The 72089-nt window shown below is 39.9% G+C and overlaps 1 protein-coding gene across 1 annotated transcript; it reads left to right on the top strand.

Annotated features, from left to right (window-relative positions):
* The first annotated feature begins 16552 nt into the window (after positions 1-16552).
* On the top strand, positions 16553-64024 carry LOC142106713 (beta-2-glycoprotein 1-like). Its single transcript, XM_075189704.1, has 8 exons — positions 16553-16658; positions 34193-34333; positions 45839-46027; positions 46868-46970; positions 48117-48193; positions 52319-52498; positions 53714-53911; positions 62231-64024. The coding sequence occupies exons 1-8, from the start codon at positions 16571-16573 to the stop codon at positions 62302-62304; spliced, it is 1050 nt and encodes a 349-aa protein (XP_075045805.1). The 5' UTR covers positions 16553-16570; the 3' UTR covers positions 62305-64024.
* Positions 64025-72089: the final 8065 nt, after the last annotated feature.

Genomic DNA, 72089 nt, shown 5'->3' with positions numbered 1-72089 from the left:
CTACCCACTGGCAGGGTGTTGTGTCAGTATAAATTCAGTGCACAATGCTATTAGGTTCCTAGGTATGCTGCTACTTGTGGTTCTTTGCTGATTTAACCTTAACGGTCTTCTTATTTTGCTGTTATTTGCCTTCCCTGACCTTAGCTTTGGAATTGAATTATTCCATACTTGCCAACTCTCCCAGGATGTCCAAGGGGACTCCCGGATTCCGGGTAGGTCTCCCGGACCCCAGGGAGAGTATGGCAGTGCCCCGCATCTGCCTACTTCCAAATGAAGTGGGCAGAGTTAAATCCCCAGCCCTCGCTATAAATTGCTTAGTTTGTATCATTACGTCACAGGGGCCGGGCCAAAATGCTGTGATTTGCTGAGCCCTGCTTTCCGCACGCCCACCTGCCCCGGCAGTTCCCGAACGCCGACTACAAGAAGTCGGCATGTATGAATTATTCTCCTGGATACTGAATTGGTGCTGTATTTGCTTGACTGTTGCTGAACTCAGTCTGACATTGTCATTGCCTTCTGCGTCTCTGAATTGGGATCCTGATTTATCCCTATGTTTCCTAAAGTTAGTCTGATAACCTGTATCACTTGCTTATAAGCACCTCTTACTTGTGCATAAGTCCTGGGGACAACAGAGCACTGGTAAGCACAATTAGCTTTAAGGGAAAGAAACAACATGGTCTCTGGTGGCTACAGACAGGAAGTGGGCCCTGAGAGACAGACAGATAATGCTTGATGGAGATTGTTTTTCTATATTTTGTTTATTATTTTTCATTTGTGTACTGACAGCTAATTTGCCGTTTCTTCTATTTAAGGAGGAGAGTTTCCTAGAATTTTTCGTATAAATGAGATTAATGTAGTTTTTCACGTATTGTTCCAGGGCTTATGTTTCTAGCTTTGTTCCCTGATGACCTTGATTGACTGCTTTTGCACACAGTATGCACTTGGCCATTGATATATTATACATGCATAATTTTTTTCCCAAACTGATGATTTTCAATTGCCAATTATAATTGTCCTGCTAGATGACACCTGACCTCCATTCGTTGTACTGGTGTTTTTGAAAGGTTGTATGGGATGAAGCACTGGCAGCCACAGCACTTTGTTTTATTGCATAATAAATTTCAGTTAATGCCAAAAATAGTATATTTTCTGTAACAATAGATTGGTTTTTTCTTTCTTTCTGATTGTAGTTGACCCTGATTGCTGTGGCCGACACATTTTAGTTTTCATGCTTCTGATAAATTTTAGCTACATCTGTGTGCGTTACAGTTTCAGCATCATATCCACTTGACGCACACATGCTTTCTAAATATTGATTGTCAATGATAAACCTAATTGTCACAGTCAACTCCAAACACAGAGTTCTGATCCCTGTTAGAAATTGATGCATGAACTTGTGTTACTATTTTATTGACTTCTAGTGATCTACAAGTATGTGTAATTATTTTGTTCACAGTTACATGGATGCGAACATGGTTTCTTTAATGGAAAAATTATTTTTGTGATGCCCGCTTGTCTGAGCACATTTGTATCCATTGTATCCATGTATCCATTTTGGCTGATCAGCCAGTTTTGTGTATCACATCCACATCCTCATCATCCCACTGTTGGGCATCATGCAACAGAAAACTTTTATCCTCTGGAATAGACTGATGATGAGTTTAATTTTGCATAATGTCTCAAGAACCTTATCTTCTGCAAATCTGAAATTCACATTGTTTTCTCTGTTATTGCAGTGTCTAAGACTGTTCTACAAATAAGTTTTAGTGTGTAAGGATCTTGGAATGAAAAAATTATAGTGTCACGGTCACTAGAGTTCTTGACCCAGCATCTGCCAGTTGTTATCACTACTCTCGAGGCGCGGAGTCTAACATAGCAACTGGTCTTCTCCAGGGACCCCCGCAAGAGAAGTTTGGGTTTTTGCGGCATCACTACGCACAGGTCGCGGTCCTCAAGAGAGTGCAGCAGAGCATTGGAGTACAGCTAAATATAGAGATAGATGGTAACAATGATGCAATGATACTCAGAAGAGCAACTGTATATATATATATATATATATATATGATGGTTGTGGCAAGGCTGAGAGGTGAGACAGATGCTATGGGATAAACAGAGGTAATGTTATTCCATAAGAGGCTAATGGAGTCAGTCCAACTGGAGAAATATAGCACGGGCAGTGGTGGTCAGCCAGAGGTAGTTTTACTACTGACAGAATGAGGGATGGCCAGAGAATGGTAGAAAAGCGATAATAGAACAAAAGTCAATGAATGAAATGTTTACCACGGATGTGGCTGAGAAGTATCCGGCCAACAGGTGAGATGCAGCGGTCACTACAGCATACAGCGGAAGGCAGGTTTACCACGGAGGTGGCAGAGAAGTATCCGGGCAACAGGTGATATGCAGCAGTCACTACAGCATACAGCGGGAGGCAGGTTTACCACGGAGGTGGCAGAGAAGTATCCGGGCAACAGGTGATATGCAGCAGTCACTACAGCATACAGCAGGAGGCAGGTTTACCACGGAGGTGGCAGAGAAGTATCCGGCCAACAGGTGAGATGCAGCAGTCACTACAGCATACAGCGGGAGGCAGGTTTACCACGGAGGTGGCAGAGAAGTATCCACCAACAGGTGAGATGCAGCGGTCACTACAGCATACAGCAGGAGGCAGGTTTACCACGGAGGTGGCAGAGAAGTATCCACCAACAGGTGAGATGCAGCGGTCACTACAGCATACAGCAGGAGGCAGGTTTACCACGGATGTGTCTGAAAAGTATCCGGCCAACAGGTGAGAAGCAGCGGTCATTACAGCATCCAGCAGGAGGCAGGTTTACCACGGAGGTGGCAGAGAAGTATCCGGCCAACAGGTGAGATGGAGCGGTCACTACAGCATACAGCGGGAGGCAGGTTTACCACGGAGGTGGCAGAGAAGTATCTGGCCAACAGGTGAGAAGCAGCGGTCAGTACAGCATCCAGCAGGAGGCAGGTTTACCACGGAGGTGGCTGAGAGGTATCCGGCCAACAGGTGAGATGCAGCGGTCACTACAGCATACAGCGGGAGGCAGGTTTACCACGGAGGTGGCAGAGAAGTATCCGGCCAACAGGTGAGATGCAGGTAGAAAAGTCAAAGACCAGTGTAATGAGGCAGGAACGCTGAAAGTAACTGCAGCCACAGGAACGGAGTACACAGCTGACACAAGGAGGTGAGAATCAAGATCAGGCAATTAAGGAGGGGTCAGAGGTGCTTTAAATAGGGAAAAGGCTAATGGATAGCCAATGCAAATAAAGGAAAAGTTATAAAGAACCCTCATGGTTTGTACATGCGCAGAAACACAGTAAAGATGGCGGACGGCCATGGCGCAGCACAGGCGCCGACAGAGGGGCAACTGGCCCAACTCCAGGTCTAGAAGTCCTGTGAGTGACAGATAGTAAATTACATAGGAATATTAAATAGTGCAATAGTATTTGATGATAATGTCCTAGCCAGGTAAACATGATGTTAAATTTAGGGTCTGATTCATCTTCAGACGTAAGTTCCGTTGCATGCAATTTGCTCTGCACATGCTCACAAACGGACCTTATGCCAGTGAACGCAAATTGCATGCAATTCATGTACGCACAAAGGCAATGTACAGTAAGGCCGTGTCGAGGTCGAGCACATGCGCATTTGCCTAATTCAAGTACAGGGCATCTCTTACATGTTGTTTAGCTGCATCACTCACACCAGCTACAGGGCAGGTGTAAGTGCCGACTGATAGGGATGAATAACAGGTAGGCATACCAAAACATGTGTTTGCATGTAAGAGAAACTATAAAAATGTATTTTATATACAGTACGCATTAAGAACATCCTGATTGATGTAGTTCATGTTAAAAAATAAAGCAAAAAAAAATGTTTTTAAAATGTTTAAAATGTATTTCTACTAGTGAGTATAGTATTAATATATGTAAATTAATTTTAAACATTTTTTATTTCTTATGGGAATTTATGTGTTCAGAGTATACATATACCCATATTGAATGGAAATGTTTCTTGAGATCCTCTTGTACTTGAATACGGGCGAACGTGCGTGCAAGTTAACTGTGATTTGCATTCACATTGCGAACCAAGATTAATCAGTCCCTGATCGTTTACAATAAAGTTGTATAGTTTAGAACATTGCTGTGTGGACTTGCTATTACCTGTAGAAAAGAGATCAAGTATACCTCTCGGAGATATAAGTGACAACACTCAAAGGGAGAAACTACATTAGCCGCGATGTTCTGAAGAACATAGTGGCCGCAAGATTTTTACAGAAATCACAACTGATCTTTCTTCGTGTCCCATAGAGTTGCGAGGAAAAAGGAGCTGATAATTTACCGAAGTAACCGTAAAAATGCGCTTCCGAATTGAATTCCATCCAAAGACTTGTACATTTCACTTTACAAGAATCATAAATTGTACATATTGTAGAATGTGTGCTGCTTGGGTTGGGTACTTATAACCAATGCTAAGTTTGCCGACAGAGTGAACCCCTACAAAATAAAGCCGTTTGTAATAAACCCGATAATAAGGAAATGCAGACTTAACTTAAAAAAGACACAACTGATCCCCGACATGGCTTTTAAATGACTGCTCTATTTTCCGATTGAAGAAACCAGCAGCACTTGTTATTTACGTCACTAATCAGGGCGACAGTCAAATTTTCGGATTTAAAGCAGCAATGGCATCACTCGGCAATTTACCTTTTTACATTATACACGGGTCCTGCTATTGCCGCTTTAAATCCGGAAATTTGACTGTCGCCCTGATTAGTGACGTAAATAGCAAGTGCCGCTCTTTACTAAACTTAGCCGGTGCTGAAGCTATTGATAAATCAAACACTTTAGTAGTCGAAGAAGGGGGGGGATAGAAAAGACCCTGAAGTGCTGATAAAAAAGATGGAAGAAATACGCTTATTTATAATGAATGTAATCATAGCCAGACACAAATTCAACACTTCCAACCAATAGTGTGATGAAAGCATTCAATTATATGTGTCAAAACTTAAGCTTTTGGCAAAGAGATGTGATTTTGGCGTCATTTCAAATAAACTGATAAGAGATAGGTTTGTGCGTGACATAATGATGCCGCACTCACTCAATTGTTTAGAGAAAAAGAGCTTTAGAAACTGCAATCAACATATGCATGCTCAACGAACAGTCTGGGAAAGGCATAAAACAGCTTAGAAGTGAGGCAGAAGTACGTTCAGATCAACATGGGCTGACACAGCAAGTGCAGTGTCAACACTGCAATAACTAGAGCACAGTAGATAGCCAGCATTTATCAAACGGTGTAACTCATGTGGCAGATGGAATCATTTTGCCAAATGCTTCAGATCAACATCAAATATGATAAAAAGGGTTTTACAACATGGAACAGCAAACCCAGCAATAGACAAGTATACTCAAAGAATCAACCACATAGAAACTGTGCAGAATAGAAAACTGACACAACAAATATACTGCAAAAGCATCAACCTCATCTAAGAAAAGGGTGAGAATTTCACAGCCCTCACTACTACTAGGGGAGAGACAATTATAAAAGTGAAAATTGATACATGTGCAAAGTGCAATGTGGTCTCTAAATTACTATTTTACCAAACTGATCCACAAACAAAAATTGACCAATACAACATAGTAAATCTACAAGCCTATGGGGGTCAGGTCATGAAGACGATGGGTACAACAGACCTGAATTTGACCTGTGAATACTTACAATTCCTTGTAGATTAATGCCCAGTTAAACTACTTTCACATTGCCTAAAAGCATCAAATTTGGACTAATACAACGTGGGCAGATGTACATTCCATACAGTCAAAGACCCCTGAGTTTAAAGTGCTCGAAAGTATGCTTGACTGTGATACTATAGGAAAAATTCTGGTCATCTATCACATGCGTGTGGATGACTCAGTTCACCCAGCAGTGTGTGAATCTAGATACATACCACTGGCTATGAAGGACAAAGTAATTGCAGAACTGTACAGAATGACCAAGCTTGGGGTCATCAATCCTGTTGAGGAAGCAACACAATGGGTTTCTGCAATGGTGGTGGCAACAAAAAACATTGGCACGGTCAGATTCTGCATAGAACCAGTCCACCTAAAAGAGGCCATCCTTAGACTCCACATCCCGTGAATCCGTGGAGCTTCTACTTCCAGAATTTTAACGGAAACAGTGTCACACAAAAATAGAAAAGAAAAAGAATCTCTTAGCCATCACTTTCAATTACCAAAAGTTCCACGACTAACATTTATGGCCGCCCTGTGTGCATGTAGACCCGATGCAGGTATGATCTGCTGACTACTATTATAGGACAGGCCATATGACCAAACAGTTAATAATAATAATAATAATAATAATAATTTTTATTTATAAGGCGCCACAAGGTGTCCGTAGCGCCGTAGAGGGACAAACAAATTACAATACAATGGGAGACAGCACAGTACAGTAAACAGTAAGCACAGTAACTCAATAAGCTCAATGCACAGCTAGAGAGGGCGGGGAAGGGGGAGGGAGGATCCGCAAACGACGGGGCCCAAGAAGGAGGGCATTGAAGACAGGGAGACCCCCAGGGGGGAGGAGGGAGCGAGAGTGGACGTGGGGTGGAGGACCCGCGAGGAGGAGGGCTAAGTAGCTGGAGAGCAGAGTTTAAAGTGGTGGAAACAGGAGGAGAGATGGCCCTGCTCAGAGGAGCGTACAATCTAAGGGGAGGGGTAGACAGAGAGAGACACAGGGGAGAGAGGGAGAGTAGGTGAACGGAGGCAGAAGATAAGGTAGGAAGTTAAGTGGGAAACAGAAAGGCTTTAAGAAAAAGGTGTTTTTAGGGCCCGTTTGAAACTGGACAGATTAGGGGAAGTTCTGATGGAGGGAGGGAGCTTGTTCCAGTGGAGGGGGGCAGCGCAGGCGAAGTCTTGGATATGCGCATGGGAGGAGGTTATAAGGGGGAAGAAAGGCGACGGTCAGAGGCAGAACGGAGAGGGCGGGATGGAGCATGAATAGAGAGGAGGGTGGAGATGTAGGGCGCAGTGGAGTTGGTGAGGGCTTTGTAGGTGAGTGTGAGGAGCTTAAAGAGGATTCTGAAGGGGAATGGGAGCCAGTGAAGGGCTAGGTAGAGGGGTGGGACAGAAGAGGAGCGGCGAGAAAGGAAAATAAGCCTAGCGGCAGCGTTAAGAACAGGTCGAAGGGGAGCGAGATGAGAGTGGGTGAGGCCAGTGAGGAGGAGGTTGCAGTAGTCCAGGCGGGAGATGATCAGAGAGTGATCAGTTATGCGGTGGAGGCCCAGGACAGTACATTCGAGAGGAACAGGCAACACCTCCAGGTGCCCCCAACACACAGCAGAGGGGACAACATCATTAAGAAACTCACAGATTAGTTAAGATGGTCAAACAGTTCCAGCAGCCAATGTTTGGGAGCCCTCAGAAGACCCAAAGTCTGACAATGAGATAACAGAAGATCGAAATCAACCCCAGTCATTCTCACCAAATCTTGGAGGGTATCCAAACTCAATTCCAGGTGCCAAGACAATTATCATTGTTACATAGTTTGTTGTTTAAATGTTACATTTATATTACCACGTTATATTGTTATGTGCTGTACTATGCTTTAGGGTGGTAATGTACAATGTGTGCTGCTCACTGTTTGCATTCACCAGTACCCTCAAGGAACAGTGCGACTGGCCTCCATTTATTAACAGACAGGTTTCTGGAAAGATTACACGATGGAGAGCTTGATTTGAGCACCAAGACTGAGATACTGTTCTGGTACTGTACATAGCTACACATATACTGTAAGTCTTGGCCAGGTGAAAATATTGTCAAAGTGTCACGGGCCGCGGCGGTGCACTCACTCGCCGCAACTCTCTGCTCCAGCGGCGTCCTGGCCGTCACCATGATGACCGGGATGTCATTTCTTCTTCTTGCCCGACCGATGATAGGACAACAGTCGGGACACTCCCTGCTGACAATCCCGCATCCTGGCATGATCCACAGCTGGGCGCGCATGTAAGTAAATTAAATCATTGATTTATTGGCGCAATAGGAGAGAATGGAGGGGGTTAACTCCATTTGGAGTTTGTGTTATTTATAAAAATCGAACATTCATTATTATATATACTTGTTCCGGGTCATGCCTATGACCATTTGCATCCTAATAGTTTTTATTAGCAGCCTCCTGGGGCTGATTGTCAGTCCTGTGATTCCTCCTTCCTGATTGGCTCATTTAAGTATTTAAGGCAGGGAGGGTTTAGCTTCCCTACCGGTTATAGCGTTCAGCTTCTGCTAGCTTGCCTGCTCCTGTTTGCTGAACCTTGGATTGATTCTCTGTGCATGACCATTTGCTTGCTTCCTGGACCTTGATTACCTGCTTGTTGCACTGACCTTTGCTTTGTTATCTGGACTCCCTGTTTATTGCCGCCGGCCCGGACCATTTGCCTTTACCCAACAACGTTTATTGTTCCTTACCCACTACCCTGGTCTGTTCTGGATTTCAGCCTCCAGTATTCCGATTACCTCCATATTGTACCACGGTTATACTGATAAGCCCTTTACTACCCTAGAGCCTAGTCCTGGGGGCATCTGTGTACCTCCGAACACCATTAGTTCTACGGGAAAATCGGCTGCTAAAGGTGAAGACCTTTAATAGCTTGGCTCATCTACTAGCTGTGGTCATAACACAATGTACACATAGTAGCCAAGGAGAGAATATCCATATGAGCAACACTGCACTACATAAAGAGGCTGGACTGAAAAGTGAGGGTCCATACCTTCAAACTTTTATTTTTATTTATTTAATAACAAAACTGTCATATTCAGGACTTAATTGTTGACTACTAGAGAACCTATGGTTCTGAATATATACTGTGCAGGAACAAGTAAGACTCCTACATCCTTAATTTAGGATGTTTCCTATTAAGACAACGGTTAGATTAATTTAATGGGCAATTTCAGAATACCATATATGTTTTTATAGTCAACCGCTCACTCTCCATAGACCCCATCGGCGTCTCTCTGATCAACGCACCACCAGGTGTTTGAACAGAGACATGAAAGATAAAATCTAAAGCTATTTTATCAAAAACAGTTGTTTCAATCTGTAGAATATAAATGACACCTACAAGATTATTAATTGCAACATACCTATTAAGGATATTTAGATAAATACAAATTGAAATATGTGAACTTTACAGCAGTATAGACAGCAAAGCATGTGGGTGTAGTAGTGAAACTGTTTAGCAGACAGAGCTATGCTGAAATTCATATTTACTTATGAAGCACTAAGGGTGATTTACTTGCACCTAATAGTATTGCATGCAGCTTGCCCTTAACGAGCAGTAGAGTCTGAAGCGGGATAGATCTCAACTAACTTTGCAGTCAGGGCAATGTCCTGATGGAGCGATACAGTTATAGAAAATTGGGATTGCCCCACACATTCAGGAAAGTTGGCTGTGTTGATTTTGCTTTTCTCACCTATCTGTTCTTTAGGCTTACCCTCCCTGTTGCTTGCAGTGTCTTAAGCTCAGTTGCTGCTTGTCTGGATCCTGGAATGTTGGGACCCTGTTTGGAAAAAAGGGATAGATACGTAAAATATGGAAATTCTAGCAGCGAGTGAACCAGTTAGGGCTTCCTCCCCAAAGCAGCCCTGATGCTAAATCAATAACACCTACGATTCATAATTAGGCCTTCTTACCTGAAAACGATAGTAATTTAATAGTAAATTAATAGTACTTACATTTAGTAAAAACACCTATCCCCCTAAACAACCCCCAATATTAATTCGTTTTCACATTTAATAATAAACCTATTTTCCTCCCAAACTGCTCCAATATTAAATAAGTATTCACATTGAATAAATAGCCCTCCTTCTTCCCAAACTCAGCCCCACATTCCATTAATAGCCTATAAAACACAACAGCATTAATTAAATAATGCCATCACCCCACCTTAAATTCATAGTCACTACCATAACCACACTATTATATTAAATAGCCACCAACATCAAATCAATGGTCCCCACCAACAAATGAACATTCCCCATCCACTATTAAAAAGACAAAAACCCACCATCACCATTGCATGAATACCCACCCTACCGTCCATCACAGTAGGACCCCCCCCCCTCCTTCTTCCATCTCCTGCCTACCTCTCCGGTTTTTCACACATGTGGGACAGCACCACATGTGTTTCCTGGCACTGATCCCACAGGCAGATCCAGCCTCTCAACTCCCAGTAAGCAACCTCTACTCTGCATTGCTGAGCCACAATACACCTCTGTGAATTGAGGCATAAAATACTACCTGAATACTAAAGCAGGGGTGGGCAATAGACTTAACAGTGCGCCATAACACCAAAGAAGCCTTCCACCAGAGCCATAAGTAGACATTTTAGTGCCCTGGGAAAAGCAGAGCATGGGCGCCCACCCTTCCCACACACGTGCAGGAACGCACCATCAGAGGGAACATGCCTATCTGGTGCTGTTGCTTGTGTCTTAAGCTCAGTTGCAGCTTGGCCGGATCCTGAACGTTGGGTCCCTGTTTCGAAAAAGAACGTTACTATTCATCTCCTGGAAAGTCGAGCAAGACTAAATAGGCCATCCTAACCCCAACCAGCTCAATATTAAATCATGACCTTTTTTTGTTCAGTGAACAGACCTCCTTCCACCTAATCAGACCCAGAATTTAATTAATAGCATTCATATTTAATAAATATGCTTAATAGCTTCCACATTTACTAATTAGGTTTTCTTTCCCTTAACCAGCTTGATATTAAATAGTGTTTACGTGTAATTAATAAGCTTCCTTCCCACAACATTAAATGAATAGCATTCCCTTTTAATTATCATACCTATTTCACCCCTCATCAGTCCCAACATTAATAGCATTCTTATTTAATACAAAGGCCTATTTCCCCCCAGCAGCCCCAAAATCAAGTTGATGTCTTACAAATTTCCACCACATTTAATAGGTTATTGTTACTAAGAACTTATCACCTTTTGAATATAGTACGCATTTATTTTTTATAATGACTTTTTATTAATATTTTTATTGTATTGATGTTGCATATATTTATATACTTTAAAGAAAAGCCCCCTTCTCTCCAACCCCAGCCTCCTGAATCTACCTCTTATCTCTCCGGCCTCCTCCCCTGTTGTTTTAGCCCCCCAGCTATTTTCAGTCCTGCCCCCCTGTTTTTTCCAGACCCCCCCTGTTTGTTCCAGGCCCCCCCCCTGTTTTATCCAACCCCCTGTTTTTTCATGCCCCCTCTCTCCCCCCTTTTCTTTCCATCTCCCTCTCCCACCCTGTTCTTTCCAGTCACCACCATCCACCCATCGCCCTGCTCTTCCCACATGTCATAAATCACAGTGCAAGCATATGCATTTCGGGATATCACAGAGATGAATTAAATAGACAAAGTCCAGGACTTTTGGCTACAGGATAGTGATAACACACATGTGTATGGATGATTGGAATAGTCTGTAATTTCCTAGTAAAAAGTTCAGTCACCTGACATTTGAACATTATCGCTATCCTTTATCCAAAGGTCCTGGACTTTGTCTATTTAATTCATCTCTGTGATATCCCAAGATACATATGGTTGCACTCTGATTTATGACATATCTTTGATATGTGATGTATTTTTAAATTGTTTTTTTTTTAACCACTGCTAATTAAACCTTAACTTGACCTATTTGCAATAACTTGTACCTAAACAACCACAAACACTGGGCCTGATTCATTTAAGTCACAGCCCTAACACAGGATCTTGCTAAAAATCCTACAAATAAATAAACTAAACAAATAGCGCTGGCATACAACTGGTAAAAATATATAAATAAAAAAATTACTCACTATGGCAGAAATAAATGATTAGGAATGGTTCTCTTCAAAATGCCTTCAAATTTTATAAAGCCCAATAAACATACATAACTATAAAACAATCTAAAACGTATAATTGTTAGTACATATGACATTCGTTAAAAACACCCATACTCCCAGAGCGTTTATATAACACATGCCCTTAGGGTTTTTCTAATCAAAGTTACTAGGAATAAGCTGTTTATTTGTGAACATTCCCCCACAATAGTAATCAGAAAATAATAGGTATAAGAGCAAACTTAATTTGTGTCCAAGTTACCGCTTGAACAACAAAAGAGCAGTCTATTAAGGATTTTAATCCATACGCTCAGGTAATATAAAGTTGATGATTCACAGACCTAAGTTGTTGTAAGACGCACCGATCAGTAGAGATAGATCCTCTGAAATAGTAGGAAAAAGTAGGTGTTGAATATCTGCTTGTTAATAGTGATGATTTAGATGATATAATTAACTTGGATTCACGTCCGTTCAGTTGCTCATGATAGCAGCTGGCCTATAGTGGAAGTTGATTCAGCATGCTCCAGATAGTGAAGCCACCTCACATAATTATCTCCATTTAAATGAGGATCAAATCAGTAGTACTTAGGAATCATATAACGATCACCAAAGGTTTGGCTAAACCAACATTTGAATCTTCATTTGTTCACTTAGTAATAGCAGTTCCTGTGTAGTATTGAAGTAGGGACTCCGTTTGACGCGTTTCGTTCAATTCTGTCAAACTTTTTTGAAGATTGGGATGTCATGATATGCCTTCATTATTTTACAGCCACAGAGGTCATCTTAAAGGAGTCAGGAAACGCCAAAATCTCCAATATGAACATATACTGCGCAGCACAAGGTATAGCTTCCAGGACAGTTCCCCAACTGCTCTAACTAAGAGGAGAGACCTAAAACCAGTAAATACATTCTTGAGGGATAATCATATCCAATAGCAGTGGTTCATTCCCATTTGTCTACTTATATGGTACCAAAACCGCCAGCTCTCAGCGAGAAACATCTTGGAGGCCCAGGTCCTACTACATCAATTGGGCCTCTCTTGACCTCTTCACAATCATCCAGCAAGCCACAACTCCAGCAACACCAAGACCACAGAGAGCCCTGGGAAGGGACTGGGTTACAGTACCATGGTCCACCAAACAATGTCCTGCTTATCCCTGATCTGACCTCAAATGTTCTGATCATCTGTTCTGGCAAGTAAACTTACCTGATTTTATTCCAAATATTATACTTGGCTAATTCTAGATGTTGCTTAGGACATTTGCACTGACTAAGTCCTCCTCTGAACTGTAGTTCTATTTGAGTTCTTGTTTAACTTTTCTATTGCACATCCACCCTCAAATGCCTACCAGGAGAAATTGTCACACTGCAGAAAGCTCTGTCCCCATTCCTTGCCACTACAGATATTCAAAATTTATCTGCAATTTGAATGATTATTCCTTGTTTCTGTTGTTCTCTTAAATCTCGCACCCCCAATAATCAGGACTCATCTCAACAACCAATACAATCCTTATTTGCAATACATAAGGTTTGGTTTCACTTGTTTATTATTAACATAGTGGTTTTTTTGGGGGTTTTTTAGCGATATGTTTGATATCCTCAACCATACCTATTATACTATCCATTTGGCCCACTTTGGAGAAAACGCCACCCCCTCTCCTGCCCTCAGACGCACAACACACCTGTGTGTCTAATCCGTCTCCTCCTCAAACTACCTGAGGCATTTGGTTCAATGCTGGCCCCCAAATGCCCATGGCCTTTTATCCACTCTCTGTCCAGCATATTTGGCAAGTAAAATATATCTCACCCAGGTGCAACCACCTTCTCAACATCACCATGGTCTCCACTTCACACACTGTTCAATGGAAATTCTTATGCCCGCTGTTTCCTACCAAGATTTTCAATTCCCATGGCCCCACTACCGAACATTCTGCAAACTCCTCAATCATGACCCTTCATATAAACTCCCACAACACCAAACTCCCACAGAGACAAAGTCCCGGACACATCTTATATATACGTTTCTGGCAAAGTCCCATAAACTCTCTTCAACCCACCTAAGCACTGAGATTACTCCTGAAGAGATTTCCAAGATCAGCAAATCACAAAAATCTGGTAAGGTGCCAGGCTGGAATGTCTTCTCCGTTTATTGTAAGTATATACATATTCTCGATCCTGAGCTCCACACCCTCTTTAATTTTGTCCAGGGTGCTGCCCCCTGGTCAAGTCAAGTGTTGGAGGCTAGAATCTCAGTAATCCATAAAGAAGGTAAGGCTCCATATAGCTGTGCCAGCTACCACCTTATTAAATAATATTATTAAGCTCTATGCAAATATCCTGATAAATAGATTGTACTCTTCTTTGATTCACTATGACCAGGTGGGCTTCATCTCAGGCAGACAGGACAGGGATAACACAAGGATGGTTGAGCGGGTCTTCAACAGGATCTCTTGGCAATTTATGATCCAGGTTCTGCAATATTTTGATCTGTCTGGAGACTTTTTCACAGGTGTCAAGGCCCTTTATACTTCTCTCTCTGCTAGAGTTATGATCAATGGCAGCTCTTTGGATCCTGTCTCTAAAAAAATGGCACCAAGCAGGGGTGCCCATTGTCCCCTTTAATATTCACTCTATTAATCGAGCCCTTAGCAGTGGCCACTAGAACCAATCTAGATATATGGGGTGCGGAGGTGCGGAGCCTGGAAAATAAGATATCCCTATTCGCAGATGATGTCCTATTGGCCATCCAACATGCTAACATCAGAACATCGCATCTCACTTTAACTTCAAATGGCAGAAAAGGGGGCTCAAGTATCTTGGGGTCTGCATTACGCATTCCTATGAGTACTCTGGAAATATCCCGGCCCTCTTCTCTAGGATGAAAGCAAATCTCCACTCTTGGAAGTCCCTATACTTTTTGTGACTGGGCAGGATCATTGCAATCAAAATTGATTTCCTTTCCAAACTCCTTTACCTCTTCCAGACCCTACCAGTTAAAGTTCCCTTCTCAGAAGTAGCAGCTATTCAAAATTGCTTCTCTAAATTTGTTTGGAATAACAAAACCACTAGAACACACTTGTCTCTATTTAAAAAGCCAACAAACCGAGGTGGCAGAAGCTTCCCAGATGGTAAAATCAATAACTGGGCAGCACATCTCAGCCAAATAACATCTACATTTGTCACTCATACTACAGTCTCTTGGCTCAATATTGAGGCCAACTATGCCAAATTCACTTCATTATCCAACAAGTGAGGCCTCAGTAAACGGCATAGGTCAAATATTGACAAATTAATACCTACCCTACACTTTTCAGCTATGGTCTGGAACATGTGCAGAAATCAAGTCGCCTCACATTCTGTTTACCTTCACATACTTCCTCTATGGGACAACCCTGAGTTCCCCCTGGGTGCCTCACTGCATTACCACCAACCCTGGATTGCGGCTGGTATATGTTTTGCCAATTACCTTTCTGACAGGGGTTCCTTGATGACCCTTGAATGCCTATTAAGCAAGCAGCCTGAGCTATCCTGCAAGCTCTTTAACTTCATTCAACTTGAGCTTCCTCCCATCAGACAAGATTCTCGGAACCGCCACTGAATTTGAAAAACTATTACTTCTCCCATTAAACTAAAAAAATAAAATTCTGATTATACTGAAAAGTGTAAGCACACAGGGCAGCTATCCTGATCTCTTTTGAGAGTGGAACGGGAAGCTATAGTGACATTGCTGGGTCCAAACCCAAATTTTGCTATGTAGCTTGCCAATACTCTTTTCCACCCCTGCGTAGAGCAATGGAATGGTAGTGGGCACTCCTATTTTATGGAGTATGAAAATAAGCCCAACTGTTTCGGCTTTAATGAAGAACGTTTGCCATACAAGTAAGAACATTTCCAGGCTGAGCTGCAACTGAAGGTTTTGCGAAGCCTGTGATGATTCACCTTGATCTTCAGCCTGAGCGGCCAGAATTGTCTGCTGTGCAAAGCGTTGCACAATTTGGGCTTGGCTGGTTGGCTGCTGACTATCTGGAAGCAGGATTAGCTGTACTATTGATTTTGATGCCGACACCTGAACATTCTGTGACTCATCAGAAATTGAAGTCTGCATTATGACCTCTACACTTACAACAGGTGCTGGCCTCAGTGTATGAATGGTATGTGGACGTTCAGCTGACTTTCAAAAATAATTCTATTGAGTCAATATATAATAATATATGACAGAAAAATTGTGTGTCATCTACACAGCAAAGTTCCACCCACTGTTGACATAATCAACAAAGAACTAAGTATACAATAACACATAAGCAAACCAAAATTTTAAAGTTATAAAGAGTTTACAGCTTGCCACTATGTAGTCAGTGACTGACAGTCACTGCAGAAGCAGTCCTCAGAATTAAGTCATATGCTGTTGTCATTAAGAAATATGAGTATTGACAAGTATTTCCTATTACGTATCTAGTATTAGTCAACATGTTTGATGTTGGACTGTTTTATTTTTTTTCTTTGCCCCTATACTAACATTTTGGAAAAGGTCAAAGATCAACAAGAGAGGATGAATCAATAACAGTCAACATGGCCTTTGACACAGATTTTGTTCTTTTACATACTAGTTAATGGTTAATCACTAACGTTTCTAATTTATATAGAAGTGCAGACTTGGACATTTTTTGAGAAGTGACAACATTTGGATGCTTATGGTTCCAATCATGGCTAGGAAAACGTATCTCATAATGGCATTCTTTCTTAGCCTTGTGCATGATGTCTTCAATGATCAAGGTACATTATGATTAATTATTAATGACATTTGATATACATCAACATTACTAAACACAAGAAAGTAAATTATATTGCCTCATCTAAAGTTAACTTACCTCATATCAATCTGTGTAGTAGTGGAATGACTTGTTTTGTAATATGTCCTAAGCTTACAGTTCACACTATTGAACCTGGGACATGTGCAACTCACTAAACATGTGTAATAATATGGACTTTTTCTGTGTAAACCCCCTCATGTAGTATTCTCTGCACGCTTTTTTCTAGTGAAATAATCTGCATTATTATTGCATTATGTGATCTCACAACCTGTTTCTATGATTACCTTGACAGGGAATATATAACCTCTGGCCTTGAACTTGCCACTTATCCTTTTTTCCTTCTTAGCTTCCATGTATCTGTTTATGCATTGTGCTCATCAGTTGCTTGTTTCTGTCCAATCAGTTAGCGGGCTTTGAGCTAATCTGGGTCTGCAAGAAAGTTCACAGTTGACAGGATTTGGGGACTGAATTATATGTGGAAGCTAGTGTGAATTCCAAATATAGGTTAGTAAGATTTTTAGTGCGTCAATGATCAATGCCAGTGTATTTCAAATCCAGTCCTCAGGGAGCACGAACAATGTATGTTTTAAATATCTCCTTGCTGGATCTCCGGTATTCATTGCTGATTATAAAAGATCCACAGATAATACTAATTATGTCACATGTGATCTGGAAAACATGCAATGTTAGTGCTCCCTGAGGACTGGATTTGGGAAACACTTATCTATGCAAATGTTTCTTAAACCTGGTTCTCAGGACCCCTAACAGTCCATGTTTTCCATATTTCTTTGCTTTAGCACAGGTGTATTCATTACTGACTGACTCATTGTAACAGATCCACAGATGATATAATTAGTTCCCTTGTTATTTGGTAAACATGCACTGTTAGTTGTCCTGAGTGACTGGGTTTGAGAAACACTGCAACAGAGTAGGTGCTATGTGGTACTCTGTGCAATGTTGATATCAATGGAGTGTGCAGTGTGGCTTGAATGTGGTCTGTGTAAAGTGGTTGGCAATATGTGTGCAATATAGCTAGCAATGGAGTCCATGTCTGTGCAATGTGGCTGACAATGAGGTTTCTGCAATAAGGTTTATTTAATGTGGCTGGCAATAGGGTTCATTTAATGGGTTCCTGAAAATAATCTTGGAGAAGATTGGACTTGAAAGCCCCAGAACTTCTACCTTACCGAGGGTCCTATTGTTTTTAATACATATGAACAGATCACAAATACATGTAATACACATACCTGTCTAACTAAAACATTTTGCTGTGCCTGCTCCCCTCAGATTTTTTTCAGTTGCTAAATCTGGAGCTGAATTATATTGTTACTGCGATTTTTTTCCTTTTTTTTTTTTTAACACATATTAATTCAGGTTAGGTTATTGCAATTGCAAAATAAGTAGTAAAAGAAGAAATAGAATATTATCACATTGTCAATTGGCTCAGTTTGGAATGCATAAATGAATGCCTCCCACATGTGGCTGAACAAATCTTATATGTAGCAGCATGTAGTATGAAATAGAGTGGAGCACATAGATTATTATTGATGGATATGCTAAAAGAAATTGTGCCAGTTAAAAAAAATGTACAAATGTAGGCTGGTGTAGACTAATGAAGTAGTTCATTATAATCTGTGCTAGCTCACGTGTTGCTTTTGTAAATGATGTCAGAGTCGGTAAAATGGGTGAAATGAGCAGGCAGAAACTTGGGAGGGCTGCAAAGGAGGGTGAGGGGTAAGATACATATTTTCTAGTGTATACAGAGCTGCACATAACTTAAGATGTGTGCAGCTCTGCATAGTAGGTTAAATGCAACTACTGAATGGAAATATGTTTGAAGCATATCGTATGGTTTAAGCGTATGATACAGGGTGTTGCCGCACCCTATCAGCGGCAACATCGGTGGGACAAGCCGCTACCAGCATTGTATAGTCGTAGCACTAGGCTATCACAGTACAACATTTATAAATTGCATGAATGAAGAACACTGTATCAATGTACTTCACTGCGGCTAAACCACTCGTGGGTTTAGTTGCTTCTAACCAATCAAAGCAGTGACCAATCAGAGCGAAGACACTCTGTTTACAAGTGCCACCGTGCCCTGGTAGCCATGGGTATGCAGGCATTTGTAGTTCTACAAATGCCAACATACCCTAAAACTTTAGCCATAACAGGGCTTGCTGAGACCTGCAGTTCACCAGCAAATAAAACAAAATTTCACCATTCACACTTTCGCCTTTTTTAAACATTACATTACCCACACACCCATTGTACCATATGATTTGAGAAAAGTCCTGGTGCTATCAGCATGGGGCTGGTCTTTCCTAAGTGAAGGACCAATCTGGTTGACATTATAGCAGGAGACCCTACACTGAGTTTCTCTACTATGGTGTCATCAACCCAGCCAGTTAGAGCCTAGTGATGGTACAGGCTATTTGCCCATGTTGGTTGTCTTTCCGATTTTTCTGCCACCAGTCTAGGCTATGAGTGCTACTGCTGGTTACTATTTTAGGTGGGGTACTGTTTTATTAAAAAAATATTATTTTTATTTTTACTCGCTTCCAAGATACCTGCTGATGATTATGAACATCATCATCACATACCTTGCACAAGCAACAGATACGCCTCCTGACAGTTATATCTGCTGGTGTTTTCATCTCTGCATGATTACATGAAATGCCCTTACTGTACTTAGCCTACATTGCAATGACCATTCCTTCCCCGTTCCGCCTTGTTAAGTGTAGACAGGTGTAAGCTGCATCTCAGTTTATGCACTTACCCTTACGCATTTTTGGTGTGCAGACATATTTTGACCAAATAAAATGAACTTGCATCCAAATCTACTGAGGCCCAGTGAGTATTGGTGCAGCTCGTCCCGCTTTTCATATTGGGAGTTTTGGGAAGTATGACAACTTAACAAGGCAATCTACAGACACCTTTACATCATATTTACCAACTAAGAGTTGCCCTCTGGGATATCCCGGAGGTCAGAGAAGTGGGAGGGAGGAAGGGAGCAGGCCGTGGTGAATTGCGTTAGTGGCTCCCATCCTGCCCACTTCATTAGGGAGACCTGCCTGGAATTCGGGAGTTTCCTGAACATTCCGGAAGAGTAGACAAGTATACTCTACACACCATAGTATGCAGATTTTTCTCAAAGCAAAGCACTCAGTAAGAAACAGCTGCTATCATCCATTTCATTTGTTTAGCGCATTTCATATAACATGCACACAAGAAAACTCTAAAGTCACCTCTGAGAAGTTTTGCATTGCAGAGATCTTCTGTAGTACAGACATAACCCACTATGACCATGATTCATCTACTAAGGATGGGTAGAAGAGCTTACAGGGTTACAAACTAAATCTACTTCTGTATAATCTTAGATTTCGTCTTAGTTTTCCCAAATTATGCTTTTTCTGGCTTCATTTACAAATAGACAATCTCTCATGCACGCCTCAGAATAGAACACTGGATTTTTTTTCTGGTGCTCTTCAAGTGACATATTTCAAAAGATACCAAAACAGAACGCAATAATTTGTGCACAAAATCAACCTTCAGCAAAAAGAACAATTTAATTACACTACACACAAGCAAGTTATAAATGCAGTGCATTCTGCTGATAACAGCTAAAGGAACATTCCAATTACAACCAATATCCAGACAAAGTCCCTCTAGACAGCTTTGTAGACAAGACTGCGATTTAGGACTCTATTAGTGTTCATATTAACTCTTACTGGACACATCGCTGTAGCAATATTTTGTTATATCTGAAATTAATATCACTAGATTTGCTCTGCACAGATATTGAAAAAATACACAATCATTTATTTACCTATTTGATTATAACATACATGTGTTTTTTCTTGTTTATTATTTATTTTGCAAAAAAACTAATTTATTTCATTAAAGTTAATATATGTCTATATGCTATATGAGATATTTGCATTGGTTGTTTATGTACTGTCACAAACATAGCGTTTACAAGTAATCATGTAGCCACTTACTTTCAGTCCAGATATAGAGATTCTATCCCTGGTGCCACATCTTACATTCAAAGTAATCAAAGTTATGTATGTTTTAATCTTTAATTATATAATCAAAATTTTTCATAAAACAGTTACTTTAAAAAAATACTGTTTTTTTTAAAAAAAACTGTTGAGAGTAAAGTTTCCATTTTTGCAGATGTCACCTAACTTCAGAACAAGATGTAGTTTCTCTGCAGAGGAACTTTAATAAACTGGAGGATTGGGCGGACAAATGGAAGATAAAGTTTAACATAAATAAATGTAAGGTTATGCATGTAGTGATCAAAAACAAGAACGTAATCTATAAATTAAAGGGGATAAATTTAGAAGAATCTATAATGGAAAAGGATTTGGGAGTGCTCGTAGACAGTAGGCTTAGAAATAGTGCCCAATGTCAAGCAGCAGCTGCAAAAGCCAATAAAGTATTGACATACATAAAAAGGGGCATAGATGCAAGGGAAGACAGTGTAATTTTACCACTATATAAATTGTTGGTAATAACTCATCTTGAATACAGAGTACAATTCTGGGCATCACTCTATAAAAAAGACATTTTGGAAGTAGAAAGGGTTCAGAGAAGGGCGACAAAATGAATAATGGGTATGGAGTCACTTAGCTATGAAAAAAGGTTAGTTAGTTTAGGCATGTTTACTTTAGAAAAGAAGCATCTAAGAGGGGATATGATTACTATGTACAAATACATTGAGGGTAAATACAGAGAACATTCATGGGAACTTTTTACCCCAAGGACTGTACACAGGACACACGGTCACCCCCTAAGTTTAGAGGAGAGGAACTTTCATTACCAGCAAAGGAAGGGGTTCTTTGCAGTAAGGGCAGTCAAGATATGGAATTCACTGCCAGGGAAGGTTGTAATAGCAAATTCAATTGATATGTTTAATTTTTTAGTGGAAAAGGGTTTTTAGGGTTATAACCGTTAATTAAAATAAAGGACAGTAGTGGATCAGGAAGAAATAGGGCTGAAATATTGGGTCAGGAGGGATTTTTCTCGATTGAAACAAGTTGGCAGTTGCTTTATCTGGATCAATTTCAAATATAAAGACGGATTGCAGAAGATCCAAACAGGTTGAACTTGATGGACTGGTGTCTTTTTTCAACCTCATCTACTATATTACTATGCTACTATGTAAATTGTATGTGGGTGCAAGTGTGCATATCTACCCACAAATTTGCATGGATACAAGTTAAATTCGCTTAAGCGCAATTCAACTTTGAATAAGCATATAACCAACTCACACGTCTGTACTTGCATGGCAAGTGTAGAACTTATACCTACTTTGTGTAGGAGAAAAAAATACAACTACAAAACCAACTTTAGAAATGTGTGCAGCTCAGGTTGACATGGTTAACTTACATTGATGCACCATTATTGAATTCTACTGGCATGTGAAGGGCAAAGGGACTCAAATGTTAGATACAGTTAAAAATACGACACAAATTGTATGCATGTGCAGTGTGACTATGTTTATATAACATGCAATATTATATGCGCAAATTAATTTGCATCCAACTCTAAACCAAGGCCTTTATGTCCCATAGGATGACTGTGCATCCTGGACTACTGTTGTAGTAAATGCATCATCATGACCTTCTATTAGAAATTGAGTTACAGGAAGTTCACTGACTTCAATGGCACAAAGGGTAATTAAAGGGCAAAAAGTTTTTGCCGTATCTATCAAGGGGTTACCATCTTGTTATCGCTGGGTCTCTCCTGTGAAAGCTAGTCTGTTTTACAAGGATTGAGGTGCAAAAATGAATGAAAAATGCTTTGTTATTTCAATAAAGCATTTGATCAATTACATATCGTAAAGTTTAAATCTGTGTATTTAGTGCACAGAGATCCAACCTAATAGTACTGCACACAATGGCTCTGATTCATTAAGGCATGCAAAATGAACGCATTGAGCATTTTATTAAAACCCACGCCCGTATTCAATTAAAAGTGGGTCTGAGGAACGTCTCTTGCTGGTACGCTCTGCATATACAGCACTTGCCGTATTGAAACAGGCACAACACACTACTGGATGCGTAGAAGGCATATGTGGAATATAAAGTCCTGGCAGAATGCACAGAAAAAAAAGATTCAGTTATTGTCAGATGTTAATAATATAGTCATTAATGAAAAAATATTATTAAAAGAAAGAGTTTTTGTTTTTTTTCCTCCTCATGAAATACGTTTATTAGGATATTATTAATGTCTACTGTTCATAAAATGCATTTACACAGTTGTTCTTGAATGCAAGCAAATGTTCTAGCATTCATACGCGTCATCACAATCACTTACACCCGCCCTGTGGCTGGTGCAAGTGATACGACGGAAACCACGTACCTTAGAGATGCTCAGAGGTTGAATCAGATGCTGCTGCGTGCACTCGACCTTGGCACGTCCTAATTGTACATTGGCTACGTGCATACGCCCCTTCCCTCACTCTCCCGCCCATGAAATCGTAAGCTGTTGGATGTGTCATTGGCGTTCCAAGATAAATTGGATGTACTTGCGGTAACTATAGTCCGTTTCTGGCCATGCGCAGAGCAATTTAACCCAAAATAAGCCATGTATCAGCATTTAATTTCTTTCATGAATCAATCCCATTGTTTCAAGTAAATTGCATTGCATTTGGGGCAGCACGGTGGCTAAGTGGTTAGCACTTCTGCCTCACAGCGCTGGTGTCATGAGATCAATTCCCGATCATGGCCTTATCTGTGTGGATTAGTATGTTCTACCCGTGCTTGCGTGGGTTTTCTCCGGGTGCTCCGGTTTCCTCCCACACTCCAAAAAACAATAGTAGGTTAATTGGCTGCTATCAAAATTGAACCTAGTCTCTCTCTCTCTCTCTCTCTCTCTCTGTCTGTCTGTCTGTGTGTCTGTGTGTCTGTGTGTGCATGTTAGGGAATTTAGACTGTAAGCTACAATGGGACAGGGACTGATGTGAATGAGTTCTCTGTACAGCGCTGCGGAATCAGTGGCGCTATATATGTAAATGGTGATGATGATGATTGCCATTGGAAGTAATGCAGCAGGGACAAATGTCAAAATGTGTCCTATGCACACTAAACAAACACCCCAAGGTCTGTTATACAAATAGAAGAGTAGAGATGACACTTCAGTAAAGAAGTGGCTGGCCATCAATTGTTATTGAATGAGGCCAATGTGAGTACAGACAAGGGTGAGTTCTTCAGAATGACAGGGTTACTGGTATGTAACCATGGTTTCGATATTTGGCAGCAGTTCAGTATTCAGTAAAAAAGTGCATGTTAGCTTGAGTTACCCTTTTTCTTTGCATGAAAATTATTTAGACATTTCTAGATGTTTTTTAAAATATTTAAAACAGTATTGAATAGCTACATCTAGCTCATTGCTAAGTACACAGGCTTATTTTCAGTGTTTATTGATTGCTGTGGATAAGTAAAATAAATGCAGCTAAACTTAAATGCCTATGTAGCACAATAACAGCTGACTGAGCATGATGGGAACTTGTGTTTAACAGCAGCTAGAGTGTGAAATCTTTATAATCCCTTTCCTATTAACCAATCAAGGGATAGATTTATATTACTCCATAGCTGGTGCTTATTAAAATTATCATGCAGTGAACAAGGTTAAAGATGTAAATTTTAGTTATTGTGAGCGGCATTTTGAAAACTATTATCTTTTAAGTACTTTGTCATACCGCCCAACTTTACAGCTCTTTGAATCGCGGTGCACGGTGCAGCAGGTGGGAGATGGTAGCTACTTGCCAGTAATTTGCACTACTGAGCTAAGAGGAGTGGTGTTCACCAGGGACCCCCGCAAGGAGTTATGGTCATCACTTCATGAAATGTGCAGGTCGCGGTTCTCAAACTCAGTTACTAGTGAAGTAGGTAGGTGACAAGAGAGTGGTCAGACGGTCTGTGTTCAAAGCCAGCTGGGAGCGAAGTTCCGAATCATGATCCAAAGAGGTGTCGAGAAAGCCAGAGGTCAGAAGCCAGACGAGAGCTGCAGGACAGAATCAGGAACCAGAAGAATAGGCAATGCCAAGTCGAAGTCACAAGTCGAAGGAACAAGCCAGATGCTTGGGAATAGGGAACAGAATGCAGGAATAGGTAAGTATTGCTGGAACTAGGTAGACCTAATACTCTGGCACCCTATTGGTGCCTCAGTCTCCTTTAAATAGCAGGCTTACTAGTTACCTCCGGCAGTCAATGATGTCACTGATCGCCGCCGAAGCTCGGAATCTAGTTCCATTGCCGGGCCATGAGAGCGTATGCGCAAAAGTGCCGAAAGGACAGACAGGGGAAGAGCTTCCCATTGCTAAGCAACGGGACATGCCCAGCTGTTGGGGAGAGGCGTCAGTCCCCGTGTGGCTGTGTGGACAGACTATGTAAAGAGCATAGCCACACCCCTGTTTGTTACTAGCTGTTTTGAAGTGCTAAGCCACCCAGTACCCCCCACCCCGCAAAATACCCATTCATTACCATGCACACTAGTGGCAGGTGTGAGCTCAAAGCTGCTCTGTTATGTACAGCAGAAGTAAATGGGTTATCCCTACCAACTTGCAGATCCCTGGGACAAATGGGTTTACATAGGTGGAAAAGAGCCCTCCAACTGGATCTGTTCTGGCTAAATCAGGACAGTTGGGAGGAATGCATTGTTGGTATCTCTGCTTACAAATAGTAATAATCACAACGTCAATAACTTTGATCATTACAGAACAAAGTAATTTCCATGTAGTTGATTGAGCAGTATAATAATCAGCAGCTTGTTTTAAGTTTCCATTGACATCTAGTGAACATTATTAGTATTACATGATTAAAAAATAAAAAAAAAGAAGCCAGGCTTGCAACGATTTACAAGGCCCCAATGCAATATCCTTGTTTCTTTACCTAAAATGTATAATATGACAAATCACTACAATACAATATGTAATCAGAAAGTAGCATATAGGCTTCCAAAGCTTGGTTTGTAAGTATCGGCTTAATCTCATTGCATCACTTTGTGTTGCTGTAATCTGTAATACCTGTAATATCTAATCATATATGTAATACAAAAGTAAACCCTCAATAAACAATATGAATAAAAGTCCTGGTGCTAGAGGGTATCATCATGTTCCTAAAACACTAAATCAAATATTCTAATACATATTTTTATACATAATGTATTTATATAGAGGAGGTCATCAAAATGAATCCTAAGATATATTGATTCATTTAGATTTATGTATGTGTGGGAGTTCCTATACAATAAGCCTGTCTCATGCTTCCTCCTTTTACGTCTGCACTCACTTGAATATAAAGATAAAAGCAATTACCTACAGGCTCCATAGCCACTGCCTCCAATGTGACAGCTATACTTACACCCCTGCCCATAATCTCAGCATCCATCTCCATAATTTTGTCAATGCCATTTCTCTTCATTTTCTGACTTAAAAGGATATACAGTATTATATTCAGAATAAAACACAAAGGTTCTGTCATATTAACAGGGAAAGAATTGTGAAGACCAAATATTGATGTTAATTTCAACTTATTAGAGGAAATTGTTAGTTAACTGTAGAAAGTGCAGGATTGCAAATATGTGTCACGGGCACTAGGAGTCTTGCCCAGGAATTCACCAGATGACTGGGCTTACCAGAGTAGTGAAGTTCACACAACGGTCCTCTGGTAGCAGGGTGACTAGCGGAACATATATAGATAGAGAGAGAATGCCAATACAGAATAGGAAAGTCAGTGACTTGCAGCAATCTTGGTCAGTGAATCAGCGACTAGCTGATATTGTGGAAAGGCAGATTTGAACACGGAGATCAGTATGGATGTGAGCAGATGCGTGGAGGTAGTAGGGAAGTCAGTGGTCTGCGTACAGCAAGTTGTACCACTGCTTAATAGGTGAGGATGTGTACAGGTGTCGATGAGTGGAGGCATACAAAGGATAATAGGATGCAGACACTGAGAGCACAGAGGAACTAAATCCCAACAGATATGCAGCGTATCCAGCAAAGTCTATAGCGGTATGTGTGGTGCTGCTTGGTAGAGACTTGCTCAGCACAGATATGCAGGCCAATAATGGATAGTCAATCACAATTATGCATATAACGACTGAGTAGTACAGTTAGTTCCAAACAGATATGCAGCGTAACAATAACAGTCTATAGCGGGTATGGATACCGCCGCTGAGAGGGAAAACTTGTTCTAGCGGATATGCAGAGTAAACGTAGAAAGTCAATAACAGATATGCATACCGCTATTCAGTAGAACAGTCTGTCCACAGGGAGATGCAGGGACTGCAGAGACGCTGGACGGCAGAGACGAGTGTAGGAACCACAGGTGAGTAGATCCGGTAATTAGAGTCCAGCTGAGGACACAGGCAGAAAACAGGAGACTGTAGCAGGTATGGAAACCAGCGATGAGTATAACAGGAATCAGCAGGTAACTGAAGACCCTAGTAGAACACAGGAGACACCTTCAGAGACTCACAGGGAATGAGACTCAAGATCAGGCAATGAGGTAATGAGCACAGGTGCCTTAAATAGGGAGAGTTGCCTGATCAACCAATTAGATTAAAAGCAACAGTCACAAGAGTTCTTGGGTGCTGCGCATGCGCAGTCCATCAGGATGGCGGACGGCCGCGGTTCAAGATAGGTGCCGGCAGGAAGGCTAGGGAGCCACGCACCAGCGTAGAGGCACTCACGGTCCGGTGAGTGACAATATGTTTGACCACAACTGTATAAATGTGCTTTCCCATACATGTGCCTTCAAACATACAGAACATCCTCAATGGCTTCCCATTAAAAGTATATACCATGTCTATTCTTTGACACCTTTGAGGACATGAAAAAAATCAAGATGTTTTAAAGTACTTAAGAGGCTCTACAATGTGCTGTCTCTGCCACTTAAATCTTATTTATTCCACTATAAAGTAAACTTTATTTAATAATAGCGATGTGCTGTTTGTATTTTGGCTAATTTAACAATTCAAGTTTTACATACATTCAAGTCAAGCCAAATTAACCCGTGAATTGGCCCCGCTCCTCAAATGTGATCAAATGTTCCAATCTCGCAAAATTTGGTTGCTGCCAGGCGGTGACAGCCCAAGTTTTCTGACTTTCTGGGAATTGTAGCCTTGCTTCATAATGCAATAAAGGCAACACCACTACAACTCCCAGAAGCTCATGCACACGCCAATAGTATTACTGGACCATTCAAAGAGCAGTAAATACTGAACACCTCTAAAAAGAGAGAGCTGTTGGCCAGAGAAATGCAGGGAACCCTGTCCTTTCAAGTATGTAGGGAGGTTTAGGAAAAGCAGGTAAGTGTGTATTTCATTTTTAAATTCTTTTTTAGGTATATTATTTAAATACTAATCTAAGAACAAAATGCCGCTCAAAATTATATAATTGTATGTGATTTTTCAGCATTTTACCTTTTATGGTGAACCCAAAAGAAAAAAACAAAATTCCAGCCTGTTTTTGCCAAAACCAACACCAAAACACAAAAAATGGTTTTAGAAACAAAACTAAAACCAAAACATGGATTGGCTTGCTCATCTCTACTAAATAATTTCCCTTACCAATAAAACACTTTGAAATTAGTCTCAACCCTGGGACTCACACCATCTGTATTTAGCTGTGTCCTAGAACTTACATATAGCAGGAACCACCATGGATCAATGTTGGCACTGCCTGGTGCATTCTGTACTGGAGAGAAAATGGCCACAGACTTTTATTTAATAATTTCCATCATAAACTTAAGGAGAGGACCATACTGTGCAACAAGTGCACCCAAGGGCCACAAAACCATGCCCACTAACCAAATAAAGAGTCACCAATTACTCGCTAACCTGCTTCTCATGCATGCATATTGAAGATATCTGATCCCATAACTGGAAAATATCTCCATCTAGCCTATAAAACCTGGGTGTGCATTACACCAATTCCCAGTGCCTGATTGAAAATGAGCCCATCATGCCAATAACGTCAGACATTTTGTTTGTTCAATTTTTTGAGGATTCTTTTAAGTGCCTTAGTGTTAATGGCCTGTTTCCATTTTAGCTAGTGTACCATTTCAGAGCGTGCACCCATCTAGCATTTTGCTGATTATTATCATATCTGAGCAAATATTGGCTGCCAATTCCACAATTGTGTCCCCACATCATTACATTGCATCGTAGTTCTAGTGATTTTTTGCTATTTCTGGGATCACTTGGGACCAGAAAATGCGGCACTGTGCATTTGGACAGCATCGGTTCCCAAATTCTGTCCCAAAGGCAGCACTGCCAAACTTATTGCTACCTAGTGTATGCATGTGTTCCAGCATATCAACACTTTAAAAATGAAACAGGACCTAAAAATTCAACAATAAACCATGTAATAATTGCAAGCCCAACAATTTCCATTAATCAGATGTATGGTCTTCTTCCCACTTTACACTACCTCTGGTGAACTGGTATCTCATCGCTCAGTCCTTCTGTATAAATAACGGCACCAGGAATCTGTGGGCAGATGCTCAATAACTACTGTACCTTATCTACAGAACATATACAGGAGCCATGTGATCTCTTAAGCTTAATCCACTTCAGTGGGGGAACTAGCGAGCTGTGTGCCGGTGCAGGGAATCAGAGAGGAGAGACCCGTTGCCCACAGCTCGCTAGTTCCTTGTGCAGTGGTCCCCATTATCTCGATGGGCCCCAGTGCACCACACCTGCTGCACAAATGGTAGTTCCTCCACTGATCCACTTACATTTGCTTAACTGATCAGTCTTTAACCAGCTGATGAGAAAGGCTAGCCCCCACCTCTCAACTTAATGTCAATTATGGACAGTCCTCCAGTCTCTTTTTTTTTTTGCAGGACTGACTAACTCTCTTATTCTTGTAGCTTCACAGAATGCAAACACTGCCCTAAATAATGTTACCTTGAACCCTAACAAGCACACTCTTACAATACTTGTCAATGTCAACTTCAATATCATAGGAATAATATGGCGCCTACTATCCAGGCTGAAGTCAGTCTCTTCCACCCTGCTACCACCCTTCTTACATGCCACCTTATATCAGGACAGCCCAATGACTGCAAGAAGAATGAGAAACCTGCCAATACTCTTTACGCTGAGCTGGCTGCATATAAATAGCTCTATCGTCTTTACTTTGGGCACAACTGGGGACCATAATCTCTTATAAGCTCATAAGCCTGTGAGAAAACTACCCATGTGTCCCAATGTGCATAGTAGGAGGTTATTAACTCTCAGAAGTGAGCAGGGTATCTGTGAAGGGCCAAGGTGTTAATTTTGAGAACTGGATTCTCAAATTTGCTAGCCCAACATTAACCAAAGTCAGCCTTGACCACTTATCCAACTCCAACCTCTTTTCATTGTAACTCACCATATACTTACCACTTAAGATGATCTAGTGACATTGCATTCCAAACCTTCAGCAGAACACCAGCTAGCTATTCACTGGCCCTTTTATTCCCATAGTAACACTGACAGCACCACAGTTAATATCTATAATAGTGCCGCCGTGCAAGTTGTGTTTAGTTCACCCAATCAGCAGGCAAATTCGTCCCATTTTTTTTTCTTTACAATGTTTAGAAACCGCTCGTAAAATATCTGGCTTTAGCATGCAGTAGCTTCTAGCCCAATGCAATTCAGCATTGGTACCAGTCCTCTAGGAGGAGAGCACATGTTCGGGCCCCGGCCCAGCCAAAGCTAAACAACACTGTGGAGATGACACTGACGTTAATCATACTGTTTCCATCTCACAGCTTCTTTGTACTTTCACTTTTATTTTAGCAAGTTGTGGTGTGGTTGGAAAGGGTCTCTCCAATGTTCTGTTACAGCTTTGCTGTTACTGCTTCCCATTTTATTTGAAATGAGAAGTGACTAGGTTTCTTTGCTGTCAATATGTAATTATAACATGATGAAATTCTTTCTTTATGACTTTTAGAAAATATATAATATTTATTAGATAACATAAAAGGTGGCATCATGATAGGTTGAAACTCAGCTGTGGAGTAGCTTTGAATTCAGTGTCGTGAAGGAGTTTTAACTTTATCTTGAATTTGGGAAAAAGTATATTCGTTTCCCCTCAATAAATAATTATTTGATGGTAGTGATGCAATTATTAGGCCAATTATGTAAATTTAGGTTTCGTGTCAGTTTGGGCAGACTAAGTGTAGGGAGATTGAGAAAGGGTGGTAAAATGTTTTATATTTTAGTGATCAACTTGACCCAACTATGTAGTGAGGCAATTGTAGCTTTGGAAGTATCTTTAGTAAGTGGTTTACCTTTAGGATGGAGGCATAATAAATCCTTTATAGGAAAAGACGTTTTCATGCCATTTTCCCGAATAACCCACGGTTTTAAATAATGGACTACATGCCAATCCTTAAGATGGTATAGTGGGCAGACCAATTGGTAGTATTCTAGGTTAGGAAATGCTAACCACCTGCATTTTTGGGTAGATACATACAACCCCTATCATCGCCAAATGAAATATCTTCAGTAATGTAGCTTGTAGTAGCTGTGGGATAATCCTGAACAAATACAGCACTTTAAGTAGCAGCATTATCTTTATGGATGCTGTTTAGCTCAGCTAGGAGACCTCATAATTCATCCAGTCCCTAATGAGCTAATTTAATTAGGTCAATAAGATAAAATAATTGCAATCTATAATTTCCTCCTCCTTAGCTGGGATTTGAATGCCCACGTAGCTCAAAGATTTCTCTTGCCAGGTACATTTAACTATAGAGTGAAAATGATGCTCTTCCAGGAGTAGATGAAGTGCCGGCAATGAGGACTCGGAGCAGCTCAGGTAGTTGATAGGATAGTAACTCAATTAAAATATGGTATATATGGTAATAGGCATTCTGAACATGTTAAAAGTATATATAGTCTTTAACAGTAGCATGTCTAGCCTTCCAGGCATCATACAGATTATACCCAGCGAGGGACTGATAAAATGATATGGACAGGTCATAGCTGGAAATTTCCCTAGTCTGGTTGGATGGGCTGGACCTATACATCTTTGAGTTAGGGGTTATATTAAAGTCGCCAATTAATATTATTGATCCATTTCCTGTTTTCTGGATTTCATTGCAAACGTGAAGGGCACTTGTTTTGTATTGGGTCAATATGTTGAGATCAAAGTGTCATCTCTATTGTCTAATTTGACTTTTAAGACTTTTAAGACCATCTCTAAAGTGTTGAATCTGTTAGGAGTTTGGCTTCTAGTGCTGATGTACAAAGTCATATTCTGGTTTAGTTTTGTATGATTAAAGTGGAGGCAGGGGAAGGGCAGGGAGAGAAACAGGGTAGAAGGGAGATATAACCAAACTGAAATAGCTCTCAGATGAGGGCTAGATATTTTGTTGCACAAAGTAATGCAACAAAAAGTAACTGTGTAACCTGGTCCCCACCACTCAGCTGTACAAACTACGACCTAACATGAGTATGGTTCTTTGTGGATACTCACAAACCATAACATCTACTGATTGGAGCAGGTATTTCAGTTCCATTATAGAACAGTAGAAAGTTGTGGTAGATTTCTCTGACAGATAAAAGGGAGAAAATAAGCTAGTAAGATATCTGCAAACAGCTGCAAATCCCCCAGTAAACTGTTGAGAATGAAAAAAGTTTGGCTGCATTTAGTATTCTCTCTTTTACATGGAGGTAGTGAAGTCTCATAAGTGTATCTCAGGCACATTTTTCAGCTTTGGGATATGATAGATGCAATCAACGTGGTAGGAGGTGGCTTGAAGAACTTTATCGGTGGGACTGTATTGCTGAATTTAGTTTTTCTGGGCCTCATTTTGGCTTTACAATTAGTAGTCAATAGTTAGCTTTCCCAGGGATTATTTGCAGGATGTACGGTGAATTGTGTTGTTAAGCTTTGAGGGAAGGGGGTCAAAGTGTCTTTGGTCATTTAAGTTGATATTTATTAGGGAAATGTTCTGCCAAACTTATTTGTCAAGTCACTGCAGCCCTAAGTTTTTTTTAATCTGAGGCTCTTGTCCTGTTAATATATTATGGAAGAGCCCCATGTCTTATCAAATTTAATCAGGTTAGTAGTTGGAGAAGAGTGAGAATACTTATTGGGTTAATTGTTTCTACTTATGCATCTCACTTATGCTCTCAATATTTACTACCCACATTCTTTTTTTCCACACCTGACTTTTGGGAACATTTTCTTTATCACCCTGAGGACTCTCTCGCCAGTGGCCTAGTTGTTCTTACATGCTGACTTCTCAGACTGTCACTGCATTCCAGACTAGTTGATACCACTACCTCCAGTTCTTTTCTTGCTCTTGATCTACTCTCTTTAAGTCCTCTAGAGGATGGGATAAGTTCTGATCCCTCAGGCCGTGCTCCTCACTTGGGATGACCTCTCCCCATCTTCCAAGTGTCTCCCCAACAATGCCTCCCCAAGACTGCAGCCCAGCCTGATTCAGCAACATTTAAACTAAATTTGGAAATAACAAATAACACACCTAGCAGAAACTGTTGTTGCCTCTGTTTGTTCTGCTGGACACAGGAGGAAGTAAATGTGCCCTCAACTTTTATATGACGATGAATCCGGACATTGCGCCAATCACCCTGCTCTCTTCCCCTTATCTCTCTCCAAACCCTTATGAAAGGGTTCTAAAGTCCCTAAATTTCACTTGCTCCTGCTATATGGAAAAAAATGCACTTAATTAATTAATGTAATTATTTAATTAATTAAATATTATTAAAATATATATTTGAATTACCGACGTGTGTGTATATATATATATGTATGTATATATATATATATATATATATATATCTTACTCCACCTATATACACTGAAACTCTCCATCATTTTGAGTGATCTCCATGTGGTCAGTAGTGACATATGTTAGTGTGTGGTACAGTAAAAGATTCAGTGTGCCAGCAGCTTTAGAATTATTAAATGGTATATTTAAATGGTGCTGAAGCATTGGCAAAGGCCTCCAGGCTACCTCTTTTGTATAGTTTGTTAGTGGAGAATGTTGTCAGGCAGACTGAGAATAGATGAACCACTGCAAACAATTCTGCAGTACGTTTTTATCCTGTTTTATGTCTCCAGGCATGGCAGCTGTAATAGTCCCAGAGCACACCTCTTTGCTCCATAATTTAGATTCAGGAATAACTCTTTAACTGACATAAACAATCATGGATTGATGAGGTTTTTTACTGGTAATTCAGAATATATATACACAATAAAATTAATATCTGTAAGATATTACAGAATATGCCCATACTACTACTACTATATAGTCTATATACACTTTAGAGTCTATAAGAGAATATCTTTAGTGCAAACTATATAACTATGATATATATGTATTTAAGAGAACGCTTAGAATTTTATTTTTTTTCGTTGAGACGATGATGTAGAGATTATGATTGTTGGGGTTATTTTAATCTAGGACCTTTAAGATGACAGCATTATTTATTATAAATGTCTGAATTTGTCTACTTCACCAGGTGTTTTAGATCTCTGTCCATCAAGGATGGGGAATCCTATAGGTCAGACTTGCCAAAAAGCGTGTACACAGGACCAAGATTGCCCGAGGAAGAAGCAGCGGTGTTTATGCGATGGCGAATGTGGGATGAGCTGTGTTGCAAGTATGTCTACACGAATAGCTTCAATAGATGGTTATAGACTGACTCTGCATCTTGTATCATTATAACAAAATTGAATTTCATCCAGATGAAGAAGATTGATGTAATCATTTTAAAAAACTAATTTATTCTCTACATTAGTGCTCAATCCAACCCCTATTTTTAGCAAAGTGGGAATTTTCTTCAACTGCGAGCTGCATTAGCCAGGAAAACCGTGAGCATAATTTAAATAGTGCAAGTGCATTGCATGTGCTAAAATGTTCATCTTCCATAGTGATCTTGTGCTTGCTCGTGTGTTGTTCCAGGTGCACAAATATGTAAACAGCTGCAACGTGTTCATATTTTTCTGGTGTTTTGTAGCATGTGAGGTGGAATTGTGACATCCTTTCTATCCTTACCTCTCCTTGACACATGTGCTGTAGGTGCAAATGTGCAAAGTCGTGTGAAGGCATTACCGACATATCTAGAGCCTAACCCCTCTTTTAAATAAATGTATTGATAAGTTGATCTACTCTCAGCTAATTTCTTGTTTAGATTTTAATTACATTGATTTCTCGAGTGCTGATCTCTAAGCATTTGATCAGCTTGTTAACGTTGCAGTGTTTTACATTTGCATGTCATTAATAACCCATTCTCTCTGAAAAATTCTATAAGCACTTCATAATAATAAACATATTTGCGTACTTAATTGACTATTCAATCCTTAGAAATCATAGTACAGTATTTATTGCATAAACAATTCATAGGCCATCTTGACCAGTATTAAATCATATTCTTTTATCTGTTTCCCAGTAATTATTGCATTACTGTCAGCACAGAGCGTTCATACATCCTATGCAGCAGGCTAACCCATAATTCCATGCTTCTGTCTTTTTTATAAGTCAGTATGGCTTTGTGGACACTTTAAACTGGCAGTTGAATTTAATATTGTATATATATGTATCTATACTTTTTCCAGATTCCCATGATTCAATAATTCCCTGAAAAAAGTTGTATTTTCTGCCATAAATCATCCTTCAATTTTTCTTTAATATTTGGTGACACTTTTATGCTTACGCTCTACAACTCTTGCGGGACGTTGCCACACATGTGGAAGTAATCTTCTGTTAATCATTTTATGGTGCCATCAGAGGAAATCATCTTTTAACACCTCCATTCCTCCTCTAGCAGCAGAATTCATTTTTAGATACTCCCCCCAAAAACCATAAAAAAGAGAGCCTATGTTGAAATGCAGGCAAAGCTGTGTAGTGAAATGTCAAAGAAGGACTGGATCACTCCTTGCCTCCTTCTTGAATTGTGAACTTGTGAATTGTGATCTGTCACTCAAACAGCTGAGCCAGATGGATGCAGCTTTTGTTTAAGTCTGCTGCCTAGGGAAATATACTTACCTCACCCCATGACAGGGATGCCTCTGTCAAACTAAATTATTATTATGTACTGCTACACTAGAGCATATGCAATAAATTAAAAATGTACATATACACTTAAATATGTACATGCATTCATTATGCTTTCTTGAGTGCCAGTCATATGACCACCTCCCCATACCCAATGGGGCAAAGGCACTTAAGGGCATCAGAACAGGAAAAGGGGGGGTGGCTGTGGGGTGGCCCTCACACCAATGGTAGGAAGGAAGGGATGGGATGGGCAGGCAAGCTCATCCTCCCTTTCTCTCCTTAGTGGTGAAAAGAGCCAATGAGCTGTGGCGGGGAGAGGGCCATAGATGGGGGGAAGCCAAGAGTTTTAAGGATGAATGGAGGGGCAGGTAGCATTCCAATTTGTGATTCCAGCTTCCTCCACAAACAGATAGAGCCTTTTACTAGTCAGAGCTGCTACCATAGGCCCAAGATCAGAGTGACCTATTGTCTTACCTCTCCTTACCTGTATCAAGTCCAGCATTCAGCAAGGCACAGCAGAGAGGCGTGCAGATCCAGTAATGGTGCCAGATTATGTGACCACACTGAGAGATCAACTACAGGGCACCTAAATGAGGACAAAGTAAAGCAGAAAGCCTAAAAGTGTAAGTTACAGAATTAATGCAGACACAGTTAAAAACAAGTAGCAGCAGAGTAGAAGCCAGATACTGAGCTAGCAACAATTGATGAGTGAGTTATTATTATTATTATTTTTTATTTATAGGGCACCACTAGCTATCCGTGGCGCTGTACAGGGACAGACAGAAACACGATACAGGGTGAGACAGCACGGTACAGTTAACAAAAAGCACAGTAACTTCGAAGCTCAATGTACAGCTAGATGAGAGGTGAGAGCTCCAAGCGGGGTAGAGAGAGGGGTAGAAGGGCAGGAGGACCTCGTGGAAGAGACAAGGAGCTGAAAAGCAGAGTTAAGGTGGTGGAGAACAGAAGGAGAGGAGGCCCTGCTCGAAGGAGCGTACAATCTAAGGGGAGGGTAGGACGGACAGAGACGCAATGGTAGGAAGAGGGAATGGGGAGAACAGAGGCAGAGACGGAGAGGGAGGAAGAGGAGAATGAAAAGGAGGGAGGTAAGAGGGGGACAGGAGGGAGGGCAGGAGTGGGAGGGGGGTAGGGGGAGACTGTGAGGAGGTCAATTAGGTGGGGGACTGGAGGGCTTTAAGGAAGAGGTGGGTTTTTAAGGCCCGTTTGAAGCTAGACAGGTTGGGGGAAGTTCTGATGGAGTGGGGGAGCTGGTTCCAGTGGAGGGGGGCAGCACGGGAGAAGTCTTGGATGCCAGCATGGGAGGAGGTAACCAGGGGGGAAGAGAGGCGGTGGTCATTAGCCGAGCGCAAAGGGCGGGATGGAGCGTGAATGGAGATTAGGTTGGAGATGTAGGGAGCAGTGGAGTTGGAGAGGGCCTTGAAAGTAAGAGTGAGGAGCTTGAACACGATTCTGTAGGGGATGGGGAGCCAGTGGAGGGATTGATAGAGGGGGGAGACGAGAGACGAGAGGAGCGGCGAGAAAGGAAAATGAAACGAGCGGCAGCATTGAGTACAGAGTGAAGGGGAGCGAGATGAGAGCAGGGGAGGCCAGTAAGGAGGAGGTTACAGTAGTCCAATCGGGAGATAATAAGAGAGTGGACAAGAGCTTTAGTGGCATCTTGGGAGAGGAAGGGCCGAATGCGTGCGATGTTGCGCAGCTGGAAGCGGCAGGATTTAGCTAGAGAGAGAATATGAGGGGCAAAGGAGAGAGAGGAGTCAAGGGTGACGCCGAGGCAGCAAAGTTGAGGAACAGGGGAAATAGAGGAGTTGAGAACGGTGATAGAAAGGTCGGAAGGGGAGGGGGAATGAGCGGGGGGAAAGATAATAATAGAGTTGCCACTTCCCTCCCATCATACATCACAGGGAATACAGGCTGAAGTTCCAGAGGCAGCTGGTGGTGAACCAGAACTTGGCCACACAACCATATCCCCACCCATGAAACCAGAGTGTATTGCTCACCCCAGCAGCAATTGCACTCAAGCACAATGGACCAACATCACAAACTAGGAGGCAGCAGGAGATTACATGAACATGGGGACTTCCAGTTCAAGGGTGTATATTGCATCAATGTAATTCTTTAGTGGGCCTCTAGAGCTGCCCACTTTTCCTCCCGTCGATTTCATACCACGATACCCTAATGATGACATGGTAGGGCTCCACAATGTGCCTAGTTGCCAGGACATACTGCAAATCAGCCAGGTCCCACGTTATGTTTCACCTTTTAGACACGGATACCAGCAGTATAACTGGTGTCCCTGTTGCAGTCACAATCATCAGGAAGCAAGGACCTATCACAGCAGCAACCCAGAACAGTTCCACAAGTGGGGTGGTCATCTATTGACAAGGACTTTCTGTCATCAAGCTCCAGCCCGCTGCACAGTTGACACAAAGTCCAACACGACAGGCAGTGTAACCTCATAAGCTGACATGACTTCCACATGTATTTTTAGACAAAAACTCAGGTTCGGATAGCTCATCAGAGTCCAAGGGCAATTCTGTTTATAAGGTTTTAAGAGCAACTGTGCATAGTGAGGGCTAACAGGTAGAGGCAGAAGTTACCAGGCCAAGTTGTGGGCTCATTTACGGGGCATCTTGGGATGATGCCTTCACAAATATCTGTTGGATTCTGGCAATGGGGTGTGACATTATGTTGCAATTTAGAGGCAGATGAGGATGGATACTATGAAGGGTGATTTCGTAGATATTTTAACTTATGTGAAATTGATAATTGGGTGAGCAGGATATTTCGGCTGTAACATAAAAACTCATTCGGACATGGCATTGAGCATACTAAAGTACACAAATTTTATAAATTCAATCTATAGATAGTTTGGGGGTGGATCTGTTTGGAAGAAGTACAACGAGTCTTTCAGGTTGAAGTTGCAAGGCCACAAGCCCACAGATTTTTGTTTAAGGGACATAAACATTTGGCTAAGATCATAAGGCAGTTCCATAGTGGACAAGGGAGGCGCAGCACTACAGTCAGCAGCAGGGAGGCTTAGTATGTAATGCGAGGAAAGACTTACGTGCTGGGCTTCACATTGTCACTGTTACGGTGCTGGTAGTTACAGGTCTGATAGTCAGAGCAGGCCTGTACACGACCAGATGCTGAGTCTACTAGGTTCAGAATAAGGAGGCAAGACACAATGTAGTTCTTCAATACCTCAATGAAAAACACATATATATATATATATATATATATATATATATGAAATACAAAAAGACAGGGGGCGCCAAACATAGTGTATTAAAAGTGATATATGACACTCTCCACAGATGTATAGTGCTCGTACCGAATATTCAGTAAATCTGGGCCAAGATTAGCAGTCACTCTGATGGTACCGGATAAGATAGAAATCCTCTCAGCGAGCCCTTTATTCAGATGGCACATCCAGTCTGCAGATTTATTCTCCACTGCACATCACAGGAACAGGAAGATATCCAGGAACATATATAAATATGCAGATGATGATATGCAGATGTCAATTAGCCACGACGGAGCGTGACAAGGTGGTAAACACAATAGCAGTCTATTCACAGCACAGATGATAATATGCAGGTGTCCAATAGCCACGGCGGAGCGTGACAAGGTGATAACCACAATAGCAGTCTATTCACAGCACAGATGATAATATGCAGATGTCCAATAGCCACCGTGGAGCGTGACAAGGATAAACACAATAACAGTCTTGTTATATGCACATAAACAGACTTGCAGCAGGCTGTGAATCAGTAGAGGCACAATAGAGAGAAAACAAAGTTTTGGTAATATGCACAAGATGATACTTGCAGCAGGGAAATCCCAGTAGAAGTGCTCCAGCACTAGGTAGAGAACTGAAACTCATACACAGGAAGACACAGGATACACAGGAGTCCAAGGAATCAGGCTAGCAACAAGTTGCACTGACAGTAAGCAGATGTCAGTGCTGAGTTTAAATAGAGCAGGTAAAGTGACCATGCCCTGAGGGTGAGTCATGTGATGCACAGAAAAACAGAGCAGACAGGGAAAGTAACAAAACCTGGTCAGGATTGTTACAGTCACATTGTGCAAGATTGCAGTGCAGGCTCAGATGTGTGTACATTCAGCAGGACTTTGGCATCCACATCACATGGAATAAAACTAAGAGCTCCAAGTCCATAATATCTAATTTGGGCATAGAGATTGACAGAGGAAATCTGGAGTGCAGGCTTCCAATAGAGAATGCAGCAAAGCTTGGCGAGATGATTAGCCTTTGTACAGAAGCAAAGAAAGACAAAGCAGAGCAGATGAAATACTTGTTGGGACTGTTGAACCATGCATGCTGAGTGATTCCAATGGACAGATATTTAAAAGGCACATATGGGGCTAGAGAGCACCATAATGAGAGGGTGGGCCAGGAAGAGATGTTGAGGCCAGCCACCCCTCCTGGGGCCACTGCTGGTAGAAAGATTGAAGGAGTTAGTACATGTAGCACAGGAGTATGTAGTAAAAAAGAGAAGGCAACATTATTTAAAACTGCTTTTTAGGCAAGACAGCCTGACGTTATGGTGCACACCTCAGGAGGAACAACCTAGACAAGGTGAAATCCCATGATTTAGTCAAGAGCAACCAGGGAGACATTGTAGTGCTGTAACCCTAATATAGTCAAATAGCATACCAAAGTTGTCTTGGTGAGGCATGAGGATGAAGTTGGGCATTGACAAGCTGAGGAAAAGAGTAAACCCATCCATTAGCAAGCTTATTGACTGTTGCAGTTGCAGCAGCACAAGGCATAAGGACATAGGAGTCATGGGGTACACTTGTCAGAAGTTGCTCTGGACCTACTTAACAAAGGTGCTGAAGGTGGTTTTGTACTAATTGGTCATGGTTGATGGGGGCTTCAGTCCTCTTGGGCAGGGTCATGACTCATGGGGATCTCGTTTGGCAGAGAAAGTGGCACACAATACATAGAAGTGGTAGGGATGCAGCAGCCGCATGCAGTACCACCCAGGGAGGGCAGCAGCTCACCTCTCTCCAGTTTTAATGAGTGACTCCCCTGGGTGGCGTGCATGGTATAAGTGAAAAGCTTGTATGCTGAATGGGCCTGGTGTCTGGGGGGCATTGTTATGGTGACTACATGGTAGATAGAATATGTCCTAGTGATTGAATTTGGTAAGTTGGTTTAGTATTGTGCACTGCTTTTTTTTCCCTGTAATGTGTGTAAACAAATAGACGGCTATTTTTCCCAGTACTGATGTGTGAGCCATTTCTTGGTTAAGTGTCAGCAGGGTGCCAGTTGGTTGGCATATACCCAGCTAAGTGTAGAGAATGAAGCATTCAGCAGTAGAACAGAAAGAACCTGCAGCACTGTGGTAAAAGAAGTGTGAAAAAAGGGACAGAAAATATGTAGACAGATTCCAAATTTCCCCAATAATATATACCACCTACATTAAGAAAATGGTGTCACTTGCTCTGTGGCTGAGCCATCCCCTCACAATCCATTAACCAGAGGTTGTATCCTGGAATGGTGGGGAGTGGTGGGGGGAAGAAGAAAGACCTCCTCTACTAAATAGTATAAAGACATCTGTTCTGGAAAGCATCTTAATTCTATACACATTGCTTATTTTAATTATTTATATAACTTCCCAACATGTCAAAATGTCATTATTTACATATTACTGTAATTTCCGTCTTTATAATACTAATGCACCCCAGGCATTGGCCAGGGAAGTTGTGCTAGCTTATTACTAAGATGTATTGCCCCTGCAATTTAACAACCAAACAATAATACAACTACACTGAAGAAAGTGAAATATCTCACATTGTAAAGAAGCACATGAATAAAAGATAAGTTAAAGGACATTTTTGTGCCATGGGAACTACACTGTAAAATTAAAGCTTTGTAAAATGTTTATCACAGAAAAACATCGACCTAACTCCTTGGCACACATGTTGCAGAGGAGGGCATTGCGGAAACCCAGATGCTCTGTCTGTTAAATGACTTTTATCACCAAAGGGAAGGTGACCAGATGGTGCTGTTTCCTCTAATATCATCATACACATATGACTTATTAAAGGTGCAAGCTGTCCTAAAATGATTTTATTCTCGCACTGAAAACATGAAAACTGTTTAAATAAAACACCTTTATAGGATCATAAAACCCAAAGAGTAGTATGGATTTAAAAGGAAATGGAGTTTTCACACATCTAACATCTTACAGACAGTGAATAAAAGATTGGTGTGATCAAAAATCTGTATTAGGAATGCAAAGCATTCTTCGTTACTTGATTTCTATTACAGCGATTTATTTTCAGACGTTTGAATTTACCAACCTAAAAAAAACAATCCTTTTAAGTAGAAGGTTGCAAACCGATCACTTTGATATATGAAGCTTTAGGTAACTATACAGCACCCTACCTATCACAAGCTAATTCAAAGTCTCCATTACCCTGAAGCAAGGCAACACTGCCACTACGTACAATCTTTGGACGGCATGGGGATTAAATTTGTATTACATATGTTTGTTTTTTGTTTTTTTTAAAAAAACAACTATATTTACCTTATTTGTGCCACCTAGCAGGGGCAAACGCAGAATTTATAGATGAGGGTTTCCAAACTACACTGCCACATTAGGCATCATGCAATTGACGTGACTATAATTTTAGGTGGTGCTTGTCCCACGTGTTACACATAGGTGTGCGCAACAGTTTTCATTAGGGTGTGCATCCAGGAAAACCAAGAGACGGATACTCTGCGCCACAGCTCGTCACTGGAGGGGCATGTCTAGCACCACCTAGGTATTATAATATGCCACACAGTTGTGCCCCTAATTCACACTATGCCAAACAGAAGTGCCGCCAGTTGATATTATGCCCCACAGTAGTACCCCCAATTCATATTATGTCCCACAGTAGTGCCAATAGTTCATATTATGCCATAATAGGGCCTCAAGTTTATATTATGCCCCACAGTAGTGCCCCAAGTTCATATTATGCCCCACAGCAGTACCCACATTTCATATTATGCTCCACAGTAGTGCCCCAAGTTCATATTATGCTCCACAGTAGTGCCCCAAGTACATATTATGCCCCACAGTATTGCCCCAAGTTCATATTATGCCCAACAGTAGTGCCCCAAGTTCATATTATGCCCCACAGTAGTGCCCCAAGTTCATATTATGCCTCATAGTAGTGCCCCAAGTTCATATTATGCCCCAGTATTGCCCCCAGTTGCCATTACATTACGTAAAAGTGCCCCTTATTCATATTATGCACACACACACATTATCATTAAACACATAAATAGCTCTGATTTTTTATGTGTGGGTTGACTCACGTCTGGAGTTAACGTACAGACCCTCAGACAGCGCTGTCACATACAGTCTTCCGTTCCACTTGATAAGTGGAGCTACATTTCTTCTGCAGTCAGTATGAGGAGTTCAGAGGTAGCCAGAGTTGGTGCAAGGTTTCTTTGCGTCCTAGCCAAAACTTCAGTCTACCGGCCCCCCTCTTCCCCCTAATTTCCACTTCCTAGCTCCTCACATACTTGACATCTGTAAAATAAAAACAATAACTTTACCTCCTCATGGCTGGCTGGTAAGACTGCAGTCCAGATGCACTGATGTCCAGATGCACTGATGTCCAGATGCACTGATGTCTGATGCAGAATGCTGCCCAGGCTTCACTGCTGCCCAGAAACAAAAGCAGGATATCTAGAGGGGATGCTTCAAATGTTAGATTTCAGAACACAGTAAAGAAAACTTGACATCACTCACCTGTTACATACTGACATGACCTCCGCTGCCGACCAGCTCCATCAGCTCATCGTACATGCCACCTCCATACCCCCAGCTTTTCTCACATGCCTTTGCCCTCTACCTTTTCTTTCATATGCACCCCTGTCCTAGCCATCTTTTTCAGGCATGTGCCCCTGCCCGCAGATTTTTGTCGCTCTCCTCCCCACCAGCTTTTCACTCATATCGCCCCCCTGCCCTCCAGATTTTCTTAAACATGTTTCCTGCCAAACAGCTTTTTTCTCACATACCCTCTTGCCCACCAAATTTTAATAAATAAACAGCTTAATACTGTATGTATGTCATTTAGATTATCTTTGTTTATGTGTTAATGTATTCTGCAGATTTATATGAATAATACTAATAGATAGCAACAGGGGAGAGACAAATATTGTGCAAATACTAATAAAATAAATGGTTGCTCAAGCCTTAAGTTACTTTAAATTAATGGTATATAACTAATGGGGATTTCTGAATGTAACCCTCCCCCACCCCTTCCCCCATTTTCTCCGCTCACCTTTCTCCACATTTTCTCCAGCCCCCTCTCTCCATATTTTCTCCTGCTCCCTCTCTCCACATTTTCTGTAGCCCCCATCTCCCTCTCATTTTCTCCTGCTCCCTCACCTTTTCTATAGCCCGTTCTCTCCATATGTTCTGTAGCCCCCTCTTACCCCATTTTTTCCAGCCCTCTCTCTTTCCTCCATTTTCTTTGTATTACTGTAGTTACCTTTTCTTTTCTCTTCTTGTCGGCTTCCCATCTTCTCTGCTTCTTTCTTATTCTCTTCCTAGAACCTCTCGGCACCTCTCCACTGACAGTTTTGTGATGTCACAACACTGTCAGGAGCCCATCACCTGAGGGATGTGTAGAGGCAATACTGCCCCAAGGGAACAGCACCTTTCTTTACAGCTAAGTACAGCAGCATGGGGAAATAGTAGGCGGGCACTGCCCGCACCACCCTGGCAGCCTAACTAACAATGTCTCATTTAGAGACATTGTTAGTGTGGGTGTGCCGCCACAGTGCCGCCCCCTCAGAGACCAGCACCCTAGGCAGCTGCCTTATGGTGGCACTAGCCCTGGAGGTAGCAATAATGTAAGTTAATAAATATCAGGACACACCCAGGCTAAACAGTTATATTAGGGTGTTTTTTTCAGAAGATTATAAGATTTCCTTTCGGGTAGAGGATGGTTGTATAGAGATGCTAGTACATAGGCCTCGACATGGCCATTTAGCTTGCCAGAACATTTCTTGATGTACCCACGTTTAAGTGGATCCACTGGCATTTTCAACAACCACAAAAATGGGGAAAAAATTTTTTTTATTCCCCCCGTGGCCCCAAACTCCAGAAAATATCTCTGTGTTGAATTTTGCTGAGTTCATAGTTTATACAGAAAGACACATGTAATATAAATATTTTGACTCAATAGTATTACAAGATATTTCCCTGTGGTACACCTTCCATCTACCTTATACATATTAGTTACAGTATGTGTTGTTTCTGAAGAGAAATGTGTAAATAAGTAATACAATGTAAAGTGAAAGCAGTAAGTTTAAATAAATGATAAAAATGTGTAAATAAATAATACACTGTAAAGCAAACGTGGAAAGAAAAGGCTGAACAATCCTGGCAGTAGTTATTGGTTTCAGCAGATTAATGTTACCCAGAAAAAATGTGTGTATTTATTATTTATAGAAGGTAATTATTAATTGGTTTGGGAGGAAATTATTAAATTGTGCATGAATAGCTTGCGGAGTGTAAGACTAACCAAATGCATGCAATGATTAGAAAAGGACCATTGTGTTCAGGTTAAGTGTGCGCAAATCTGAAAACCAGTTGTGTATATATTAAAATTATAACTGTTATTATATAATACAAAAGAATAACATATAGAAAAGTATATACTTGTCCAAATTATAATATTAATAATATAAGTATTACTGGTAGGAAATTTTAATTTATTAATGAGAATTATAGTAAACAAGGGAAGCCAGTGTCAGAGCTTGTAGTCCAAGAAACATTGCTCTAACTGATTCTTTATTGTTTTATTAATCTACTTTAAGGATTTATTTAAATATATAAAAGCAGCAGGGTCACTAGATGTGCGATCAGCATCGCAAAAGAAAATATCTTATTGGTTGCTGTAGGTTATTTTATTTTTGCAATATGTGAGTAAAATAAACATTATGGTATAGGCTTCGGGCATATGGCCTTTTTAGGTTTTTGTTTATATGATATGTATGCAATGCATATACAAAGACAAACTGTGAAGGTGAATAATTTTGCATCTCTGTTTGTTAAAGCCCGCAGCATCTGTCCATGGCCTGTAATCATCGAGAATGCTGAGACATCTCTGACGCAGGAAACAAGGAGCTTTGGAGATCAAATGTTAGTGCGCTGCCATATGGGATTCAAAATGGCCAATGGACAGGAGATGGCACAAAGCCGATGTCAAGCAGACAAGAAGTGGAGTGTGACAGCACCCTGTGATGGTAACAGCACTGTGACATGATTCATGTTTATTTTAGCACTATAATTCATGGAAATGCTGCTTACATGTGGAGTCTGCAATTCTTCCCTTTGCATTTTTAAACACATTACCAGTGGGGATGCTGGAAGATGGACCTGGGTTTAACTGGTTTCTGTTGTCTGCCAGAGCTCATATATTCCCATCTATCACCGGTAAATCACCAATAATTAAAAATGCTGCCTAGAAATTCCTATACAAGTAAATATTACTTGATGATAATAATGAAGCATAGCTGTTTGTATTTGTTTTTAATCATAAGATGAAAACTCTTTTAAAAAAAAAAAACCCAAGCTTTGTAATATGTATGTGTTAAGCTTTAGGTCATTCCAGGAGTGGAAGGAAATAAAAACTTGCATTAGATCCTTTTTACATGAAAATATTTTGAGCTACTTCAAATTCCATCTTCATGATCATATAGCCAATGACTGGCAGTGTTATTTTTACAGCATTGCTAGCACTTCTGCCTCACAGCAATGGAGGCATGAGTTCAATTCCCGAACATGGCCTTATCTGTGAGGAGTTTGTATCTTCTCCCCGTATTTGCGTAGGTTTCCACCCACACTCCAAAAACATACTAGTAGGTTAATTAGCTGCTATCAAATTGACCCTAGTCTGTGTGTGTGTCTATATTAGGGAATTTAGACTGTAAGCTCCAATGGGGCTGGGACTGAGTTCTCTGTACATCGCTGCAGAATTAGTAGCGCTATATAAATAGCTGATGATGATGTGCAATTGTTTTTTGTATGATGTGTAAATGTCCGGCGCTGCAAAGATTTATGGTGATGATCTCTTTCGAATTCAGTGATCTCTACTTGTGAAGACCCTCCCAGCTTAGAGAATGGATATGTCATAAAGAATGGATATTTGTTAAAAGGAACATCAGTCCAGTATACATGCAATCCAGGGTAAGTATGGTTTATTGGTTAGTTTTAGTATTATAGTCCATGCAAGTGAAAACGCTGATAAACCCTAATCCTCCAATTGATAATCGGATCAATTTCAAACATTATTTTTAATTCTTCTGCTGACTTTTGATTAAAAGCAAGAATTAAAGTGAGCATCTCCTCTGCAGGGTTAATGGTTCAGTGAGAGGTCTAACACTTTTGTACAGAGTTGAACATAGCTTACATGTACCACTGCTGTCCTCCTATAGCCATCAGTGAAGTAAAGCTTTGTTTTCTTTAGTAATATTATTATTTATTTATTTTTCTAAGCTGAAATTGGATCAGATCACAGTCCACATCGAGGACTCATCAAAGCTTAAGAAATAGACCTCATAGTTAGGTTAGAAACCTCTTCAATGTATGGCTTTGCTTCTACCAGAGGGCACCAGAAAAACATATAGCAATAATTTGCAATGCCTGTTATTATCAATTGGGAGATATGAATAATAAAACTAGTGTGGTGTTCGCCTTTACAGCTGCATTACCACCTACACAATCAATCTTACTACCAGCCTTACCTACCTTCTCTCTAGCAGCCACCGATGCTGCTCCACTTTATAATGGCTGTGGAGATGCAGTGGGAGAAAGGGAGAGTTGGAGTGGATGGACCAATCACAAGCCACACTCTATTAATGTTTCCTGTACTTGGTCCTCCCGTGCTGTAATGCAAAGTGCAGGACTAATGCTGACATTACTAAAATTTAGTGTCTATTTTATTCATTTTCCAATAATTGTGAAATAAAGGAAATACTAGGAAATAGCAAACGATAATCTCTGTCCAATAAATATGTATGTTCATATTTTCCCCCTGCACAGTTACAAACTTGAAAACAGAGAAGGCGCTAAAAAAATATATTTTATTATTCCCAAGGAAGGATCATATCCCGGGAGGATCACATACATGTAGATTTTTTGGGAGAAATCACTATATAAAGCAGTACTGTTGTAGAAACTACTATATTGAAAACTTTGATTAAGAGCTCCGTCTCTGTTTTCACTTTTGTTTTTTATTGTGTATTTTGGCTCTAAGTTGGATCAGGTGCCAGAAAGCAGAGGGCACACTTAATTATTTGCGTTGATTTACGAGTTTTGTTATTTTGAACACAGTTACAAACTTGAAGGCGATGAGGTCACAGAGTGCCTGGAAGACAATGTGTGGTCAAACCCCGCTCCTACATGCAAAAGTAAGTTTTATCATTTGATTTCATTTTACCCTGAAAATGCAAGCAGTAAAAAAAAACTGTGTGCATATATTTTATTTTTTCATATAGCTTCAGTATAATAGCTATACCCTAGAAAAATAACTGTTTATTACAAAAGTTCTTGTGTTGTGTGCTAATAAATCATTTCAGTGAAGGTGCTTACCGAACTGAATCAGTGCATTTTATTGCACATGAAAAAATAGCTTCATATTAATTGAAATATTTTTATATATTACATTTTTTTAGGCTATATTTTATGGTAACTTAGACAAAAATACAAAAAGTTTCCACTTACTATTCTCTTGGCCTAGTAGATTGAGAACTTAAGTAAAGCAGGAATTGTATAAACTGTTCAATGTTTATGCATGTTTGTCTTTTATGTGCCTCATTTAGGTACAGGAGCAACACAAAAAAAGTAAATTTGCATCCTGGCAAAGCCATGTGGCACTACAGAATGGGAGGGGGGCAAATTTAAAATGTGCAGGCAGATTTAGAGTTGGGAGAGGGCATATCGTAGCTCAACTCTACATTGCAGTGTAAAATAAAGCTGTCCGGTATTTGTGTCCTACAAAAGCTGCCAGTATTTCCCTGCATGCAAAACAAAATGTATTTGCACACTTTACATTGCAACATAGTGGGCCTGAGTCATTAAGGAGAGCAAAGCATAAAAAATTAGTAACTTTGCACCTGGGCAAAACCATGTTGCATTGGAGGGGGGGTAAATTTGAAATATGGGGACAGGTTTATAGTTGGGATAGAGCATGTCGTAGATCAACTTTAAATTTCAGTGTAATAATAAAGCTATCAGGGGTCTATATTTGTGTGCTACATGAAAAAAACAGCCAGTATTTATCTTATGTGCAAAATAATAAACTCATTTGCACCCTGGCATTGTAACATGGTTTGTCCCAGAGAACATGTACTGCTTTTTTTGCTTTACTTTCCTTAATGACTCAGGCCCAGTGTGTCCAGCAGAAAATTTGCTCCTTTTTTTTTAGCTTTACTCCTAATTCAAAATCAGGCCCAGTATTTCAATTTGTATGATACATCTATAAAATAGCAAAACGTGTCATTTTGGCCCAGCCCCCAGGGACATAATGCTTGCTGTGGGTCTTTATACCACTGTAAAAAGACCCAAAACAGGCATACGTCACTAGGGCGGGGCCAAAACAATGTGATTTGCGGAGCCCTGCACCCTTCCACCCTTCCCCCCACACCCCTCTTCAGTGATCTCCTGGAGGGAGCCAGGCAAAAGTAGGCAAGTATGGACTAAACCATCTTAAGTGATTTGTTGGATCCATCGGGCTGTGTAAACACAGAGGAGGGGATATTATTATCCCTAAAACAGCCACTTGCACCCATATTGATTACAATCTCACATGTAAGACATTTAAAAGGGAGTGTGTGCCATCTACTTATTGACAGTGTCTATTTCTATTACTACAATACAGAGACTATATACAGATATAATCAGTACTAAATGAAAATGAGTGAAGTTAAAATTAAAAAGAAAAAATCATTTCATACACACGGATATTATTGGGAACCATGCATCAATGATTTTACCAGAAGGATGTTTAAAACTTCACATTTTACTCCTTTTAGGGAATTCAAATGAGATGGCCACTCATGTATCCTATTTATAGGTAATATTGCATCAGTGTTTTTTTCATGTGTAATTATTCTGATAAATTCAGCAGTACTTTTCATGATCATGAAAAGTGGTTTTCCTATATGTATATTTAGTCTGCCTACAGCAAGAATATTTATTTATTTAATATTTTAATATTGCATTGACTATATTTATGTTTTTTTTTTTTGCTAATTCTAACAAATAAATAAATCATTTAAATGTTATTCAGGAGTTCAGTTTGTCTATCTGCCATGTTACATATAGATATCTAAAAATGCTTTTTATTCAATAATTGCATTTTTAGATGTTCATTTGTAGGTGCCCCCAAATAGTTTTGTAAGCTTTATGTATATAAAATGTATCTCTTTAAATCAAGCAGTTGTTTAAGGGTAACTTTGGGTGCAGCAATTTAGATACACACATTTCTACTATATCAAATGAACAGGTCTAACTAATACTAAATACACTTTAAATGTGTCTCATTTGTTATATATCACTAAAAGGTGCCACTAGCCACTTTAATTGCTATACTGCAATATTACTCTATCCACAATACTCCTCCTCATCATCACAACCAATTATTGGTGTAACGCCACCAATTCTACAGCTCTGTACAGAAAATATTTTTCATTGACATCAGTCTCTCAGTCCATTGGAGCATACAGTCTAAATTCCCTAATACACACAGACAGACAAACACAGACTAGGGTTAATTTTGGAAGCAGCCAATTAACCTACCAGTATGTTTTTGGAGCGTGGAAGGAAACCGGAGTGTCCAGAGTAAACCCATGCACATACTGGGAGAACATACAAACTCCACACAGATAAGGCCCTGGTCAAGAATCAAACTCATGACCCCAGCACAGGCAATACAGTTGCAAATAGCACAGAACAACGTCACAGTTCACTGTATTCCGCAATATTGGCTTAACACCGATAATCCCACACAGCAGCACTTTGCAATTTTACTCTTCTTCAATAAACAGTTATTTTTTCAAGGCGATTTGATAAACAACACTCCTTTGTCTGTCTTACATGAGTAAATACAATTTACACTCATGCTGTTTCATCTTTTCCTCTTAGATGTGAGTATGCAGTAAATTTAGTATTAGCTTGCACGTCAACACACAGTTAGGGTTTCCCACAGACAGTAAATAATATCAAGGTGTTTGGTGCAATTTACATCAGATTTAGACTCAAGGGTATATTCACTAAACTATGGGTTTGAAAAAGTAGAATTGTTGCCTATAGAAACCAATCAATTTTAGCTGTCATTTTGTAGAATGTTCTAAATAAATGAAAGCTATAATCTGATTTGTTGCTCTAGGCAACATCTCCATTTTTTTGAACCCGCAGCTTAGTAAATATACCCCCCCAATCTCTATCCCCTATACAGTCATCAGCCTGTTCAGTTGCTCAGAGGATGCTACACCAGGCCGGGTCCTTAACTGGGATACAGGGGGGGCATAAACTCTTTAATGAGGCATTGACAGGCTTTGATGTCCATCTTTAGCTTTTGGGGTGCACTGTATCAAGGAGGCCGATTGGCCGCAATAAATAGGTCCCAGGCTGTTGTGACATGCGCTTGAGGTGTACCATGCGTTGAACCTTACAGCTTGCTGCAATTATAAGGATGTTCGCAGCATACTCTTGTCCCATTTGCAGTTACCCCAGAGCCCTACAGATCCCAGTTCAGGACACTGGCCAAGTGTGGTAACAAGTCACATGTAGAGTTTACTGGTGAACTTTGGCTTGTGACCAATTGATGGAGCGGAAAAAGTGGTCACAGCAACTGAGATAAAGGATGTGTTTTTGTTGGAGCTGGCTCCTGATATCCGAGAATGGGTGAGCCACCACAACCCACAGTCCACCCACCCACCAAGCTGGAATCGATTATGTAACTAATCAGCCACTGTGGAGAGGGCTCATGGACAGGAGTACTAACATAGCAGATGGCAGGAGTAAGGTTCAGAGATGCCACAGACATGACTGGTGAGAACCAACAGAACACAGCTCACCACAGTATCCCTACTGAGGGAAAGATGCACGGGGCTCCCAGTCCAAGATACTGCTTCAGAAGTGACCAACCAGGTCATTTACAGAATGATTGCCCCAGAGCTGAAGACCCGTTGCAGGATCTTCTGAGTGAAGAACGTGACTCAGCAGCTGGGATTGTGTAGCAAAGTGGTGAGACAAAGAGGCTGATAAGGTATAGGAGTGTGTAATTTGATGTGTGGTGAACACTCTGGTATTTGTTGCACATTTTCTATTGTTTTAGTAGCTGTATGTTTTATATATATACTAAAAGGGTGCATTTTTCAAACATATTTGTCTAAGTGATTTATTTATCCCACATTGAGGTACCATTGCCAATATGCTCACAACAACAAAGTCCCTCATCTCTACCAATGAGCTACTGAATGTACTTTCAATTATAATTATGTGACTATACAGGATTCCTTTTTCTTTTCTAGGAATATATTGCCCTCCTCCTCCAGAGATCAATGAAGGCATTCTTGTAGCAGTGAAAAAAGCAGAATATGAAGTCTCTGAAGTGATATATTACATGTGCAAAAGAAACTTTATTACAGATGGATCAAACAGTGTTACGTGTATGGCCAATGGGCAGTGGTCAGAGGGTCCATTCTGCAGAGGTAAGAGACATGTAGATTGACCAATTAAACTTGTCAAAATTCAGTCAATGGAATATACTGAATTTGACTTAATGCATTATATAATATACAACAAGGTTTGTTTTACTTATTTGTTTCTAGGGGTTCCTTACATGCAGGACAATGATTTTCATTTGCACAATATGATGGACTTTACTGGAGATGGCAGAATGTTGCTTTCTGCAGAAAACAGTTGCAATTAGAGATGTTCACTGACCCCCGTGTTTTGGTTTTGGTTTGGATCTGCATTAACTTCTTGTTTTGGTTTTGGTTTTGGATCCGGATTTTTTTTCTAAAATCCCTATTTTTTTTGCTAAAATCACATAATTTGGCTCTTTTTTTATCCGACAACGCAACAATGACATTATGCCTCGATTCAGATCCGAGGACGTGCAAAAGTAACGAGCCGGCTCGCGAGCTTACTCGGATCTCCTGAGTTCGCGTTTTCAGAAAACCGAGCCTGAGCATCTCTAGATGCAATACACACCAATGCAAAAACAAAATATCAGTATGTAGGAGGAGATATTTTGGATAATGCTCTCCCTGCTGTAAATCATATGCATATTAACCATATAAATTCACAAGGCTATAAACAAAGTCTGAAATCTGTGGTGTTGTATAACAGCTGTAGAAGCAGGGCCGGATTAACCCTAGGGCTAACTGGGCTACAGCCCAGGGGCCTCGGGCATCCAGGGGGCCCTTGAAAGTGGTCAGCAGCAGTATTGATCGGTCGGCACGATCAATGCTGCTGAGCACTTTCACTGCGGTCCTTCCCCGGCGCGCTGTAGTCTCCTTACTGAGGAGATCTCGTGAGTCTCACTCTCACGAGATCTCCTCAGTAAAGAGTGTACAGCGTGCGGGGGAAGGACCGCAATGCCAGGAGAAGAAGGTAAGTGCCTTGGGGGCGGCTCGGCTCACCAGGGAATTGGGGGGGCGGCTCGGATCATGGGGGGGGGCCCTCACGGGGGAATGAAGGCCCCCTCAGCCCAGGGGCCTCCATTCCCTTAATCTGGCCCTGTGTAGAAGTAGTATATACATACACACACACACACACACAAGTGACACTATTAAATGAAAATACTTCATATATATATATATATATATATATATATATATATATATACATCTATCCCAATTGTTATCTCATTCTTTACTCAGTCTATAAAATGTATTTATTCTTCTTTGTTCTACATGTAGCTAGATGTAAAGTACCAGTACATCGAAGTCGAGTTGTTTACAAAGGGCAGAAGATCTGGGTGACTGAAATTGATGAGGGTCTAGTGCATCATTCAGAGATTGTTACATTTTTCTGCCAGAATAAAACTGAAGCTTGCAGTTATACAGCCTCTACTCAGTGCTTTGATGGTGTTCTTCCACTTCCAAAGTGTTATGAAGGTAAGCAGATTCTACTACTATGTGAAGAATCCGTCTATATTCCTTCCATTGTGTACAAGCAGTGGGTTGGTATACAGTGGTATGAATTACTGCCACTTCTCCAGCTGCCTTCCTTGTAAAACTGTAAAATTCCATTAACTTACATTTTCCATACCGCCACCTCAAAATTTCAACTTCGACCACTGTGTACAGAGTTACAACAGAAACAAGTGAGCCTAGGGGGTAAATGTATCATACCCCGGTTTTTGTAACTCGCGGGAGATCGGCGATCTCCCGCGAATTGCAAAAACCGGGGTATGATACATTTACCCCTAGGTCTTTATATGGTTTCCTGACTGTTTAGTTATTTTTGTCAATATTCATTTTGCTTATCTTAAAACAAGGATATTGCTTAACAGCAGTGGTCAAAGTGGAAATTTAGAAGTGGAGGTATGCAGTATGTAAGTAAATGGTATTTGATAGTTTAACAATGAAAGGAGTAGGCATATGGCATACCACCGTATAGCAGCCAACTTCGACCACTGCTTTCCAGGGTATTAATAACAGACGGACAGTGTTACATTACAAAAAGATGATAATGATTATGATAATAGACCATTAGATAGACGGACACTTTGGGCTTTAGACCAAACAACACTATTTCTATAGAGACTTTATATTTTCATATTGAAAACTACCAACCTGGGTGACAAATATCCATTTAAATAGCGGAAAAATAAAAGACACTTTGTGTGTGAGAATCACAGTTTTATATAAATGCAACAAAGCACTGCGAGAGAGAAAACACATACCACTCCCAAGGCAATAGGTTGTTTTTGTCTGGTCCCCTATGGGACATTTTCTCTTTTTACAAGTGTGGCATAATATGATTTTTTCGGACCTGTCTAAACAGTCATTTCTTTGCCGGTCCTCATTCAAAGCTGAAGTAAAATTAATATTTATTATATTAAAAACTTAACAGAGCTTAATTTGCAACACACTAAAATATTGTTAATATGTTTACAAGTTAGACATAATGGCCCTGATTCATTAAGGAAAGCAAAGCAAAAGCAATGAGTAACTTTGAACCTTGGCAAAACCATGTTGTATCGGAGGGGGAGTTAATTTTAAAAGGTGAAGACAAGTTTATAATTGGGGTAGAGCATGTCCTAGATGAACTTTAATGTCAGTGTAAAAATAAAGTTAACAAGTATTTGCATCCTACATGAAAAAGACAGTCAGTATTTAACTTATGTGCAAAATAATAAACTCATTTGCACCCCTTGCATTGTAACATGGTTTTGCCGAGGTTCAAAGTTACTCATTTTTTTGCTTTACTATCCTTAATGAATCAGGCCCAATCTGTTTTTTTGGTAGTCAATAGTTTATAAACAACGTATCCTACTGGCAGTGGTAAGTAACCTGTTGGTCACCAACTGTTGCCAGAATTACAAGTCCCAGCAATAACTGGCAGCCTTAGTATATAAAGGAGCTTCACCTGAAATAAAAGTGTCTGGACAGTAAAAATACAATTGACTAGCGGGCATGCTAGTATATGGTCGGTAATCAGATTATTTATGCCTGATATTAACGCAAAACAGGAAAGATAACAACGCACCAGATAATAGAATTCGGGTTGTTCTCTCTCCAAATTATAAAAATTAGATTAGTATTTCTATGCTTCTCACAGAGCAGTGCTACGATTAACTATTTGACACATTGGGGTAACTATAGAAAGCAGAGTTTTTCTAGAATCATGCACAGGCATAAAGTAATTTTGAGAGTCTGATACAGTTACATTAATCTCTTAAAATGAAAAGGTAAAACTTTATGATTTATTCATTAAAATCCTTATAAAAATAAGTGACAACAAAATATTGAAATGACTTATAGTGCTCTGTGTAAAGTAATATTACAAGTAGTAAAATTAAAATTCACTGGGTGCCACTTTAGAACATACTTGCCAACTCTCCCGGAATGCCAAAATCACGCGATTGCCCCCTGCCCTCCAGACACACCCCTCTCCCGGATACAACTTGCCAAAAGTAGGCACGTATGCTTTAGAATGTATAGTTCTTATGATGATGGTCCCAATCAAAATATATTTATGAGGTACAGAGCTTATGTCTGCCTTTTTGTTCCTTGTTTAATTAATAAAAACCCCTTAATCCTAGGGAGATGATATGTATATTTTAATATGATTTGTTTTTATAAATTATTTTGTTTAGTTATATAAGGCAAGTGAATATATATGTTCTTTTATTCACTTTTATGAAACAATCTAGAGTTTATAACTTTGTATTCAGAGGGATAAGATAACTTGTTTGCCTAGATCTAGTCTTTTGCAAACAGTTACAAACGCAAAACTGTTATAATTTCTCTTGCTGTTGTAAACTGATAATCCTGTGTATTATCATTCACACAGGTTTATTGTATAAGATAGTTTGAAAAAAAGCACCCCCTGCAACTGTTATCTTATCAGTTTCAGGTATAAGTTATATCTTACCTTCTATTGTATCTAATCCTTTGCCGTACTGAAGCGCATTCTAAGGCTGCATATTCTAAGTTAAATTCTAATTTTAAATCTCTGAATAAGGTTAAATTAGAAAGGACATAGGCACTCAGCGAAAAACTGAACGCGTTTCGCTGTACTTGATTGATAAATGCTTTCAATTGTTTCATTAAAGTAAATAAAAGAACATATATAAAATGGCAGAGGAAAGGAAAAGGGTTCCTAATAGTGTAGTAATTAGGTATATATAACCCATTCCAACAAGGTGTTTAGTTATATGCATACCGGATATATGCATGAATAGAGCACATCTATGTATTAGTCCCAAGTCTCAATGGAATCAGTGATCACTGTATCTTGGGACTCCAAGCAGGAAAAAAGCAAAAACAGAAAAACAAGTGATCAGAATTAGTGTTATATTTCCTCGTATGAATAGTGAAACATCCAAAATAATAGTGCGTATACATACCAGATAGAAATAGGGTTTGAGGCTTACCTGTATCAATCCTTAACGATGTGTCACTCCAGGTCCACTCTATATGTCTCCAAAGAAAGGGATAAGCAACTATATGGTGTAGTATTTTATACAACCAGTTAAAATAAAGTGATTAAAATCAATACAATCACAAAAATAAAGTTAAAAAATGCTTATCTGCAGTCCTGGTCATCCAAAGAGGATGACTAGTCCTGCTAGTCGGTATGACTAGCCGGGGAGCAAAGTTCTTTTTCCACAGTTCCAAAGGCAAGGAGATAACAATTCCAGAGTGGATTCCTTTAACGATAGTCCATCGACACGTTTCATCTTATATAAAAGATTTCTTCAGGAGGATATATATGTATTATGTCCAGTTCTAGCGATTAAAATAAGTGGGGAATGCCATCTTGCGCATGCGCAGTAACCAGCGCGGCGCATTGTGCATGTGCTAAAACAATGACGATGAGGCCCACATAACAAGTTTTGCATATAGTCTTGTGTACAGGAGAAGGAGGAGGGGACAAGTAGCAGAGTAAACAAGGGACCATCGTTCTAGTGGGAGTGAATAAAGACCATCTAGACAGAATCAGCGGCTGCCGTCTTATCTAAGGGCCATTCATATTGATGCTTAGTGTGCTGCTAATAAAATGAAAACCCTCATCCATACTGTACACATTAAAATTATTACAGCTTATTTATAAATATTTTTAAGACACACAATATAATGGAAGGTCTCTGTAAAAGACAGAATACACATAGTTTACATAAAAAAACAACAATATGTGGTATATGATTATTCAGTATATATAGAAACAATATATGGTAAAACATTTAAAAGCAAGTTCCATGGAATAAAAAATGTCAAGATGTAAATAAAGGCTCTGCTTAATTATAAAAACATAAATACACATAGTATATAAAGAAAGAGTAAATGATATAAAGGCTAATAAGTTCATTAAGTATGTAAAAAAAGTATGTGATAAAATACCAGTTCACTGGTCTATAAGTGACACTGAGTATATTGTAGGATATATGAAGTAATAACAAAGAAAAGGTGCAGTCTCTTATCCTTTATTCAAACCTTGGGGAGAAAAGGTGTTCAGTTGGTAGATCCAAAGTATATCCTATTGTGTGAGCTTTTTTTGGATGTCTCCACCACTAGACCCCAATTTAACGTGTTAAAAAGTAATGAATTGTGTATCTGTACCGTGTTTAGTAATGAAGTGTTTGGACCTGGAGTGGCTTTCAACTCTTTTTTAAATGTTCCTTATATGTTCGTGTATTTTAAATTTGAGTGGGTGTTTAGTCTTTGCTACAGGTTTGTTACCACAAGTACATTCCAATAAATATATGACTGATGACGTTCGGTAAACCGTTCGGAAATTGGGAAACCTGAATACTCCAGTAAGGTATGGGTGACGTGGTCTATCTTTTACGGTATGTACCAAACATGGGCGCCATCTTGAAATCGGCCAATCGGCCCAATTCCTGTAGAGTTTTTGAAATAAAAGGGTGTACTGCGACTTTTGAATCACCCTGTACATCTGAAATGTAATAGGTTTCTTAGCAGGAGAGAAGGGAATACCTTTAGTTAGTAGGGAGTATTCTGATTTGGATAACTTATGTTCAGATAGGCTAAATGACCGGTTTCTTTGACTTTTATGTCCTCTATTGAAGATTCCTTCTCTTGTATGTTCTTAGACCTTCCCCCCACATCTCCCCCTGTTTCTATCTTCATCTTTGAACTTTCATTTTAATGATGAAGCTACTTTTATCGTCTCTCTCAATGTGAGTTTTTGATACAGGATGTTCTCGTGTAGAATTTGAGCAGGGGATAAAAAAAAATCATTATTTTCAGTAACTTCTGTTTTATCCAGAATGGAGAATTTTTTTTTTGTGGTTACTTGGTTCATTGTGTGTTTTTGGGTGATCTAGAAGTAGCGTTGTAGCGTTTTTTGTTAATCCTATTAGTATTAGGCCTTCCCAAATTTTTGATGTTTATGATTATCATGGTCTTTCTTGTCCCTAATAAACTTTCTTGTTTTTCACTTTGATCACATCAGCCTCAGTTCTATTCTTTTTTATTAACAACCTGTTCATTTGCCACAAAATCCCCTTTGTCTCTATGTGGCTCTAACATGAGTTCTTTGGATTGTAGTGCTTCATCTATTTTATGAAAAAGTTGCTTTTTCTCGTGGATGATTAACCTCAATAAACTCAGTGACCATTCGTGTAATATTTGATCCTATTCTTTAATGAGGTGAGAATTAACCAATTCAAATGTAAGGGATTTGTTAATGAATATACCCCTAGGGATACTGTCCACTTTCAGATAATGCTCAAGACCTTTAAAAGAGAACAATATATATATATATATATATATATATATATATATATATATATATATAACAGATATACATATGCGCTCAATAGCAAACTACGTGACACACCTGCAGCAGCGGCGGAACCAAGGAATCCCTCCTTGTGGATACAATGAATACAAATATGTTCCAACTGCGCTCGCAAAGTGATAATAGAACAAAAGGAGTGAATATAAGAACAGTAGTAAATTAATTTGGACACATTGAAATAACGACTAATCATAGACTAACTAAAGGTGGTGCATCAATATATACTGCTAATATTGAATAGACTAAACCATAGTCTGAATGGCAATAAAATCAATGGTCTTTGACCTGATGAGTCGCACAAAAAACCAAGTCTCTGAAAAACACTTGTAAGGCTTGAAATCACTGTCCATGGGGTATAAACCAATTTTATATATATATATATATATATATATATATATATATATATATATATATATATATATATATATATATATATATATATGTGTGTCTATATATATATATATATATACATATATATATAAAAATATATCTATATCTATATATTCATTTGTCTTATTTAACTAAAGAAAATATATCATAAAATATATTTAAATTTATCATCTCCCCAGGATTACGGAGATTTTATTAAGTAATCACGGAACAGAAGGCAGACATACTCTTTGTATCTCATGAATATATTCTGATTGGGACCATTATCATAAGACCGATACATTCTAAAGTGGCACACAGAAAATTTTAATTTCACTATTTGCAATATCAATGTACATAGAGCACTATAAGTCACTTTAATATTTTGCTGTCTCCTCATTTTTATAAGGATTTTAATGAATAAAAAATAACATTTTACCTTTTAATTTTAGAAGATTATTTGAACTGTAAAAGACTCTCAAAATTACTAGTTGTCAGTGCACCATTCTAAAAAAACTCTGCTTTCTATAGGTACCCCTATCTACTTATGTCTCAGCAGACATAAATAGCATTATCTGTCTGTCTGTGTGTTAGGGAATTTAGACTATAAGCTCCGATGGGGCAGGGACTGATGTGAATGAGTTCTCTGTACAACGCTGCGGAATTAGTGGCGCTATATAAATAAATGGTGATGATGATGATGATTAGTATCTGTACACATCCTAATCACATCTATAATTAACAGATGTATTCTTTTTAAATAGTATAAATCCTATGTACCAATAGCCACAATTTTCATTAACCTGAATGTCTGTCCACCAGGGAAATGTGTTTGACCTGACCTCTGAAAGATTAGACCTGATAAGGGACATAGCCTCTCCCAAATGTCCAATTTGAAGTGTTGGCAGATATGTATATTGCCACAGAGTAAATCAGCAATTCCAAGCTGTTTTGAAATTGAACCAGGAGATAGCTTTTTAGACTCCCAATGGCTTTCTAAACTCTTAGGGACAATAATCTCAAACAGATTGTTATATCCATGCATCATAATAAACCCTAGTGACAGACATGATACATGAGCATAAGGTTACCCATTGAATATAGTTTACCTGGGTAAAGTAAGATGCTTAACAGATCTACTACATAACCGCTAGTGTTAAGCTGATACACACCACCAAATGCTGGTGACTTAGTGAAAGGAGCAAGTAACAGGATCCAATTTAGCCAAGATCTGAATTTTTGGCCCTATGGACTGAGTAGCCGGATCACTTTCAATCCCCAATTTGGGGCCATACAACCTGATTTTGATCAAATTAATATTGGGCATATCAGTAGTTTTTGGGCCACACATGCTGTAATATTGGTTGTGATATGGCATTAGAGCACGTGTTTATATGAATCCCAATAGGCTTGAATGCATCTCACACATTAAAACTCCCCAAAAATATGTTATCATAAAATTCCAATAACGTACACATTGATATCCCTATAAAATGAAGTAAAATTAAGAAGGGAAAAATCAATAAAGTGCATCTTCCAAGAAAACGTTTTACCACATATAATTCCCATTAATAAAAACTATATTTACTTGACCAAAAGAAAAAAAATCTCCAAAAAAAGTACTTTATGGGGGGAATTGAATTCCCCTAGAAGTACAGCCGCACTAAAACTATTACCGTTAATACGGTAATAGTGCGCGTAATTACCGTTATTACGGTAGTTCTAACGCCGGCTTTTTGCTCTCAGCGAAAGCCGGGTTAATATTACCATAATAACGGTAATATTTATAACGCGGCAGTACTTCGGGGGGAATTGAATTCCTCCCTATGTGACAAAAAAAAATATTAAGTAGAGTGAAAAAATGTTATCCTTTAGCTTACAGTGCTGGAATAAAAAGATTGTGGGGCCTCTAGAAGCATATATTAGGCACAGACTTCTGGCAGCAAATGGATTAAAATCCAGGTCAAATTGTAGCTTTTATTTCCTCTTCTTTTATAACTATTGCACCATCCCTCAATCGCCTGTCACTTTTCACTTTGCTGCAAATTAATACAAAACACTGACAATTCAAGTGATCGAAATCTGAACTGAATAAAGTAAAAGGAAGTGCCAACAGTAACTGGAACTGTTATTTCTAAAACTTCGTGACTATTGCATCATCCCTTCATAAATTGAAAGCTTTATTAATAGCCATTTTTTGGGAAATATCACAGTTGATTAGTCAAAAATAACATCTATTGATTTGAAACAAAAATGATGGTTACCTTTAATAGAAAGTAAAGTTAGATTTTGATTGGCAGATTGTGCATTTTACCTCATAAGATCTTTTTCATGTGAAAGACAAGTGTTCTCCTAATTAAGAAACTTTTCAGTTCTGAGGCATCCGTAAGCCATAGGTTTGCTAATTTAGCCCTGTGGGCTGTAATGTACTTGACATAGCCACGAGGCGCCTTGTAGCTGAAGAATGATTATTAGCTTTGGGTCAGCAGAGAGCTACATGTCCTCAAGAATACAAATACTTTTAATGGAGACTTATTTTTTTTGCTAAAAATGTTTCTTTCAATATTCTTTAGAGCCAACCTGGGTACAGTACAATTGGTTCCCCAAGGGACTTGTGTCAGAAATTGCTTCATGCCAAGAACTTTAAATGCTCTCAAAGAATGGAAGAATAAATATTACTATAAGTACTACAGCTTTTTACAGCAAGAGGACAAGACGACAACATGCCATTTGTTTATTAGACCAGCCCCTTCCAGTATTTTTTTCTCGTTTGAGAGTTTAGAAAAATATGGTATATGATTGTATTTATTTGTAATTACTGCAATGTTTATTGAATACATTTCATTCATCTGCAGCTCTTCATTGTTGTTTCCTGTATATATTAATATAAGATTGCATTTTACCTCCTAAATGTTTCTTGTTTAAACAAAGCTCCAATCTATATTACTTTCTTTAATGAGGAATTGCACTCAAAGTGTAGTTTACCTCAACAGGGAGCTTTTCCTCCAGGTAGAAGTCTAGTAGGAGTCTCTCTTCAGGAACCTTATCCCTTAAGTAGCAATGGAAGCCTAAGCCACAGCAGGAGGCACCATCTTGTGAGCCCTCCAGCTGCTGAATTGGAAGATCTGTCGGGTTAGATTAAAATTTGTCAACAGAGAGAATGATTGAACCAGATGACATTTTCAGAGCACACTTCCCGGTGGCATCTTATGAATCTAACAGCTGCACTGTTATCCAAGCAACACTGGGCTCACAAGATGGCTGCTCCGTTTTCACGTGTAGCAATTGCAATGAACGGGAAGGTGTATCAGGGGAGAGATTCCCACTGGACTTCTACCCTAATGTGTGGTAAACTTTAAGGGCTAGATTTACTATGCTGCGAGTTTGAAAAAGAGGAGATGTTGCCTATAGCAACCAATCAGGTTCTAGCTAGAAGGTACTAAATAAATGAAAGCTAGAATCTGATTGGTTGCTATAGGCAACATCCCCACTTTTTCAAACTCGCAGCTTAGTAAATCTAGCCCTAAGTCTTTTTACATTTTCTGGGTTAATATGAATGTTCCTTAAAATGTATGTCTCCTAAATTCAGCATATAATTATATCCACTATGTGTAGAAGTGTTATATCACTTGTATGCAATCTGTATTGTAAATTTCTATGCCTGTATCTGCTAAACAAGTAATGAAAAAGCTGCTAACTAGGTGATAGCATCACCATCCCATAATTAATTTCCTTCTCCTTTAGAGGTCTGTTTATAAAGCCCTACACCATGCGGAAACTGCTTTTTCTGCATGGTTTAGGCATTTTTAAGTAAAATGTTTATTTAATAAAAGCCTAACACAGGAGATCTCGAAGATTGGTGCTTTGTGTATACATCCTTTATAGCATGTACAGTAAGAGCAACATTGTAGAAGGTAATAACTGGGAACTAACTACAATGTACTGGTATAAATGTTGGGCTTGAGTCATTAAGGTAGCAAAGCATAAAAAAGGAGTAACTTTACACCTGGGCAAAACCATGTTGCATTGGAGGGGGAAGTAAATTTAAAATGTGAAGACAGATTTATAGCTTGGGTAGGGCATGTCCTAGATCAACTTTAAATTTCAGTGTAAAAATAAAGCTATGAAGTATTTGTGTGCTAGATCACTAAAAAGCCAGTATTTAGCTTATGGCTCTATACTGCAGAAAGAGAGGCGCTACCAGGAAAACTGTTGCAGTACCTAGGGCTCCACTAAGAAGAAGCAGGGCAGTAAAAATGTAATAAGTAGCTGAGAATCCTGGTTTAAAATCAAACGAATCAATTGCTGATTAATGCAAATTTAAATATCAGGAAAAACAAAACTCCTTTAGTGACAGAAAAATGTATGTCTGGAACAAGCTTTTCCCACAAATAGCAGAGTCTAAAACAGTTTACAAAAATGTAATTGTGTCGAAAAACAAGATAATACTAGACCAGGGTTTCCCAAACCCAGTCCTCTGGGCTCCCTTACAGTGCAGGTTTTCTGGATCACATGTGACATAATTAGGACCACCTGTGGATCTGTTACAATGAGTCAGTCAGTAATGAATACACCTGTGCTCCAGCAAGGAGATATGGAAAACCTGCACTGTTAGTTAGCCCCGAGGCCTGGGTTGGGGAAACCCTGTACTAGACAATGAATAATAACAATGAGTTCTTAATATAGCTACATAAATGAACCAATTTTTATTAGAAACGACCTTTATAATTGAACTAATCTTATATGTATATGTAATTTAGCATGAACAAGTCACATGTTTAATCACCCAAATACTTTCTTCATGTTCAAGTTCAGAAAATTAGAAGACGTGATAGAGACAAGTCATGGAGTGGTTCCTTTGTATAGAAGTGTAAGGTTTAAAGGTCCCATGTAAAGGCTTAGGCAACTTTAGTGGACTTTTTGATTCAGTACTAAAGTATTCAATTAAGCCAAGGGGGGTAGGTTTTACAAACTAAACACCATACACTTAATTTTTTTTACTTTGTTTGATACTCTCCAGCAGAGCGTATCTAACATTATTGTAATGTAAAATTGTTCTCTCTTACGAGGGGGGGGGGTGTATCTGCCAAGCATCCCTGGGACCCTGGGTTTTCATTTAACATGGCTTTTTACCCTAATGAAAGCACAAACTAGGAGGAGCACATACATGCCCACCCACAGAGTACAGCTGTTTTTGGGTTTTTTAATACCAGTGATATTACTTAAACTCTGCTAAGCAGTGTATCTGACAAACTAAAAATATAGTAGTTTAATTTGTAAAATGTAACCCTTGGGTCAGTTATATACAGTCATAAAAGTTGACTAATCTTTTAAAGGATCTGTAAACTAAAAAACAAAATCACATTGCCAATCTATGATAAGATAACTTAAATGACTATCAGTAAACAGCTAGTAAATTAGTAATAGTTATCCAGAACGTTGCAACATTCTTATTTGTAACAAACTATTTTGTATTATTTTTTTTTTACATTTCTTGGCAATAAGAAAACACAGTAAATAAAGTGACTTTAACTTCCCCGATGTGTCAAAGCCATTTAACAATAAATAACTATTATAACACATATAATTGTCAGAGTATTCTTTGCCTGTTTACATATAATATACTCACCATTGAGATTTTATAACCAAACGTACTGTTAAGCGCTTTATACCACAACCTGACGGAAAGGGGACAATTTTCCTTTAAAGTGCAGGGTCAGTGATGTTGTTTTGCTTACATTTATGTTGTGGTGGATTCAGTTGCCTTGTTTGCAAACGGTTCTATATTCTGACTGGAAAACTGAGATAAAAATGAGCAAGATGACCTGGTGAGTTTTTCCACAAACGTACAGCGGTAAAACACTTGACAAGCTTCCCAGATTCAGCTTTTCCTTCATAAATACAAAATGTCAACAAAGATCAATCTCATTATAAGTGAGCCAGGACCTCTGGAGAAAGTCACCAGCATTAATGTAGCTCTTTCAGGGGAACCTTGACTGTGTGCCATGATAGCAAAGTGCCGTTTGTAGAGAGAGAGAGAGGATTAATGCTGTAAATCACACAGGATATCCATAGCCTTCTGAAACATAAACTCAAATGTTTATACGGTGCAAGTACAAAATGGAAAAGTTAGATATTTAATTGGTTAGATTATGGTCTAGCAGTCATATTGCACATACTGTTTTGTAGTTTTCTGTATGTAAACCAGAGATTAAAAGTAAATCAAAGAAGAACTGAAACTAAAATAAATATTTTCCAAGGAACCCATTTTACTTTAATTAGAAGCACTTTGGGATACTATGTCCAAGACCCGTGCTTCACAAAATACCCCAATCAGTGCATTACCTGCTTCTGAACTCAGGCAAATAGCACCTACCTGCCAATTTTGGAGATCACTCCTCCGGGAGATCTCCAAAGTTGTCCATGTCTTGGGGGCATGACCACGCTAATTGTGTCATTAGGCCACTCCTCCTGCTATACAATACTAATTACAGCCTATTATAGCAGGGGGGAGGCCATGATGACGCAATTAGCGCTGTCCCCACCCACTTCACCAATGAAGTGGGCAGGATTCGGCAGGTTGCCCTGCTCTCCTGGGAGTCTGGGAGAGCTCCCAAAAATTCAGGAGTCTCCCGGACATTATCCCGGCAACTATGAAATAGCAAGGAGCATTTTCAAAGTAAAGTTGGTGAAGCTACAAGTTGGACAAATCTTGGCAATCAGTGATGGGACTACAAGGAGAGTATGGGGGTGGGTAATCAGGTCCTGGCAATGTAATTTCTTCTCCCTTGCCAGTCATCTCATGCTCAGAAGATTTCTCCTTTTTTAAGGAGAGCGGGAGGACTAGTAGGCTAGACCCAAATTTTGCTATGTGGTTGATGGTGCCCTGTGCCGCCCCTGTGGGTCACCGCCAAATCAGCTTCATTGACAACCTTTCAATAGATGCCATTTACTTTCAAACTTCTCCTGACTATTATAGTGGGGAAAGTTTAGCCTCAACTCTTTATCACATTTATTGAAAATCTGCAGGTTTCCTGGCCTGACACCCCATTGATGTGCAGTCGGTTAGGTTTATTGGAAATACAAATATTGCTTGAATTTTATAGTTTTAGCCACATGATAACTATTTTCCAAATGTGTTGAGCATTACAAATGAATAACACGCTTTCTAAGTTCATTAGCTGCAGTTATATAGTAAGATTTAGGCAAATTATTATTTTATTAATTACGAAGAGGTTTAATCATTGCTAAAAATCTCCACAGTAATGTTTTCAATGATAATTACTAAAAGTTATTAAAATATAAAACTATGATTGTGCAAAAATTATTGCCTTTTACTTATTAGCAGAAGTTTAACAAGATTGGGAACAACAGGATGTGGTATAACAATTTCATTACTTACACAGCAAATTGACTACAGAGCTAACAAACTGAAATAGAGAATATTGAACTTTATTCAAAACACTACACTTTAGTGTCACTGACATTTAGTAATGTCATGCATCTATTTTTGCATACGTACTACAAATATTACACAGTGCACCTGAGTTTGAGTGAGTTGATAATGAAATGCCAGCTCAGTGCAGCTGTGCACCTCATTTAACACACACACATAATAATGACAGTTTATGCAGAGGGGCTGATTTAGAGCTGGATATAAAAACCAATGTGGTCCACGAAAATTCAGGTAGTTCAGTGACTGGTAATTGGAAGTAGAGATGCAGCCTAGTTAGCAGTAGTATTGAAGGATGATATCAATCTTGGATAATGATGTATTGTTGAACACACAGAAAATGCACAAGATGGCTTCTAGTCTACACATTTTTATCTATTCAAATTTCCTACATATAAATTCCTATATATAAGCATCACTATAAATACATCCTTTCCTCCTACTATTCTGTCCTCTCTCTTGCCAAACAAACCTATTTCACATCCCTCATCTCCTCAATGTCCAATAAACCCTGACACCTCTTTGCTACCATTAATTCTCTGCTGTATCCTCCCCCACCTCCTTGTCCATCGCCGCTCTTGACTTTGCCACCTACTGCAAAGACAAAATTGACTTTATACACAATGATGTCTGTACTCGTCAGACTTGCCTCCCCCCACCTGTCCTCTCTATCACTCACTCTGCCAACCTTGGCACCTACCCTCCTGTTACTGTGCCGGAGATCCTCTCTCTTTTCTCCTCCATTGCGGAAACTAAAGATGTATGAGGAATTTCTGAGCAAGGTCTCTATTCTAGAATCACTCAAGTGGGAACGGCTGACTGTAGCAGACGTTTTCAATCCTGTCCCCTCCGCTCCCTCTCTTCCAGTGCCTGTTGTCACCTTGCTCACCTCTTTAACCTCTCTCTCTCCACTAGTATCTTCCCATCGGCCTTCAAGCATGCTCTCATCTCTCCTATTCTCAAGAAACCTTCCCTTGACCCATTAACTCTCTCTCATCAATTATCGTCCCATATCTCTGCTTCCCTTTGCTTCTAAAATTCTCGAATGACTTGTCTTGAATTGTCTGACCCATTCCTCTCTTCCCACTCTCTTTTTGACCCTCTCCAGTCTGGCATTTCCGTCCCCTTCATTCAACTGAAACTGCCCTCACTAAAGTAACAAATGACTTGCTCTCAGCTAAATCCAAAGGTTACTTCTCCCTTCTCATACTCCTCGACCTCTCTGCTGTTTTTGACACTGTTGATAATTCTCTTCTTCTCACCACCCTTAACTCCTACGTCTCTGGCCGCTCTTTTAGTGTGTTTCTGGCTCTTTCTCCCCCCATCTTCACCTTTCTATTGGAGTCCCACAAGGCTCTGTCCTTGGCTCTCTGCTCTTCTCTCTCTACACTACCTCTCTTGGTAAACTCATTCAATCATTTGGCCTCCAATACCACCTCTATGCTGATGCAAATCTATCTTTCCTCCCCTGACCTCTCTCCCGCTGTCCTAGCCCAGGTATCTAGCTGTCTCTCTGCTGTAGCTACCTAGATGTCACAGCGCTTCCTGAAACTCACATCTCCAAATCCAAGCTCATCATCTTTCCTGCTGCCAATGACAGGCTCTTATCGGAGTTGCTGGAGCAGTTGTAAACAACCTTGCCCTCTTTTTGAATCACCATGTCGAAGGATTCTTTAGACCATGGCTTCCCACTGTGGATAGAGTTGAAAAGGGTGTGCAGATGGGGAAGCAAAATATTAGCATTTTTTTATAATAAGCAGCTGTAAAGTCATCAGGCCCTGGAGCCTTTCCTAAATTTTGGCTCTTCACAACCTATCATAAAATCAGTCCCAAGTTGTCTCGCTGCACGAGGGGATAATTAGGGAGTTTAGCGCCAGGAAAGAATTCATCTATCAACTGTGTCTGCCTCCTCTTAGACAAGGCACCAGAGAGCCAAGGCAGGTTATAGAGTTTGTATAATAGTTTCGGAATTCAGAACGAATCCGTTGGGGATCATACTGTGAAATGCTATTTGAGTCTCTGACGGCCAGGAGGTTCCAGGCAGCTACTGGAGTATCACTAGTATCAAAATATTCAGAGAGAAGGGATTTCATGTGAGCGACCGTATTTATTTCCTTAGGTAGTGACTCATTGATCCTCCTAATGGTTTTGGGAGGTTGAAACGTTAAGAGGAGAGAACCGTTGAGATAGGGACATGGTCTGACAAGGTTATTGGATGAATTTGGAAAGAGGACATTTTTAGAGTGTGTTTGTGCCTGAGCAGGGTCATGTCGATCCTAGAGTATGTATTACGAACAGGGGAATAGAAGGTGTAGTTTCTGGTAAGGGAGTCAGACTTGCCAGGAATTGTATAGATTATGGAGTTTTAAAAAAGTCAGTAAAGCTTTTGAGTTCAGGGAGCCTTTCTGGTCAGGTGCGGCATCTTGGAGGGTAGACATGTCTAGGCTAAAGATGAGAACTGCATTAAACTCACCACCTACGATCAATTCCCCTCGTATAACCTGAGCTAAGGAGGAGCTACGTTTTTTGAAAAATTTATGTTGAGCTAGGTTTGCGGCAAAGATGTTTACAATAATGCAGGGTAGATTATGTAGAGTGCCTATCAAGATCAAGAATCGCCCCTCTTTATTCTTATTGGATTCAAGGTGGTCAAATGTGAGGTGGCGAGCAAAAAGCATCAAACGCTGAGATATTACCGTTTAAGATCACAAGCATGGCAACTCAGTAGAAATTTTCTACATTTAAGTTTAGGATTTAGCTGCTTAGTAAAGTGCATTTCCTGGAGGAAATCTAGGTCCCTTTTCAGAGGAAGGCGCGTAACTTTGCACATTTATGGGGCGAGTTGAGAGCTTTTACATTATCCGACACACTAGTTAAGGTCATGGGAAAGGTCATTGAGTGGGGATCAACAAAGTAAGATTGGTACAGACATGAAGGTCAGAAAGACCAGAGAGAGTTAGGTGATAACCGGGGAAAGTGACCAAAAGGGTCACTGCTCAGAAATCTATAGTGCTGGTTGAGATGAGGAGTGATGTGCATCATCTGAGGGACCAGCAAAGAGTCCAAGGCTCTCAGGGGGTGCATGGCTGATTACAGCCAGACAAACGGAAGTTTAATGAGAACCAATAGGGGGAGTGGGGGGTGGACAACAGGAGATAAGCTCACAAGCGGCCAGAAGTACATAATAGACCTAAAAAGAGAAAAGAGACGAGGGTAGGCAGGAAAGTTTACTGTTCTAAAAAAAACCTGTGTAAACAACTCTATACATACATTTTTGTAGGGACAATTAATATGGCAATTTGAATTTCATCTTATTTAAGGTTCCTCTAGCCTATAGAGATAAATAAACTGCTTGAGGCCACCGACTGCCACTATTTGGATATAAACTAGGATTTTTATTAAAGCTCTGAATGCCATTGTTTTTATAGTCATTCACTTCGTGCCCTCAATTAAAGTGGAGCTCTCAACGTGTCCTATGATATTTTTATTTTGCTATAATGCATAGTGCCTTTGGCTCTTTGTAGTAAACAAAAAATGTGGCTCCCATGAAACCTTGTTAGATCAGGAAAGAGCATAGTATGGTCTTTTCTGGGCAGGCCACACATAAGGAGAGCTATGATTTATACAGGAAACCAGGGTGGCATAGTGCAGTCTAAGAGGGTTTATTTATGACCAAAAGCAAACTGCTCTCGTTAATTTTCAATTCTTTTTGCATTGATCAGAAATTAATTATTAAAAAGATTGATTATTGAGCTGCCCATTTAAGCCAAATTGTAACTACTTTTGCATCTCCATCCTCGCTGTCTTGGGTTGATATTGAGTCTCATTATCTAATGCTGACATCCCTCCTTTTTGAATTGGGTTTATCTAAACAGAATAGATCGTCTCTGATTAAACTCTCTCCAACCCTGAATTTTTCAGTGAAGACCGGGAAAACTAACATTCCCCACTTGGATATACAGCCTTTCTCCCCCTGTATCTTACCTATCTGGGGTAACCCTGATTTCCCTGCAGGTTTCTCTACTACTTTCTCTCGAGACTGGATACAGGTTGACGCATGATTTGTTGGTGACCTCTTACACCGGGAACATTTCTATATCTGGCTGATTTACGGACCAAATTTCCTGATCTCAACCCAAAATTTTTGGAATACTTTCCACTACATCATTTTGTGGGGTCTCTCCAGACGGACACAGACTCTCCACTGCCCTTCTCTCCATTTGATAATTTGTGCATCTCCTTGGCTCTTCAAAGCAGTATGATCTCTTCTATATATAGTATTGTGCTCAATGCTGTATTGTCCCCAGATGTAAACATGAGAGGGGGAGGGACCTGGGTGCCCCATCCCAAAGAGGACTATTGGAAGACCATCAGAGAACAAGTATCCACCGCCACCAGTTCGATTTCCACTCTAATCAAAGTAAACGCATACAAAGATTACTGTAGATGGTACCTCACTCCTGATAAACTTGCCAAAATGTATCCCTCTACCATGTCAATCTGCTGGAGAGGATGCCGCCACCAAGCACGTTCATACATATCTAGTGGTCAGGCCTAAAAATAGCCCCCTTCTGGCATGGAGTCAGAGCCTTCCTCTCCTCAATCCTTCTGTACCCTGTCAGAAAGGACACGTGGTCATTTCTCCTCTGTTATCTGCTCCCAGATGCAGTTAAGCAAAACTAGACTCTCATGTCCTGGACGCTACCAAATCCCCGATTGCCAAACTCTGGAAATAGAACACCTGCCACCGTATCTCTGCCCTAAAGTTGTACATCTGTCTTATTGCCCGAATAGAGAAGATTATTTCTTACCTGCACGGTAAGCAGGATAAGTTCCATTAGGTCTGGGCACCCTGGCTATACTTGTAATCCTGGACTCACTCCCCCACCCTTTCACATTGCGTACCCTAGTTAGCTGCTGAGCTTAGCACAGGTATTCTTATCCACTAAGTCAAGCCCCCCATGGCACTTCACCTGAAG

The sequence above is a fragment of the Mixophyes fleayi genome, chromosome 11 (assembly GCF_038048845.1).
Source record: "Mixophyes fleayi isolate aMixFle1 chromosome 11, aMixFle1.hap1, whole genome shotgun sequence".
In the NCBI taxonomy this organism is placed as follows: domain Eukaryota; kingdom Metazoa; phylum Chordata; class Amphibia; order Anura; family Limnodynastidae; genus Mixophyes; species Mixophyes fleayi.
The sequence above is the reverse complement of the archived record's forward strand: the minus strand, read 5'-3'. Positions and strand labels throughout refer to the sequence as shown.

What these genes read in the sequence shown, in the direction of transcription:
- LOC142106713 (XM_075189704.1), top strand. Translation starts at nt 16,571, where the DNA reads ATGCTTATGGTTCCAATCATGGCTAGGAAAACGTATCTCATAATGGCA. An exon ending in TGGGATGAGCTGTGTTGCAA is followed by an intron (nt 34,334 to 45,838) that starts GTATGTCTACAC and finishes TGTTTGTTAAAG; the next exon opens with CCCGCAGCATCTGTCCATGG. An exon ending in CAGTATACATGCAATCCAGG is followed by an intron (nt 46,971 to 48,116) that starts GTAAGTATGGTT and finishes TTTTGAACACAG; the next exon opens with TTACAAACTTGAAGGCGATG.